We start from the raw sequence: 72,089 nt of genomic DNA, 5'->3' as shown, positions 1-72,089 counted from the left end.
TATGAGAATGATCAGGTTACTAGTTATCCCCCGTACTTTGCTTCTTTTTGAAGTGGCAAGGAAGGCCCCCAACAGATTTTTCAAGAAGATTGTGGCAGTAACAACTCACTGAGTGCTCAACATGTTTCATGAAAATCTTCTTCTAGATTTTAATATGTATTTTCCCTAGATAGAAACACAGTAATCCTTCAGGCTGTGCCAACCAATATTACACCCCCTAATTTTTAACTTATTTGTCTTAAATAAAGCTTGAGAGCAATTAAATTATTTTAGAATAATCTTGATGTTCCATTTTTCAAAATGTAAAATTCAAGTTTGATGTAGTTTTAGAGCTATAATCAGAGTGATTTCATTTGCAAATAACTAAGGAGACTGAGAGTTCCAGGTATTTAATTCATCCAAATCACCCTGAGAAGATAATCTTCACCTGTAGTGTACTTTTTATTTTATTCTAAAATCTGCTAGTGAATTTTCAGCAAACTCTGCTAGGATTTGGCTTCTGCAGTCAACTTTAATCCCTTTAGAGTGGCCAAACCAATGAAAATGGTCAATAGCTATTGCATACAGTAAAGTGATCTAAAATTTGTCTCCAATGTTGTGGATCTATAACTCAGAAAGAACATAACTGAAATCTACAGTCCCAGCAGTAAAAGGCAACTACACAGGTTCTGAATCTAACATGGATTCAGAACTTAATTTTTACTATTTATGACTTAATATTTTCTTGTTCAAGTAGGAAAACCTTATTGAACTGAGCAATTACACATTGTCTCATTGTAAATATTTCCAATAGAAAGTCCATCTTAACTACCATTATTAATCCCCTTCACAACCAGCAGGGAAACACAGATATTAGTGGGTGATTCAGATAAATGTCTAAAAAAGATGAACCTCACACTCTGTAACTGCCAGTTTTTTCCCAATGTTTATAAAAGGATCTTAGGGAACTCACTCAGATGTAGATATCCATATTATGGACATCTCACTTCAGGTGAGAGAAGTTACATTTCTTTTCAGAAGAAACCAGTTCTGATCTTTTCCTTGCCTACTGGAGAGAAGAATAAGATAGCTATTTCTCCTCTACATGATAGCATCTGGAGATAACAGAGAAGAACCTTTGGGTTGAGCATGTAGAGAAGATGGAAGAAAGAAACAAAGAGGCAGGAAAATTTAGGTATTCCGTGATATGCTGGGATCTTTTCTTCTGCCTGTCTGACTTTTTGCTAAGCAGCATGGAGTCCTGCTGCTCTAGCAAGCAAACAGAGGTGAAACTTGGCCAGAGGATAAAGCTGTGCTGTGTTATAATTGTGCAAACTGAGGTGGTTGGACCATCCAAAAGGGAGTATGATATTTCGGCATTAAATTTTAAATGCAATTTTTTTTTACAACATATATTGAAAATTTTAAAATCTTTATCTTTATTTTGTATAGCCACAAGTACAAGAACTTTGAGGTTTCACAAAAAAATGGAAGACCTTCTGCTCAGCTCCACTTGTCTTGTGCAAGGTGACTTCATTATTTTCTTGGGGTGACTGTATGATGCCTATATCCCCAAATCGTCTGTTCTGTTGGTGTTGAATATTAAATTCTGCAACTTAAAGATTGCTTCCAGGAGTGAAGGGGGGAAAGAAGAAGTGCAAAATTTGTTATCAGAGACTGCACGGGCTCCCCTGCATTCCTGCTCACAGACTGTGCTGTCTGTGGTGGACAGAGAGAGGGAGAGCTCTCCTTTGCTCTGGGTTAGTTTTTTGGCTAGCTGAGGCAGAGAAGCCCCCTGGATTGTTTTTTTCTCCCTTTTTCTGTTTTCCTGGAACTGTTTGAACCTGCTCTGGACTGAAAGCCCAGCAGAGCACCGGGAGCTCACACCTGTGGCCCACCGGGCCTGGCCTGGCCTGGGCATTGCCCAGCACAGGAGGGGCTGAGAACAGACTGAGTGAGCCGGGCCCACGGAAAGAACTCTTCTAAATCTGCCATCTCCTCGCAACAGAGAGAGGTTTTGCTGTTTGATATTGTTCATTGTTGTGCTGGGAGCTGTGTTGCCTGTTGAATAAACAGTTTTCTTTTTTTTTCCACTTCTCTCCAATTTTTTTTCTTTCTCTTTCTTCCCCCGAGCCGACTGGAGGAGGGACTGCTTGGAATCTTTTCTCTTTTTTTTTTTCCTAGAGGGACCTCATTCAGAAGTTTCCTCCCAAATTTGTCCTAAACTAGGGCAATTATGATTTCAGATATGTCACAGCTGAGGAATAACTTCTTACTCGTGTAGATGAACATGTGTAGGAAGAGAATGTTATTAGTGTACTCCTACTGCAAGCAAAACAATTTGAACATATTATCTTCAGCTGTAGTTGCTTTTTAAATTGCTTTTGTCATCTATAAGGTCAATGTAGAAGGAGACTTTACAGAAAAGAGTAAGAAAAGGGGGCAATAAAATGATACTGAAAGCTAAGAGGAAGAAGAAATATATCCAGGTGGTTTTGTATTGAAGGTGAAGCGTTGTGAACAATTGTAGTTGAGCAAAATAGACAATGAAAGGGATTAGGGAACATAAGAGAACAGACTTTTAGCTCCAACCATGAAATGATGGAATGAAAGGACAATTCAATATGATGATAAGAATGAAAGTCTGAAACTCTGTAATGAAATACTTTAATGAGGCATTACCTTAGATAGTGTTGGAGCTCTACAAAGATCAGCTGCCTCCTACCTCCCACTTTTAATAACCAAGTCTAAAATTCAGATCCTCAGGGCAGCTGCACTGTTACCAACCAAACCTGGAAGTGTCTACAGCCTCATCTGAGGTTTTGCTGTGAAAGGAGCTGTTTGAAAAGAGATTTGAAGAAAGGCAAGAACCTCATAAGCCAGGGATTTCTTTGTATGATCCCTAGAAAACTCTCAAAGTGTTTCCCACAGGTCTCTCTTGATAGTCACAATCTGGTGATCATTCTCAGCACATGGTTAAGCCTCACCTAACGTGATCTTAGAGTGGCTTTAATTGCTCGTGTTCTTCTTTGTACTAAATACCTGGATGTGAATAGGATCTGGAAAGTGAATTCTCATTTCACTGACCAAATTCACTGACCTAAACTAAACTGTGACCCAGAGAGCCATCCCTTTTCTCATCTGTTTTATCTCCTTTCTCTTCTCTCCTCCTTCCAATGAACAAATGACTTTAATTACTTTCCTTTCCAACTGGGTGTGTGGAATAACCATGCTAAGATCCCTGTCAACCTTTCCCTGAAGGCATCTTGTGTGATGTGGGAAAGGCAAAGGCAGGTCCTATCAGAGAGGTGCAATGGTGGGAAGGTGGGATGGGTAAGAAGCATCCCAGCTTCTAGGAAAAGGAATGCTTTTCCTGAGTAGTTTAATGGAGTACTGAGTAGCCTAACTTGACTGTTTTTGTTTTTAAAGGACTGTGTTTATTTGGGCAATGCATATGTTTGGCCTTCCAAGGACAAACAGACCACTGGAGATGGTGAACACACTGTGTGCACATGGCCTTTTCTAATGGACTGTGGTGATCTGGCAGTTTTGCCACTTTGAGGGTACTTTGCTCTCTAGGTCACTGGCACAAAGAGTATTTTTGATGTCAACATAGAACAAAGTTCCCTGTGATCAGCTGCCTGTTTACTGCAAACTCACCTATGGCTAAAGCCTGTTTGGAAGTAGAAGAAAATCCAGTACAGCAGGACAGTGAACTCTCTGGAGCAAAAGTCTACAACAAGCCTTCTCCCAGGCAGAAACAATGGGCTTGTCCACATAAAATTCTCTTTCTGCCAGGCTCCTAGGCACCCTGACTGTTGGATCCCCAAATTTTTTTATCAAGGGGAAGACTATTTAGACTTAGTTTTTATTGAGCAAACAAACACTGTCTTCCTCAGAAATATCTGCAAATCTGGCATGGCTTCTCACACAACTCTGCACTGTTAACTCATTTGTGTTTCACTAATGCACACATTAATATTAAAAATCGAATATAAAAAAATCAAGAAATAAACATCCTGCCTTTTCTCTTAAGAGCATCTCCTGTTGGTTAAACTTTCCACTGTCGAACCTTTCACTGCTTGTGTTCTGTTTGAGGAAGCAGCTAACCAACTGCAGCTCTTTCAGTGCCACACAGCAGTACATTTTATGTAATTTTCACATGATTTTGCTGTCTCTTTATTCTCATAAGCTTTTTTTAAATATGTTTATTTTTAAAGTGGACATCAGATAGATAGGGTATCCTGGCAAAATCATTTTCATACTCCACTGCTCATGCAATAAAATTTCTTCTTTCTTTTTTTGCTAATCTGTGAACTTCTTCTTATGATGATACAATTTCAAACTCTTACTGTCAAATGCTGAATTCAGAATTGGATTCTGTTTTCCATAGTTCAGAAATTTTCCTTCTCTTCATTGCAGCAGAAATTTTATCCATAAGAACCAGCCAAAGTATTTATAGCAAATAATTAATTACATTAGTCTTTATTTGTAGTGTATTTTTCTGTAACTTTGGAACTGTTTGTTGCATATATTTTGCATGGCTATTTCAATCCATTTGCTGTGCACAGGCTACTTGTCCCAACTGTGTCTCTGGCTGTTCAGTTCTCTTATTCAATCTACTTGGCATTTTAAAATGAAAAATAGACCTTGTCATGGGACTGTGTACTGAATCAGACAGACCTTTACTCTGATCTGCTCTAATAATTCTTTTATTTGTGCAAATTTATACCCCAGAAAAAGGAAAAAAATCAGAAGTAAAACTTGTGATATTATGTTGTTCTAAGGAATCTACAACAGTTAAAGAAAAAATTTTGATAATTTTCAGTGCCCAAATGGAACATTTCTTTCTGCCATTTGCAACACATTTTTTCACTTCAAAACTACAGTAAATGAAAATTAACTGATTTTTAAGGGAAATCAATAATTACAGAAATTTTGAAGATTTTTGGATTTTGTCATGTTTTTGGGCAGGTATATACCTCACAATTCCACTCCATTCCAGAGATGTAACTGGTTTTTGGAGTCTTGGTTTGTATGGCCAAAATTATTACATGCAGTAGATGAAAAACAAACTTCATCATTAGTTTTTATGTGATAATAAACCTGATATCCTATAGACATAAGAAAATATTCCCAAGAACTTTCATGGAAAAAGTGAAAAGTATTAAGATTTTCAATGTTTTTCTGAAAGTGGAAATAAATAAATTGAATGAATACTTTCTTTAAAAAGCATTTTCCAGTTTTAGTGTCTTTGTTTATATTAGGGGAAATCTTAAGGCCACTGCCAGAAGTATAAGCTTTTTTTATAGATAAAATGCTGCTTTCAAAGTATGATGATCAACACCTGGGCCTGTCTCCTGCTGTCTGGCCTTGGGCAGATCACATAAGCTGTATTGCTCACACTCTTTGTATAGATAGCAGGGTAAAAAATTTCTATCTTCTACTCTTTTCCTCTTTTGTTATTTTACTCTACTCCCTTCTGTGAGAAGGAAAGCTCAGATTTATCCTACCTATCTTTCAGCAATTCAGGTGTCTGCACTATTTATGTTTAGCCAAGGCAGAGAATCACCTCCAGAGGGCAAGTGGCTGACAAATGTCTGAAGAATCCTACATTGTGTCCCATTGTTTATAGGAGAAGTATCAAGTGATTTTGGTCCTAAATTAGATTTCTCAGGTAAATGTCTCAAGTTAGGTCAGCTGAATTCAGGCTAGATTGTCTTTTATTAATGGACACTACTTATCACAGAGAGTCCTGATACAGGGGCTGCAAGTAAAATACGAATACTGACAAAACAGTAGTAATGTTTTATCCAGCAAATGACTAAGTTGGTGACAAAAGTTCTTAGATGTTTTTCCCTTTTTTAATAGCATCTGAACAAAGACAACAGTACAGGCTCTTTTACTATCAGGACCTAATCTACAAAGTACATCAAAGTTACTTAAACAAAGCCTAAAATGTCAATTTGACTGGAATCAAAGTCAAACAGACTCAGCCAAAAGGTTATTGTCCACTTGTGTTTCTAAAACGCTCTGTTCTTGGCACCGGAAAGGAAAATTATCGGGAAGGCTTCCCCAGGTGACAACAGTCTGTCAACTCTTTCCTGCCCATTTTAGGACCGTAAGTCTTATCTTTTACAAATGAGGCTTTCAAAGTTCAAAGAACTGCTCTTCAAAATTCTGTGAAGTCAGGTCACCTTATCGGCACCCTCCTGTTTGAAGCACTCTTACATGGTTCACTGTAAAGGCTGAACATGCAAGTTCACAGCACTTGATTTATTTCTCTGTCCCTGCCTGCCCTGGGCTTGCAGGACTGTAAAATAAAAGAGGATGATGGCAGAGCTTTTTTCCAGAAAATGTACTTTTGAGAGTGTCCCTGTTAGGAAAATATTCTCTTGCAAATATTTACTCCAGTTTTGACCGAAAACTAAAAACAAGGTTCCAACTGTGCAGGCTGAACTGGCCAGAGGACACCCTGAGTTATCAGCATGTGTGTATTTCTGGGAGACAGGACATTGCAATGATTTACTTCTGATTTCTGTGCAAAGTGGGCACATTTTAGCTCCAGTTTTGGGCTTGAAAACCCAGTTTCTCTCCTTGTCTCAAGAAATAGGTGATTTTCCTTTCTGATTACATTAGATCAGGGCAGTTTCTTCTGGCACTGTGGAAAACAAGCACTGCTCCAGTCTCATCCCAGACTGTCTCTCAGTGGTGGATGACAAACCATGTTGGATCATCAGCTGTGGCAGAGACCTCCCCATCCCATCATCCCATCATCAGGCATTTACATATTTGAGGTTACAAGTCCCACAGCTATATGTGAACATACATAAGAACATAAGAAAAACATACATACATAAGAAATCTTAGCAAGGCAAAGGATGTTTGAGCTCTTTTTTAAGTTTGGCCCAGTATCAAAGAGTTTAAGAAAATGCAAATGAAGGAAATCCATAACCATACCTAAGCCCCAGGCTCCTGAAATCTTTGAGCTGAAGTTCTCAATCTTCACATAAGGGCTTGGATATTTCCTATCTAAAATCAAATTGCTTCCATAAAATCCCTCCCATCCCACCTGTCTAGACAAGGCCCGCAGAGCAGAAATTCATTCTGTCCTACACAAAATTACTGTTCTGCTCTTTTCCATATACACACCAACTTGCACCTAAGTTCTCTGCCATAATAGCCACGTCATCTCATCTTGCTATTTTCAATGTCTGTGTGTCAATACATAGAGGCACTCACAAAGCAGCTGAGTAGAAGAAAGAAAACAGTGTGACTGAAATGGAATTCCCCAGAGCAGGGTTCAGTCCCAACCTTTATAATAAATTGACCTACTGGTCATGGCTAAGTATCATTGTCTGGGTCTTGGAGTCCAATTCTTAGGGAATAGCAATAGTCTTCTTATGTTTTGTCCGACATTTTTGTTCATGTTTTAAATTTTGAGGGTTGAAGATTAACTTGGTGAAATGGCATTTTATAGGAGAAATCAAAATCCAAATATTTCAGTGACAGAAAGATGATCTGTCAAAGCTGTTTGGGTGTTTGCTCAATCCCTCTTAATTATTTTCTTCTGATGTAATACAAGAGTAAGAGGATGCAATTTTATGGCATCTGAATAAAGGTCTGCTGCCCTTAAAAAATGATTGCTTTATGTTCAAATGGACATAATTTCAGTGCCTACTTATGTATGGTTTTCTCTCAAACTAGACATTACAGTACTGTTTCTGTGTATTAAAAGAATTCTGTTTACTGGAAACCTAAGGTACTGTTTTCCAGAAAGAAACCACTTTTAAACAAAAATGATATATGAGAAAGAACTTGACCTCTGCACAAATATCCTTGTCTCCATCTAGCTTCGATAAAGCTGGTGGAAAGCTTCTAAGGAGAGCTGAGTTGGATGCTCTTGTGTGTAAAGCAAGATATATGGCCTCATAACTTTTTTCAGCATGTCTTATTTATTCAGTGAATTCCATTGTCTCTTTCCACAGGGACCCTTGCAATCTCCTCTGTCAATAATTCCAGTCATCAAATCCCAATGGCCAAATTGCCACAACCATAATTGTCACCTTCTTTTTGCTTTGCTGTGTTTCCTCACCTGCCAGCATCAATATATTTAAGACACAGCCTATAAAAATAACCAGGTAGCATGCAGAGAATAACCAAGCACTCCTTCTGCTTCTCTTGTTTTTACTTCTGTTCTCTCTTTTTTATCTGACTTTGCTACATAAAATCCGAGTGATGAATTATAGAATAGTTTGGATTGGAAGGAGCCTCTAAGCATCTCATTCCAAACCCCCAGCCATGGGCAGGAACAGTTTTCACTAGATCAGGTTGCTCAAAGCCCCTTCCAACCTGGCCTTGAACACTTCCAGAGATGGGGCATCCACAGCTTCTCTGGGGGATCTGTGCCAATGTCTCTCAACCCCAATAATGAAGAATTTCTTCATTGTATCTAACCCTACCCTCTCCAAGTTTAAAGCTATTTCCTCTTGTTCTATCACTACATGCCCTTCTATAACAAGTCCCTCTCCAGGTGTCTTATAACACCCCTTTAGGTGCTCAAAGGCTGCTCTCAGGTGCATTCTCTTCTCTAGGCTGAAATGCCCCAATACTCTCAGCACTCTCCTGTCTATATAGGAGAGGTGCTCCAGCCCTCTGACATCTTTGTGACCCTCCTCTTGAATCGCTCCAGCAGGTCCAACATCCTTCTTATGTTGGAGACTCCAGAAATGGATGCAGTACTTTAGGTGAGTTCTCATGAGACCTCTCTAGATCTGCTGGCTACACTTCTTTTCATTCAGCCCACGATATTGTTGCCTTTCTGGGCTGCAAGTGCACATTGCCAGATCATCTTGAACTTCTTGTCAAATAGCACCTCCAATTCCTTCCCCTCAGGGCTGCTCTTGACCCATTCTCCATCCAACCACTATTAGAAGCAAGGTGTTATTCAAAGCAGAATCCAGCAAAGACTGTCAGTGTTTCAGGCAAGGAGTTGCTTTTTTTGTTGAAGTGCCCAGCATATTTTGAAGGAAGAGTTTAGGATAATGACTATTGATGTTGTTACCACACAAGGGAAGACAAATTGTATCTGTATCTTGCAGTTATTTTTTTCCACATTGCAAACAAGAGCAAGGAATGTGTACATACATTGTGTGGTACAATAACTGCACAATCAATTACCTGCTCCTTGTGTTTCAAATGATAGGCAATTGTTGCACACCCACTTCTTTATGTCTGATTGCCCAATTCATTTGCTTAATTCATTTAGGCAGAAGAGTCCCTGATGGTTCCAGCTATGCAGCTTTCTAGGCTAGAGCTGCGAGCAATCAATTACCTCCACCAGTCTGAAAAGCAGAAATGCATGCATGCAGCCTTCCAACCCAATTTATAAGGGTAGTGCAAGCCATTTGCTATAGAATACAACTCTAACCAGATCATTCTGATCTCTTTCCAAAACCATACTTCCTTCCATGGGTCCGAGAGCTGTTTCTCTTACCTGTAATAAGAGCAGAGAGTGTACAGAAACCAAGGTGAAATGACTTAAATGTGTCATGCAAAGGTGTGTGTGGAGCAGCTCAGATGAGGTGGCTGTTGATGGGAGCATCTTGACTTTTAGACTGAGCCATAGAATATCCTGAATTGGAAGGGACCCACAAGAATCATCAAGTTCAACTCATGGTACTGCATAAGGCAATCCCAAGAAGCACATCGTGTGCCTGAGATTATTGTCCAAACGCTTCTTGAGCTCTGTCAGACTTGGTGTTGTGACCACTTCCCTGGGGAGCCTGTTCCAGCTCCCAATGACCCTGTTGCTGAAGAACATTTTCCTAATATCCAACCTAAACCTCTTCTGACACAACTTCAGGCCACTCCCTTGGGTCCTATCACTGTTCACCAGAGAGATCAGTGCCTGCCCCTCTGCTTCCCCTATGAGGAAGATGTGGACCACAATAAAATTTCCTCTCAGTCTTCTCTTGGAGGAGCAAGAGGAGCTAAATTGCATTGGAGTGATCCCTGAAGGACTTCCATCCCCTGAGTCACTTTACGTGGCCAAGTCTGACTGCACCAAGGCCTGGGATGAGGTAGAAATTTGCTACTCCTGAATAAAAAATGTGGAAAGTTTTTCTGAGACCTATGGCAAAACTTTCTGGAGATATTGAAGAATAGCTGGTCCCAAGCTGAAGAACCACTGTTAACAGATTCTCCATTTCTATGGCAACTCCAGAGCTCTGGATGAGGATGACCACAAAAGCTCACTTGTGCACCAGCAATGCAGTGAGTGTATTGGGTCCATGCTGAGGGTCTGCTGTGGGGCTGCAGGGCCCTCTGTGGGGAGAGGCTGGGGATGCCCTAAGCCAGACACAGCCAGGTTCAGCAGCTCCAGCAGCCCTCCACTGGGCACAGCTGAGCCCCTCATCCAGGATGGGAGCACTGGGGGAAAACAGGTTCCACATAGGGCCAAAGGTGGCAGTGGCACAGAGGGAGGGCTGGAGGAGAAGGAGGGCTGGAAGAGCTGCAGACTGGAGCAGAAACCCACTCCTACAGCCCAGGGGATATTCCCTGCAGGAGCTGAGGCTGTGGAGAGTCTGGAAGGAGCTGCTGTCCCTGGAGAGCTGCAGCCTGGGGAAGGGCCCATGCCAGGGCAGGGAGACCCTTAGCCAAGGCTAATCCAGTGCAGAAGGAAAGTGGTGCAAAGTCTGGAGAGAAGGCTTATCCCAAATGCCAGTTGTGTCATTACATCACAACAGGCTTGTGCCAGCTGCAAGGCAGTGTCATAACAGGTCCTGACATTGCTCTTGGTGACAAGGAAACCCTGGCAGAATCTCCTACAAGCTTTCTTTCCTGCAGTCTGGCTGTACACGAGAGGTTGGGGAGTGGGTGCTAAATTTATCCCACCCCATCATGATCACATAACTGAAACGCTTCCTTTAGCACCTAGACTGACTTGATTTGGGACTTGGCGATCCCAGCATACATGAGAAGACAGTTTAGGGAATTTAGGTACCTACAGAGGGCAAGTCATCATAGGTGTGAGCTAAACTGCCCTTTAGAAATGCCTGTCTGTCTCCACTGATTATAGAGGACCTACAATCTAGGTAGGATGGAATCTGGGCTACTTCTTGAAAACAGGAATGGAAGACCATTTTGGACTTACTTCCATAGCCTTGACTGATTCATAACAACTTAGCCCCAGCAGATAAAGGACTGTAGGAAGACTGAAATATTAAAGAAAAAAAAAAAAAAAGAATTGGAAAGTGCCAGCATTTCCAAAGAGTTTCTGTCTGGCTGATGGGAAGGAGTTCTACAATAGCAACTCTGTATTGCAGATATTAATTGCAGGAAACTTAACCATTTCTGCAAGAGATTTGGTATAACAGCATCAAAGCCCTCAGACATTGTGACAAGGTGATACCTCCCACTTTGAAGAGAAAAGCCTCAGATCCTCTGTGATGCTTTTTGGAGATTAATGCTTCAGAATTTCTGTAACGGTGGGAGACCAATATCCCATGGCAATTCTTTACTTGATCAGCCCAATCTCTTTAAGTGTGTGTATTTGATAATCTTTTTTGATTTGAGTTGGTTGCTAACAGCCCATGGCTGTGTGGAGAACACCTTACAATTATCCATCACCTTACAATTATCCATCACCTTACAATTATCCATCAAAGCCTTAGGGCTTTGCACATATGAATTTTATATTAATAATTAATTGTGTTAATAGTAATGCCTCTTCCTTATTCAATGTGGGAATTGAGATTCAGAAAGGCTACTGAGTTTTTAACCAAGGATATCTAAAGTTGGGTCCTGTTTAGATGAAGGGAATCAGTGTTGTGGTAATTACTGCATAATTGTGTTGCTGGAGACACCCAGTGAAGACAGACAGCTCCAGGACTAAACAAAGGAGTTGTTTTACTGGACTAATATAACTAATGTCAAAAAACCCACAGGTTTCTGCCTACTTTTCCCATCTGACTATGTGCTTAAATAGTCAGAGGTTGAGATCATTCACATGCTCCAGTGAAGCTGATAAGACAGAGCAAATTCCATAGTCATAAGCCTAACTGGGGCCTAAGGGAGGACTGTATTAAAGTGGCTGTTAATGATAGTAAAGCACCGATTACTGACACACAATTATCCTTGGATCAGTGAGGATCCCCTGCAGTCGTGACTTCTGTCTGCCTCCCTGCAAATCTGCTAGGAGCTCCAGCACAGGGACCTGAGGAAGAGGGGAACCGTGGACTTTCAGTTTATTGTTCCAAGGACAAAAGCCCTTAGGCATCTGTGAGGCAAGCTTAGCAACAAAGCATTAAGCATGCATCTAAGCACCCTTTGAATAGGCAGTCATGAATAGAAGTGTAATTTGAGGGTAAGGGGGAGAGGGTGAGGTTCCAAGTAGAAACCTCTGCCAAGGGCATTGCAGAAAAACCCTCAAATAAGCAAGCCAGGCTGGTCTCTTCAGCCGAGCCAAGAGGGTGTTGGTGATAGAGAAAGTCCTGGTCATACTGCTTGATGCAATAGCACTGAGAGAATGTGAAGTGTTCCTGAAGTGCTACGTATTTATTTTTATTCCTACCCACTCATTATTGTATCTGACACCAGTTCAAACAGACATTGTGGCATGTCTTTATGCTGTGTGTCCCTTTAAGAATTTCTCTGTGCATACCCCATAATCTTCCCCTTCCCAAGCAGTCCTGTGGTGTGTGTGGCTAAGCAGCACATGATTGTAATAGGTTAAAGAGAGTAATTAACAGAGACCACATCAGAGCTCTTGCAAAACATACAATGTGTTTATTCAGCATCGTGTCGGCTAATTCCTAATGAAAGGGCGCTGCACAGCAGAGTGCAGGACCCCGGTGGTCAGAAATAGTTCCACTTAAATGTTATTTACCTATAAAGAGCTCAGTTCTAATTAGGGGCGTGGGAGCCAGCAAGGGTGAAATCAAATCCTTGTCCCAACCATATCCTCCATGCTAGTGCCTAAAAAAAGTCTTTGAATAGATACACAAATGCTCAGTTGCTTTTGATTTGTATGCTTTTCGTCTCCTCTAAACTTCCTGCTTTTGCCTGGAAGTAGGACAGAATGAAAGATCACAACAAGATTTGGCTCTGTGGTATTTGTTCAAACCTCACGCACACACATGAAATTAAAAATTGCCTGATCTCACAAAATGCTGTAGAGCACTGAGAGCTAAACAAACTTTGTTTCCTTGTGCTAGGCTGGAGGCAGTAAAAGCTAAAATCTCCTTTGTTTTGCACAATATATTAGCAGTCTGTTTATGGTAATTACAAGGATGCTGCGTCCTATGGAATCTCACCATTGTGAGATGTTACATAGTGATTCGTGTTATTATAAATATACACCATGAGATCAATATAAACAAGAATACTAAACCCAAAATAAAGCATGGACATGAGACACAGGAAAATCTAATGGTTTGATTATATTTGTTTAAATAATTTTGCTGTAAATTGTTGGCTTTTTGTTTTCATGTATTTTTATTATTTTGTCACTATAATTATGAATTGTATCCACTTTTTATGTCTAAGGAAAAACGTGGGCTTGTGTGGACATGAGCAGACTTGTCACTGCTGTTACCTGCTTGCTAGGAGTGTAACCTGACAACAAGTTCGAGCCTTGTCCAGACCTGGTGGGCACTTGTAGCCACTGCTACTTCAATGGTAGCCAACATGTTCGGGCTTGCTCGGGCTTGTACCCCAGCACAGTGAGCAAGACACGACCCCACCAGAGCCTGCCGATAAAAGGGGCAGGGACCAGGGGTAGGACGGACGTGTTGGTGGAGCTCAGACTCCCCACATCCCCAGCGCTGCTTGCCCGTTCCTTATCAACAAATTAATAAATTGCCTTATTGATTGACCCAACCGATTGTGGTGAGTAAATTTATAACACCATTAAATTTTTTTTTCATAAATATTTATTCCCCCAGCATCACAGTAAATGAGACGAATGTTATTATCTCCTATCAGAAACAGGAACAGAGATTCATAAAAATGTTAAAATACTTATGAGATGCAGACAACCTTAAAGGCACCCTGATGGTTTTGAAAATTAGGTTTAGCTGGCTAAAGGCTTTGACTCCCAAGAGCAGCATATTTACATGAGGACAAGTAAATGGTTTTAGTATCTGACTACCCCCTTGCTCCTCTGCTGGACATGCACATGCAGACCACTGAAAGGACAGGTCTGGGGAACACATTCCAGCTCATGTTAATGTTCTTCTTCTCCAGAGACAGTCACCCTTCAAGGAAGAACCTGGGCAGGTTCTCTCAGGTTATTCTGCAAGAGATGGAGAGTTGGAGAAGGATCACGTTCCTACAGGGAACCAGGGTGGAGAGGAATAGGTAAGGATGCCTTCACCCCACTCCTGGCTTCAGTCAGTTTGTTATTACCTGTGTGTATCCTGTTGCTGGCTGCACTGAGCCTTCTGTTTCTAAGACAGACCTTCAGGGTCTAAGCATGGGATTTCTCTGCTGAATGACCTAATCAAAGTGGATCCCACCTGTTACTACAGGATATCCGTGGAGATGAATCCTGAGAGCAGGGCAGGGTGATGAGAGTCATCTGCCAACTGCTTGTAATCCTCAGGGTGAGATTCCTTGGGCCGGAGAAAAGTGGAGGGCTCTTCCAAGCCGTCAGGAAATTTGGCAGGATGATGACAGAAGTAATGAAAAATGTACCAATTTGTGCTTGCACTTCAGACATACCTTTGAGCATGTTCAGCAAAAAGATCATGAACTAGGGTTTGAAGAACACTTTTTTGTCCTGTAATCTGATAATTTCCCTTTTATAAGCCTTTCATTGTGTTTCTTTTTTTCATGCTAGAGATGAAGCCTGTAGGTTCTTCCCAGGATGCTGCGTGAACTTTCTCTTCAGTTAGTTATGAACCAGGCTGGTTCACCCCCAGGTTTCACTTTGAGTCTGAAGTTTGAACATTCCCAGGATCTCAGCACAAAGTCATATGCAAATGAAAGTGTAAGCAGGTGTGAGTTAGCCAGTATTTTGTTCATGCAATGATATTCATGAGTGTCTGTGAGTTTGTGCATGGATTGGTTGAGTCCCAAACACTCTTTGTGCACTGACCAGTACAATCTCTTCTAACTCCCCCAAGTTCTTCATGACCACTGAGTCAGTTTAAATCCAGCTCAAATTGGCTGCATGAAACTTGTCAAGTTGTAAACTGCATTTCCAGCACCAAGCCCCTTAAACTTATCTGTTACCCTTTTTTTAAAAATTGTTATTATTTTTGTTTCCCAAATAGTTTGCATCTGATTACCAACTTTTTAATTTTTAATTTTTTAAAATGTTATTATTTATTTGAAGGTCTCATTTATTGTAGGTAGACAAATGGAAATCTCTCAGCAATGTGTGAGTAAAACGGACTTCAAGAACTTGCAAATTGTAAGCAGAGAGACAGAGGTTTGAGTTACATATAGAACACCTCTGCCAAAATTCTCTTATGTGAAAAACACGTATTTACACAGGACAACAGAAATGTGTAGTTAGTTTGATAAAGCCATAAATGTGTCTGTATGGAGTCCAGGGGGATTTTGAGGGTATGTCTCCAGATTCTTGAGATCCTGCACTTAAGACATCTATTTTAATTAAACTATAAATTATAAGTATTTAAATTTGTCACTTCTAAGGGAACACACCAGTACTTCTTACACAGATTTTATGGTACTGAGAGTTGTCAAATATTGCAGCAATATTAAAATTGTTCCTATTTGTTAACCTTTATCTGAAAATTGCTGTCTGTCATGTCTTATTATGCCATAGGAAGAGATTATGTTGCAGGAGTATGCAACAATGAAGTTGAATATTTTTCCTTTCGGGTATTTGTGTTCCCATGGCTAGCACTGCTAATCTCATCTGCACATTTATTTTTTCCTCCAAAAATCAGTTACTCCAACCACTCTTTTTTCCCCAAAATCCTGCCATCAATAATAAAAGGAAAAAAATGAGCATCATAAAAATTCCTGTTTTGATTTTCTTCTGAGGTAAAGCTTTATTTCCTCTCCCTTTGCTCCCCTCTAGCTTTCAGGTGTGTCTCAGCACAGAATCATTTTGAAAGGCACACCGTTTCTCCTGATGTAAGAGCCATGAACCCAGCCAAAATTACATTCTCTAAAGCCAAATGGAAAGAAAACAGCTTTGAAGCACAGGAAGACATGAACATTCAGTGTTTCCTTCCGCCCCTGTGGCTTTCAGTGAGGCACTCCCAATGATTTCTAAGGTATTATCTTTTGCCTTTTTAGATTCTTCATTGATTTTTTTCCCCATCCCATTTGTAATGTGAAAACTAAGTCCTGTCATGGACTTCCTATAAAACGCATAAGAGAAGAGTGGATTATGATAGAGCCTTTTACTGTTTTAGTCCTGAGAGCTTCTGCTTCTCCAAACAAGGGGTGATGATTTAGCCAGCAGTGAGCAGCAAGTTGTTCAGAGACAATTCATCTCTTTGACTATTAGTAATCAGATTATTTCTGTCTACCCCTTCTTCTGCACGTGCTCTTTTTCCTCCTGTAGAGGTGGTGTGCTTGAGAGGTATGAGAGACTGAGTGCCCTGTGGCACTTTTGCACTGCCAGGACCTTTAGGTTGGTATTTCTGTAACGAGTCCCCACAGAGGTTGCATGGAACATTTGGAACATTAAACTCCCTAAACATGATTTTGAAAAAAACAGCTATAAGCTTATAGCTTTAGATCCTGGAGACCTCAGCTGAGGATCCCTGCAGGCCTTATTGCCCATCTAGTTAAGAGAAAAGGTGAAAGAACAGAAGAAAGGAAACCACATTATCTCCATTTTATAGATACATTGCTAATATGTGAGAAATGCACAAGGAATGAATGGCAAGGTCTGAATCACCCATTTGGAGGACCAGTCCAGCAGCTGAAATAAAAACCTCCATTTTCCATTTTTCCTTTTAGCTGGAATAAATCAAAGCAGCAATGGAAATCACAGGCGTGATCTCAAAACCCTGTGATGGCTCTGTTTGGAGAAGTAGGTGTAGAAGTGCTTGATTTTTCAAATGAAAATTCTGTTCTACAGCTCAGCTCAGAAAGAGATAAACATCACTGTTACGTGGAATTAAATTGTTCCAGAAAATAAAACACAAACAAGTGAAAGTGATACTCTGTTACACCAAGATAAAGTGAATTGAAGACGTAATGGGGCAGGATGATCCAGAGGCCCAGAATATGCAACTTCAGCTTAAATCAGCATGTTCTGTGGGTGCTCAGCACCTTCCAAGATCTGTCCCCTCAGCATCTTTTTCCTTAATCGGGAGCCCTGGATCGTTGCCAAACACTAAAATGTCAGGTTAGGCAAAAGAAAGTTAGTTAACTTATTGAGTCAAGAGATTTCCTGCACCTTGCATTAGAGGGAGGCTGTTTTGTTCTGAGTGTAAGCCAGTGGTTAGATGTACTTTCAGAACATTTAGGACTTTTAGAACTTTTAGGAATTAGAAGCTTGATAAGGCAAAAGGAGTGGGGAACACTGCAGCTTCCAGCACGTAAGAAATTATTTTAATTTTTTGAGAAAGGAGGGAGATAGTGTGGAAAAATATTTTCAAGACTAAAGATAAAAGATTCTATCTCACTGATGAGGAGGTATTGGTCTGTGGAACTGAAACTTCTCAGCTGCCTTTCTTCCACATGTGGAATATGCCAAAATTCTAGGTATACCTAAACCTGGATTTAAAATGTTTGGAAAAACAACTAGGGACTGTAGAAATATTTTGCTTTTTCTGGAAGAATTATTCTGTGAAGGAATCTAATAAAAGACTCACACAAAATATCTCCACTTTTTTTTTTCTTTAAAGCCCTCACTTAAGATATTTTGAAGTGGTTTAGATATTTTAACCCCAAATAAGGCAGAGATTTTAAACCTGATACCTCATTTTGTAGTGAACAGTGCTGGACCATAGGTGTTTTGGGCTAATGCTTTATCTTCCACCCCTGCTGAAGGGCTTTCTATTTTATTTCATTATTTACATACTCATTTACAGTTATATACAGTTACATTCAAGGCAGAAACACAGCCTGCCATAAGGACTCTTGCCTGGAAAAGAGCACTGGTGGTTCCAGCAGCTCTTCTTGTGACTTGTTAACCACAAAAAGAGCATAACTTCAGAAAAAGTGGTGAACTTCTCAGTCAGCACCTCTTCTGGAAAAGAAGAGGCCTTTGACTCAGGTAAACTGAGCAGAGTGAACATGTCCCTGCTGCACTGCAGTGGGTTACCCTGCTGTGGAGATGCCAAAACAGGACCCCTCACCACCAGGATGGTTTTGTGAGCACTGCCCGTGTCTCTTTGTTTCTTCATCCTAATCCGAGGCAAAACAGCTTGATTTAGCAATGACAAGACAAACCCTTTTGACACCTAATGAAACAGTTCCTTGACATTCCTATTTATTAGACTTGTGCATTTTATGAAGTGGTCACCTGGTGTACAAAAACTGCCTAAAAAACACCCTGTAAATTAGAATAAATTTTGCTCATATATATGGTAGCAGTCAGTTCCAGGGTGGTGTTTTCTTTAAACCTTCTTGCAATCTCACTAAGCCAGAGATGAAAAGGAGGCAGGTGAAGAGCTACCTTCAGCCACAAAGCCCAGTGTAACTTTCCATAGTGAGTTTTCTTTCCTTTCTCTGTCTTAGCATTGGCAATAATTTGGGAAAAAACAGAAAAAACAAAAATCTAAAAACCAGAAAAAAACCAGAAAAAAACAGAAAAAACTAAAAAAACTAAAAAAACCAGAAAGTGAGAAAACCTACATAAACTGATATTCGCATTACTCCTCAGACTCTTGACTGGGCTTATCTTTCCATTTAGTACTGCAGGATGTATTTCTGAAACGAAGAACATGTATCGAAAGAAAACATGATGGAGTCAGTTAATAATTAAACAACAGCAATTTAAAATACACCCATAGAGGGATCTACTAGATATCACAAGTCTTACATATTTGATAATTGCACAGGCAAGCTTTGTTTAATGAATGTGATACTTGGGGGGGAAAAATCATGTTAGGAATTGTTGTGAAAGGTTTTATTTTAATAAAAGAGTGTATGATCACACAAGCTCTTATAACATATTCTTTCCCATACAGACTCTTGCATACTTCTGGCAAAAGCATTGCTTGTTTACATTTGCTTTGTTTTCACTCCAGCAGCTTGTGACTAATCCTTGAATGCAAGTGCTAAGGTTGACTCTGTTGAAAATGGCTTTGGAGGGGTTTGCTGTTTTTTGACAATGACTGGAAGTAAGAGAAAATCACTTCCTTTGAAATGTAGCATAAATAAAACGGCATCAGAGGGGCTGTACAGGGTCAGCCCAAAGGGCTCTACAGCCCAGCATCCTGTCTCTGAGGTTGGATAGGAGAAAAAAGGAAGAATATAAGCTAGAAAAGAGAGTACAAACAGCGTATGTATGTAGAGATTCCTCCATCCTGTCTGCTTTCAGGGATTTTTGTCTTTTTGCTTTCTTTGAGTTAGTAGTCGATCTCGATAACAAGTATTGTTCAAAGATGAAAGCTGGTACTGTCACTGAAGCCAACTATCTTGGCCTGATCTTCTGAAAGTTTGTCTGTACTTCAACTACTTTGCCACTCCATTGTCATGCTGCAGTTTCCAAGCACTTCCAGTGACCTCATGTTTGCTTGATTTATCAGGGGAAAAAAAAAAGAAAGGTGTTACAGAGTCAATCCACTAAATTAATAGCTTCTTAGGGTAACATACCTGGACTTGTGCAAAGCTTTTGATACTGTCTCACGAAACATTCTTGTCTCTAAACTTCAAGGACATGGATCTGAGGATGGATCACTTGGTAGATAAGGATCTGGCTGGGTGGTTGCACTCAAATTCCAAGCCAATGGCTTGATATCCAAGAGGGGAAAGGTGACATTCCTTGGGGTCAGCACTGGGGCCAGTGCTGTTTAACATCTGCACTGGTGACATGGACTGGGATCAAGTGCACCCTCAGCAAGTCTGTTGATGTCACCCAGCTGTGTGATCAAGAGGCCAGAGGAAAGGGGCACCATCCAGAGGGACCTGGATAGGCTTGAGAGGTGGGACCTGTGAAGCTCATGAAGTTCAGCAAGGCCAAGTGCAAAGTCCTGCCCCTGGGTCAAGGCAATCCCAAGCACAAATGTGGGCTGGGTGGAAAATAGACTGATAGTAGCCCTGAGGAGAAGGGCTTGAGGGTCTTGGCTGGTGAGAAGTCCAACATGACCTGGCAATGTGCTCTGGCAACCTAGAAAGCCAACACTGTCCTGGGCTGCATCAAAACCAGTGTGGGGAGCAGGTCAGGGTAGATGATTCTCACTTCTGCTGTGCTCTGCTGAGACCCCACTGGGAGTGCTGGGCCAGCTCTGAGGTCCCCAGCAAAAGAACATTGGACCTGCTGGACCTGCCAGAGCAAGTGCAGAGGAGGGTCATGAAGATGATCAGAGGGCTGGAACACCTTTCCTGTGAAGACAGGCTGAAAGAGTTGGGGCTTCTCAGCCTGGGGAAGGGAAGGTTCTGGAGAGCTCTTAGACCAGTCTTCCAGTACCCAAAGGGAGCTACAAGAATGCTTGGAGAGGAAATTGTTTTACAAGGGCAGGTAGTAATAGAACAAAGGGAATGGCTTTAAACTGGAAGAGAGTAGATTTAGACCAGATATAAAGAAGAAATTCTTCACTGTGAGGATGATGAGACACTGGAATAGGTTGCCCACACCAGTTGTGGATGACCTGTTGCTGAACATGTGAAGGCCAGGCTGGATGGGGTTTTTAACAACTTGGTCTGTTGGAAGATGTCCCTGGACATGACAGGAGGTTTGGGACTTGATCTTTAAAGCCCCTTTCAACCCAAACTGTTCTATGATTCCCCGATTCTATGATTAACATATCCCTGGCATGAATTAGAGTTGAGGAGGAAGAAAACTTTTGCTATTTCCAAACAAAAATATAATTCATATATTTCTTATGGACTATGAAGTTAAAAAACACACCAATATTTTTCGTATTTTAAAGAATATAAATATTTTGATAGAAAAAGAAAAGCATATATAAGCTGAATTTCAATCATACTTTCGGGTTTCTATGCTCCCAGTTTCCTATTAGCCCTGGAGAGTGGTCTTCTCTGACAGGTTGCCATTAAAATCTCTGAGCAAAGTTGGCTATTAAGGATCTCTGCTTTGCATTAGTAGTGCTGACACCCAAACCCTCAGATGTCCCAAGAGATTGTGGTCTCCCAAAGCTGCCAGGCTGGTGGCAGTCTGAGAGCTTAAAGATCCCAAAGCTAAGGAGGACATCCACCAAAGCTGTCTCCCCACGTGTGCACCTTAAGAATTCAGCTCTGTAAGAGACCAGAGTCCTCACTTTCAGACCTGTGTTTCAACCAGCTGTTTTTTGACTAATATTTAGGTTCTGCTATCGTTATATCAACAATGCTTTTCTTTGGCCAAATCTCAGCCATGTCCCTTGAGAGGAATCAGTTTCTAAAGAGGACTCTAAATTTGAATCTCTGGTTGTGTGGATCACTTGCACACCCATATGTATGTCTGGTTATGGGTTTGTCTTGTACATGCTCTTGGCAGGATATACAGAAATCTTTATGTCCTTGAAATCATCCATTGAAGACCCAGTTGATGCTTCAGAGGATGAGACCAGGAGACTAAAAGACCAAAAGGCCATTCAGATTTGAGGAATGTACATGCTGTTATAGAATAATCTGAACAGAGGTGCAAAATATTTGTTCCTGTTGAATGTCAATTTGCTATCAGACAGATATCTTATTTCAAGTTTTAAGGTAATGGCTAGCAGTAGTCAGAGAAGCAAAAGCTGGATTTGGGTCATTTACTAATTAGTATGTTTGTGTTTTCCTTAATTTTATGATCTTAGAACTTAAATACATCTTTTTTGCTACTTTGCATTTTTTGCTACTATGAAATGGCACAGTCAGAAGCAATTAAGGACTTGCTGATTTAGGATTATATTTTACTCTGACACTCATCTTTGACATGACTTAGCTACTTTCTTCTCCATAACAGTGTTCTGTGGCTTTTGTTGAAATGGTGTTTTGAGAGCTAGGGTGTGGAAAATGTGGAAGAACTGAGGGTCTGACTAATCACTCTTGAACAGAGCAGGCAGGATTCCTGGAATTCTGCCCTTGTCCTGCCTTGCTGCCATGTGTGAACTTGGCTGGATCCAGCTGATCTTTAACTTAGCTAGAATACTAGAATTATAATTTAATGAACACCCCCCAAATAAGAAAATATGTTGTTTATAAAAGCACCTGTCTCATTCACTCTCTGAGCTCTTTTGTTAGCCTACTTCACCCTCCTCTGTTGGCCCAGGAATATCTACATGCAAACTTTTTAGCTATATGAGCTTCTCAGGTGGTGACAATGCTTTCTGTGTCTATTGTGAGTAAAGATAATTACTTCCAGACACATTGGATTTCCTGGCCTGGAAGGTGTTTGTGGTTGTAGTAACAAAAGAATTAAAGCATGACAGGAACAGCGGGGCTCAGAAAGCATCCCGGTAACAACAAAACACTCTGTACTTTGGAAATCTTGTTTTCCTTTTTTTATCAAAACTAATTTTAACTACAGCCTTTCCTTGACAGCTCACCCTGCCTAGAATCTCTTAACCATACTGTATAGAGATTTGATATTAAACTCATTTAAATCAATAGAGATGCCTGCAGACCCCTCTGATTCTGGGTTTAGAGAACTGCAAAGTATGTGGCTCTTTCTTCAACATTTTAGTCCATCTTGCTTTGCTGTAGATGCCTTTTAAGCAAAGCAGGTTAGGTCAATCCTAATGATGTCTTTTGTCTCTTCTGTCTCCCTTCTTTGATATATTACTAGGCAAAGTAAAAATGTGTGCAGCTTCTGGAGTGGCATTATTGCAGTGATTTACACTGCTGTCAATCCTAGCTGAGCAGAGTCCAGATAGGGAGATTAAATTAGCTATAAGTGAGGGAAGGATGCGTTAGTGGCAGAGGTTTTATCTGTGATTTGAGCTGCTTAGCGTTCATTCTGGCAGCTCTCCTGTGCAATCTCAGGCAAAACATTTTGGATGGGACCCGAAAAGTTACTGACTTGCTTAAGTTCCAATTGAGGCAGATCCCCAGAGTGATATACAGATTTTGGAAACTGCTATGGTACTTCATAATACAGAGATGCCTACTTTTTTCCATGTAGGCTTGCCAAAATGCCTCAGGTCACATGTGCTCATACTGTAGATGTCCACAGGTGCCTTGCAATGAAAGGAAGTGCTTATAATACATAACATCAGGTAACACAAAGGAACCTGCCTCTCCCTGAGAGAGGAGTAAGTCAACTCATCTGGACCTGGAGATAGTATAGAGTAGCAGGACAGAAGATGAGGCATGGTAACTTTTAAACTTATTATTATTTCATTAACTCATCAGGGAAAAAAAGGACAAGAAAACAAACAAACAAACAAAATCTCAAACAAGGAAAACCTTTCAGGACTGAGGCAACCTCATCTTCATCAATAACTGCCTTAATTTTCAGAGGTGCTGAGAACTTGCCACCCAGGTGGTACCTATATCCTGGAACCAGAGGATGCTTTGTCCTGCCAAGACATTTAGTTACAGGTGCCATTTTTACTCCTTGAAATGTCTGGCATGATTTGACAGTTTAACCTTTTTTATTTAACCTTATCACATTTTCAGCATTTTTCTTTCACTTGGATGTGGTTTTTTTGCTTTTTTTTTTTTTTTTTTTTTAATATGTAACCTTCTTAAAAGTTGAATTGGTTTTTTTTTTTTATCATCACAGCTTGCAATTTCATCTCCTGAGAAAACTCAGCTTTGAAAGGAAACTGGTACTCCAGTTCATTTCAAGTTGTGCCTGTTCCTGGGCAGTCTTTCAGAAAGCAGGGAAGGCTCTGGGAGCAGAGCACTGCCCTACGGGCCTGGGTACAAAACCTCCATCAGGAGCAGGGATTTCAGTCTACACAGGGGGAGGGAGCTGTGACAGGGACATGATCCCAAAAACAATTGAAAGGTAGGAGTAGGACCTCACACCTGGGGTGGAGATGTGAGTAAAAGAACTCTTGGCCAAACGGGCTCCAACATAGGTGTGGAAAGATAAATTAGTGGTGTTACAGTGCTGTCTCAGATGTTCTTTAAAGAAGTTCTGGGAATAATTTCTATGAAAGACATTCACCCACAGGGCACAGCAGAATTGCTGATTTGGGAAATAGGGATGATTCACTTATGTAAGAGACGCCCATACTGTAAGCATATAAGATGCACTGCTTATCGTAGCTTTTTTAGTGGCATTGTGCCTAATTAATTCATGACACCTTAATTAATAAGTATACAAAGAAAGATCCCCACATGACCTAAGCATTATGGAGAAGATTGTGCCCTACAGACTGTCTAATGTTGGTGTGGAGGAACATTCCCAGTTTCTGTAGGGTTCAAAATTTGTATGAAGTTTAATTCTAACTATTTTTTTCTGAGGGTGATTTGAAAGTACCAGATTGAGGACCTGAAACCAAATAGTGTTCAAGGACAAAAGTATCCTCAGATTCTGAAGGTTATTAATTCTACACCCTAGCTTAACAGATAGTTTCCATCACTGTAAAGGGCCACACTGAAACACAGAGCAGAAAATTTTCTCTGAACATCAGCCAAGTTGTATCAAGATATTTGTGTCTGAATACCTGGATGTACTGGTGGAAAAAGCCACGAAATGCTAAAGAATTTCTTACCTCTTAACAGCTTTATAGTCATGGGGGAAAAGAAAGTTCTATTTCATGAGGCTAGAAGCACTTAATTAAGTTAGTTTAGGAGATATTTCAAGTGCAGGTTAGACAGGAGAAGTCGTGGACTTGGAAGTCATAAGATGATAAAGATTTTTTAAAAAATTATGAGGACAGTGGGGATAAGTATTTACAAGATGAAAGTTAGCCATCACTGCAGATATTTTAGACTGGTTCTGCTCTCAAATGCATCTGATTTGCATCATGAGCCCCCTGCTTCCCAAAGTGAGAACTATGGAACGTTGCTTTTAAATCTTAGTATCAATCACTACAATATTTGCTAAACCACAAGTTTATGATTAAGATGTACATATTCAGCTTAAGGGGTCTTAAATACATAATTTATCATTGTGTTTTAAAATAGTGACATAAATATTTTACTGGTTTGTGCATTAGAAGCTTAACAGCCCCTCAGCAATATGAGGACTGAGATGTCACCTTGGAAGTCTGTAAGTTCTTCTAGCTCATGTTGCTGATTTGCCTAGAATGACAAATCTCAGTCTTGTTCTGGGTAAGCTAAGGAATTCTGGAGTAAATTTTCAGCAAATCTAGCCATAGTTATGATATAGTAGGAAAATCAGACTATTTGGTCTTGAACTAAGGGCAACAGTTCTGTGTAGGCTTTGATGTGCATCTCTGAGTGCATTGAATTCAGAGCAAAACTTCAGAGATGTGAACTCAGACAATCTGAAAACATCAGGTATAAAAGGCTCTTTGGGTGAGATTTGCTTGTTTTTCCTATTTACAAGACGTTTGGTATATTTTTGTGTATTTGGTCAGCGTATTCAAAGTAAGGGGAAAAAATTATTTTGTTCTCCAAGGATTCTCTTCAACTCTTTTGAATTCTCCATCTAGGCCCAGGATTTTAGTTTCTATCCCTCAGGCTAAGGAAGATTGGCTAGTTCATCCATGGAATGTATTAATACCACTTCTTAATCATCCAGAGCAATCACTACAAGTTGTGCAACACAGAGCACTCCTTTTTTCTTCAGGGGTTGTGCTTCCTGACAGCAAGGGAGAGAGCAAGACTGCAAATTAAATCCTGGTCCCCTTGTATGGAGGAGCTATCTCTTACCTGAAAATTAGAGCTCACTTTGGCATGATCACAAGTAGGAGGCAATAACTTAGAAAATAACTGAGGTACAAAAGTTTCTTTTGTGTCTGTCAGGAGAGGGTAGAAAAAGACCCTTTGGATGAGGGCTCCAGAAATGTGGGCTCCATCCTGGCACCAGTACAAAATTCCTGTATTGCCTTGGGCGAGTGACTTTGAAATTCAATTCTCAGTTTGCAAAATGGGGGTAATAAAGATGCATAGAAAAGTTGGAAGGATAACTCCATTAATATTTATGATGTGCTAAGGTGCTCCAGTGCCTAGAACCTTTAGAGCTATCTACCCTACTAAAGGACACCCAAGTTCACAGTTATTTTGTTGAGGACACACACCAGAATGCCAACAGGAACTTGGCACTGTCTTTTTTTAAATTAGTTGAAAAATGCAATAATTGCCTTTTGGAAAAATACAGGTATATCAGCACTTGTCTTCATCCTAAACAAAGGTAAAAAGTTGAACTAGATGCACATTCTGTAACTGGCAGATGTACTACAGTCTTCCAAGGACACTACTGCCTCCTAGGAGGTGTGGTTCCATGACAAATAAGTTTATGTGGAATAACATGATTATAAATGATCATGTTCCATGGTTGCCACAAAGCCCTTCAGTCATTCAACTGCATGTAGGCACTGAGACTGATTTAAAAGACACTATTTTATTTTGAGTTTCTGAGAGCGTTCTACCAAAATCTGTGTTTACTGGTTTGTTTGCAGTCAGTGCCGCCTCCCCAGTGCAGGTTTATTTGATGTTAGAGGTACTATATGATGGGAAAATGACATGTTGAGGAGTTTGGGAGTTTTTGAGTAGCTCCCAATCCTTTCACTAAGAGAGTTTTTTTAACCACTCATCTTTTGGCATTGGGAACTTGCATCATATCAAGGCCTGATTTGTAAAAATGAGATGAGATCAAAGGAAACTCTCTCTCCTTATGTCTGTACATTTGAACTAACACTCCACAGCAGGTGAGGGTACATCTTCCCCTGCCCTATGCTACCGAGAGATATTGTGAAATCATCCCGTATCTTTTAAATGTTTTATCACTTTTTGGAACAGTGCTGGGTCTTGTGTTTCAGCATGTTTATTTTCTGTGGGAACGGTGATCTGATTGCAGTGCACGTGTGTGGGTGGGTAGATTATAAATTACAGACTCTGAGCTCAGGTGCACATCTTGGGAGTGACTTTTAAATAGTTGCACGATTAACAAACCCTTCTCCTTTGTGGATTGGAAAGCAATTTCTGACTCGAAGATCATGGCTTTACTTCAGGAATTATACCCCATGGAGCCTGCATGACTTGATGCTGGAGGGGAAATATTTGTTGTGTTATGAATGTGAAGCCAGCTAACTAGTGAACTATGGGATGATTTATAGCCAACAGAGTTTGAGGGTAGGAAGAGGGGGAGCTTTACAGAAAACTTGTTCATAATTTTGGAGGGAGGTGGCATGTAGGAACGAATAAGACAGTCTTTTATGGATGGAGTGGTTCAAGGTCTTGTTGCCAGTTCCTTCTGGTCGTTCCTTGTCTGGAAGCTGTCCTTAGCTGAGCAGCAGATTTGTCTTTGACAAATTCTCCTTTTCCTTCAGTGCAAAGCCAGTGAGGTTGTTTTGACCAGCCAGAAGCAGTGGATGCAGAGTGTTCATGTAATTATTCAGGGTGGCAGAGCTACCTGCCCTGGAAGACCAGCAATGAAGAGCCAGTAATTAAGCTAGATTCAGGGGAATTATATGACCTCACTCTTGGCTGCCCTAAGATAGGTACTGTAGTTTTATGGAGATGGATGCCATATAAATATCTAGATAGATTAACGATCTAATGGAGGCTTTTTTGTCATTATGACATCTTGAAACTCACTACCACTGTTAGTCCATCTGTGTATGGATTGCAGACCCAGGCCAAGAAATACTTAGGCAGATGCTTAACTTTAATTTTAGAAGCAGGCCCATTGATTTCAAGGAGAATGCTTGCTTTTTTAATTTTTTTTTTTAATTTAGCCATGTGTTCAATGCTTTCCTAAACATAGACCTAATCCAATAGTTTCCATAAAAAACAATGCCCAGCATGCCTCAGAATAAAAGACTAGAGAAAAAAAAGAAATGGAATGATTTAGTACTACAAAAAACAGAGCAGCATTCTGATCAATTCTCCCCTTTAAATGGTGTCACAATTTTACTGCATAATCCAACTGGATTGTTCAGAAAAAAGAGATACAGTCAAATTTATGGAGTGGTTCTATTTAATGTTCCAAGTATCAATATGTACTTGATTCTGGAAATCTTCTGTTTGTAAAACTTTAGTTGATTTTCACAGGCAATGTGTATACCTCCTCCTCACAAAATGAGACCAAATATTTATTAGCAGTTAGAAATAGACCATTTATTTTTATATGTGACTTTCCACTGGCAATGTTCATGGAGAAGGCACATGTCATGCATACTTCTTAAAAATCTTCTTTTGATGCTGTTTGCTAGATCTCATTCATTTTAGAGTTGAAAAAGTAAATAAATGAAGTGACCAAAACAAACTGGACTGAATTTAAAGGGTCAGTACCTCTGGGTAAATATGACCTGAAACACAGAGATGGTAGAAACATATTTGTATACAGGAGTTTGCCAGTATTAGTGTTGCCAGAGGTGGTGTTCATGAAAAAATAGATATATCCAGGTAAATAGCTTCCTATGGGATATAAATTCAAACAGTGACCTGAGAAATTGCAAGCTTAAAGGAAAATGATTGGAAGTTAAATAGGATCAGGATAAAACTAACTCATGGCTAAAATCACAGGTAAATGTTGGGAAGAGCAAAAATATAGACAAGGGCAAATGAATTGACTATTAATAAATTATATACAAAAGATTTCAGTCTGATTGTAGCAAATTATAGCCAATAACAGAAAAGTCCTATAGGATTTTAAGGCCATACTTTATATTCACAGTACACAGCACTTGAAAAGAAAATGCATTATTTGTATATGAATAAAAATCTCTGAATGTGTCTATATATACATACCCCTAAACAAAAAAAACACATTGGTTTAAAAAAGTAATATATGCATTGCTTTCACTAGTTTAAATTTTCCTTGCCTAAACAATGTCTGTTTGAAGAAGCTGTCAAAGTCTTATGTGAACAGTAATTCTTCCTTACTTCATATAACTTTTGTGAGAGACACTAAGCCACAATAGTTAGGGAAGAAGTTATAGCTTAGTCCAAGGTATGGGGCTTGAGAACAGATCAGTCAGGAAGAAGTTAAAAGGAACAGAAGCTGTTGCTGACAACAACATTGTGGTACTGGCTTCTCTGCTAGAAATGTCATTGAACAGACTTCTAGGTTGTTAATAATTTTCTTATAAAATGTTTTCAGTACAGAAAAATATTTTAAAAAATATTTTTTTTCCAGTGTAGTACACACTGCATAATACTTTGAAGCTGGAAATATCTTCTCATAATTTTCAGCTGAAAAAAATTATTTCAATCATACTGGAATTAAAATTCACAGACCAACTATGAAAAAGAAAAGATTTCCAGGGCAGATCTAGTTGTTTGTATTAGGTGAAGATACATGCATTTAAGTGAACAGTTTTTAAAACTGCCCAATTTCTGTCAAATTATAATTTTGATTACAGAGTTTTCAAATATGAAAAAGACTGCTACATGATTGGAGGATATATTCTGTTTCCTGTACCCATAATGGATTGGGAATGGACTGATTGGAAAATTGCTTTCATTGGAAAATTGCAGTCTGTGGCATAAAGCTACCAAATCTCTGAGGTAAAAGGTACAAGGTGGTGGCATGAATTATATTGGGTGAATGTGAAGACATTAGCAGCAAATAAAGATTTTGGGAATGGTGTTGGCTTTGACATTGGAGAATACGCCCTACAGAGCCTTGGAGAACTGGTTGGTCATTGGAGATTAGGGTGTGGCCCATCTCATCACACACAGGTGTCCACATCTGACTGGACAAACTGCATCCTAAACTCTACCAGCCAAGGCTCCACCAGCTGCACTGGAACAAGATAAATAGTTTACATATACCCAAACAGATGGAATGGGGTTTGGTTTCCCTGGTTTTAAACTCTACAAGGTTGTACATGCACCTGATTTTTTGTTTGTTTGTTTTGTTTGTTTTCAAATTCCACTCTGTTCTGTCAAAATTCAGTAAGCACAGTCAGTGGATCCTCACAGTGCATCCACTGCATCCGAAGACAAATATGGGGTTGGGGTGTACCAGTTTTTCTCTAGATTTTATTTGCCACAGAGATTAGAGTTCCTGAACCAATGAAGGGTCATCTTAGATGTAGACATCTTTCTTATACCTACCTCAGCTTGGGTGAAAAATACACCCTTACAACTTCGTTAAAGGTGACTTTGCACTGAGACAGGGAAGACTGGTCTGACACTTGAGGTCCTTCCCTGGTTAATTTTATCGTTTCAAAGAGAAACTTTCAGGTAAAAACTCCCACCATAGGTAAAGTTAGAAGAATGTTATAGACTTTCAGCTCCAGGAACAAAGTGTTCTTGAAAAAAATCTCAGTTGAAAATGTGAAGCCAACACACCTGCAATTCCTGGAAGTGCTTAAATTTTTCGGTTATACTGCTGAACAAGCCCTCATTCTTGAGTTTTTTACCATTTGGCACAAGTAGTGTTCATATTCCTAATCTTAAGGATTTAAAATTTGGCATATGGCTGTGGCACGAAAGAAAGTGAAAAAAAATGGGTATGGGAGACCCATGGAGGCCCAGACTAAGCCCCCAAGGTATGAGTGCCAATGTACTTCTCTTTGGAAAGCAAAAAAGAATCACACAATCATAGAATGTCCTGAGTTGGAAGGGGCCTACAAGGATCATTGAAGCCATTGTGCAACTAGGGAGCAACACCTCCTCTTCTTCCTTTATTTCTGTATGAAGGTGATGGCAATTGCTGAACTCTGATGTTGAGGTTTCTGGTGCTAAAATGTTTTAGCAATGGTATTATCCCCAGGGTGGGAAAGTGTCTTCTGATCATGCAGTCAGAAAGCTGATGCTATTGCTGTCCAATGCACTTGAGGATAAAGGTGTCTTCCTTTGCCTTTTAGGAATTGAAGAGGGGACTCATATTTTCCATCTAAACAGCCACTGAGGTGCCAACTGCTCTTTTGCTTCTCACTTAGATGCCTGGGACACTGCATAAAAATAGATAATTCACTGGGCTTGTCTGGCTTTAGCATAGTAATTTTCCATTTGAAAATGTCAAGAGATTCTTTAGCATCAGTAGAAACAACCTTGTCAAAATGGATAGAAATCAGAACTCTGGAAAAGCCTGATAGAAAAATGAAGGTCCCAGCTTTCCTTATGTCATTAGTTGAATGAAGATTTTTTTTTTCTGTCTTTCTGAAGCCCAAATAAGACCTAACCTTGTTACAAACTTCCCAGGATCAGTGTATGGAAACTGGAGTCCTAGAAAATGACTTAAATTTTCCAAGGAGAGAGTAAGGAAGTTGTAGCAGTATAGGAGAGGGATGGCAGGTGGGATATGGAGATCGAGGGATAAAGGAGAACATTATCCAAGGTCACTTGGGGAGTGACATAGAAGGGAATGAGGAGCAGAGGGTTGCCACAACTGTGCTGCATGAGGTAAAGTCCATCTGGAAAAGTGACTGTAACTGGAATATAGGACAGAAACCATACAGAAACATGGGAGTGGAAATAGGAGACAACTGTGAGAGGAGACAGGAGCCCTACCATGTCTGGCTGGAGCAGGTGTAACATGAGGAAAAACCCTGTCACTGGAAGTGAAAACGGGCATTAGGGAGAGCAGGAGAATGGAACAGGTAAGAGCACAAATAGGAAACCTGTGTGACCATGAGGGAGTGAGTGAGGCCCCTGTGGGATAGAGGCAAGGGATGGGAGATTGGAAAAGGCATTTCTGATAAAGCTCTAGTCCCAGGAGGCAGTGTGGTGAGCCTGGACAGCAGCATTACAGAATCACAGTGTCCCACATGGAACACCAGTGATTGTGCTGAAAGGGCTGCAGCTGGACAAGCCCCTTCAGGTCCATGAAAGTTGCACAGCCAGTGTCCATGCTCCATCTCACCCTGCCTTGCATCCAGACTCAGTGGAAGCTGTGCACACCAACTGAACCCATATTCCTCGCACAGAGAAAATGTTGCAGCTGGGAAAAGGTGACTGAATGGAAGTGCAGGGTACTGAGGGTACGTGAGGACAAGCAGAGTTCACTGAAGGAGAGCAGCTCTCAGTGCATGGGCACCATTATGGAGCAGGAGGAACAGCCAGGGGAACGAGCGAGGTGGAGGAGGCTGAGTATTTCTTCAAAGGTGCTGGCTGCAAGGCATGGGAGGAGAGCCAGTGAAAGAAGTGGGAGAAAAAGGAGCAAGGCTAAGAACTTGGCATGAAGGGAGGGAAAGCTCGAGGGGAGATTTTTGTGCTGTTAGGAATCCTCTGATAATAAATCAGATTCCTTTTTAAAAAGGGCAAAGAATTATCGAGGAAAAGACTAGCAGTTCAAGTCGCAGAAGAAAGAGAAGTCTGAGGGTGAGCTCCACTGTGTGCTCAGAAAAATAAACTGTGTAACAGTGCTTGTGCCTGCCACCCAGCTGCTGCAGGCGAGTGTGGAACAGTCCCTGCTGTCATTTTTCCTTCTTTTTGTGGTCAGCAGTGGCTCAGATGAGAGCATATTCTTGTTTCAAAGCTCACAGAGAGCATTACTCACAACTTTCTATCATCTTCCTGCCTCTGTCTGACTTTGAGTATAAGAAAGTCAAAGGAAGTTTTATCCTTTTGGTTTTCCAATGGTGTTTCTCAGCAAAATATTTTTGCAGCATCAAGGTCTTTGTAAAGACGCTTGGTTTAAATTTTGAATTGCAGTAACTGCAGAAGCGAAAAAAGAGAAATACAGGAAAGCTGAGCAACTGCAATCAGCAGGGAATCTTCCTTTCCTATAATATTTTCTCTTCAAAAGAGAAAACAGCCACAAAAATGTAAGAAAATATTATGTCTTAATTCTTTTAATGACCAGAACATTCTTCAGTGATGAGTCATGTTTCTGAGAAAACCTGAACAAGGATATGATGAAACTTTGATGCAATTTATGGAATTGGTGGAAAACTGTGAAGTAGGACTAGTCAGTGTTGGGCAACAGATTTCTTGATTGAAAAGTATTTTATTTCAGTAATGGATTCATTGAAATTTCTGCATATCTTGTTGACAGAGAAAAAGAGGTTTTGGCCCTGATACAGAGAAGGGGGAAAAAAGTGATGAAAGCCTTATTTATAATAAGCTCTAAAAATGTTAACTTAAGCTAAACCAAAGTGACTAATCTAAGCTGGTTCTGAGGGTCTCTGTCCAGTAAACAGAGAGGCAGCTGGAGAGAGCAGTTTGTCCCTTTCTTTTCACTGCTTGTTTGAACAGAAGGAGAGTTTCTCTGGAGTGACCCAGGAGCCTGGGCAGTAGTCCCCGTGCATCCTGGTGGATAGGAATGTGCTTGAGCTCAGCTGGCTTCACTCTGTCCTTCCATTCAATTCAGTTGTACCATATTGAGTATTTAAATAGATGTTTTCTGAAGATTCTTTCAGATTTCTGGTAGTATCATTTGCACAAGATTTCTAACGGATTCTGGAAAACCAAACTGTCCTCCCCATGCCTTTAACTGACTAAACATGCTACTGCCTTCAGTAGCAGCTTAGATTATTTCCCAAAACAAAAAATAAACCCCCAAAAATTTCTAAGTCAGCATTGTCTAAACATTTATTCTTGGCCTCACTGAGTCAAAATCTCCTTACAGGAGGGCATTGTGCCCCTGAGTTCTCCCACACAGCTGCAGTAGTCAAAGCAGATTAACTGCACTCTTCAGCCCACCAGGTCTATTGTTAGTAAAGTGGAAGAAACAACCTCTCTTTGCTGATGAGCAAAAAGCTTCTAATCTGTTGCACAACGAAGAAAGATTGTTTTTCTCCCAGATGCATCTCGAACTCACAAGAACTCACATGTCTCAGTGGGAAGTAGGTGCACAGATAAAACAAGGGAAGTGCAGTGGCTGCGGAATGAGGTGGGTTGTTAAGTGCAGGGGATCCAACATCAGCTTTTTGGTAGCTTTATGTGGCTGTTGTGCAATTTGAAAATGATTTTTCCACCTTAATGTGAGAAAGTGCTTTTTAGATTGTGTCCATGGGCTAAATAAAGGATAACAGTGGCTGATCAGCAGGGTTCTCCCTGGTATCCAGAGCTGATGTGACTGAGATTATAAATTGAATGAGAACTCAGGACACTGGTGCTGTTACCATTGAGAGTATATCAGCTGCAAGACAAGAATACAGTGCCTGTTGACATGTAGGTGTAAATAAGAAGTAGGACGGAGTAAAAAAAGTTTAAATTTTGTATCCATGTGCTCTGAGTAGATGTGTTATCTCCAAGGGACAATTTCTGGTGTTGTTCTGATTTGTATTTGACATGCTAATTAGCACTGAGGATGTTTTCATTCATTAAGTCTTTTCACCATGAGAAGCTTAATTGATTTAAAGTACCTTGGTGAAAATCAACGTCTGTTCTGCTTAATTTCTAGGATTGATAGATACTAAATAATAAATACTTTGTATTCCTCCTTTCCTATATTAGTTACAACTCTGTTCTGCAGGTGAAGGATACAGTTAGCATATGATCTCACAGTTATGAGGAAAAACTGCAGAAAACTTAAATACTCTTAAAAGCAGGATTCTGCACTTACTTCTTATAGAGCAACCTAGTCAGGGCTAAACAATAAATGATGTCATTCAGTTGTTTGCAGAAGCATTTTCCATGTATTTCCATACTCAGGTAAGACTATTCCTTGGAGACAGGTATACCCTGTTTTATCAGTAGCAGACATGTGAGAATACGTTGTCTCTCAAGCCAAACTACCAGGAAAGAAAAATATCTGGCAATTCAGGGAGGAACATAGAAAAGGAAGAGGACTGTAGAAAAGATAAAGTGGGAGAAAATGCTTTATTTCTTCAAGGCATATTATCTTGACCTAGGAAAGTGATGCCTTTGTCTATATAAAGACAATTGCAACATGAAATTTCCTGCTTGTGAGCATCTATCTTTACCTTTGGGGACCACTTTAGGAAGAAAGAGATTTGTAGGGTTTCTATTTCTGTCCTTCTGGCTTGGGGACCCATACCTTTCCACACAGATTTTATAGTGCCTTTACAATGTTTGATCTTTGAAATAAGAAGCAAGGTTTCTTAAGCTACCTAAAAGTGTGCCTCTTTGTTTCCTGGGTGCAATGCTTTTCAACTCTGTTTCTCAGTCCTTCAGGAGAGATGGGAAACACCTGCTGCCCCTGTTTCACCTGCTACCTTTCCAGCCAGCTATTAGTCACTTCTCACTCTGCTGACCCAGAACAGGATTACAGAGGTACCTTTTGGAATGAGATATCTTCACTGATCAAGGAGAGGCTCTCTGTACATTGGCGCAGTCACCACCCAGAAATGCTGTGATGGATTATTCATGCCAAGAAACAGGAAAGCTATCATATCTTCTCCACAGTGTCACTTCACCCTTCCTGAAGTGACCAAGGCCCTCATTTTGGGCTGGCAGACACTGATCTGTGCTGCAATCACACCGAGAGCTGTCTTTTCCCTGAGTGCAATCTCTCACCAAATAACATATGTGAAGAATACAACCTGGCTGTTGGGTTCCAGCTGTCCCTCAGCTGCCTCTCTAATTTCTTTCCAGCCTTTGGACTACCATGGCACTTTGTAAAGCGGGTTTTATTATGCAGACCTTGCATTCACTGGAAACTAGGCTGAACTTACAGCCTTACAGCAAAGGGCAGCCTGTCCTCTTTACCAGGACCCTGAGCTGCATCCAAAGTAAGAAGTGAAAGTGGGGGAACAGCACCATCCACCCTGAGTTTTGCCGGTCAGCTCATAGGCTCCTGCTGCAGGAAAAGCAGCGTGCTGCCACTCGTTAATACAGTGGCAACAGTTTACTGCTGTGGGAGTGCCCGAAAAATGCTTCCTGTCTCCTATGGCAACCTTGAGCTTGCATGGAACAAATCGTGAGCAAATCCTGCTGTACTCATTCACGCTCTTTGTGATTTACCTCTCACGCCTGCTACAAAACCAACAGCAGGGAAACAGCAGGGCAGTGCGCAGGCTCTGACCGCTGCACGTTTTTATCTCTGCAGTTGTTATTCTGTTGTTGCCTGTTCCTAGCAGTTGACTTTGTGTGATGGTATCATGTATAAATCTCTAGTTCCATTCAAGGGTGGAATTTGTAGAACAAGCGCTAACTGGAAAAGAATTGGTGACTCATAAACCTAAACATCCTTCATATTTAGCAGGAATAAATATTGATGCTAGAGAGATTTAAATTTAATAACGGTTAAAAATTGCAGTGTGTTGATAGGGAAGTCAGTTCCTTGTGCACCCGTGACTCCTATTGACTTTGGAGGTAGTTGCAGGGATGCAGCAGAAGCTGGTTTTAGCATTTCTGAATTGTATTCTGCACTCTCAGAGATTTCCAGGCAAGGGAAAAACAAGGAAGAGAATTGCCTTTGGAATTTTCATTTCATTCTGTAGGAGTAACTAACAAAGGGAAGTATTTTGCTGTGGTGACACACTTTCCTTTTAATGAAATTAAGATAACTTCCATGAAGTTAAGAGTGACATAATTTTCTGTTGATTTTGATATACAATTTTTTTTTACCATATAAAAAGAGGAAAGGGTACATTGGTCAGTGGCATGCTGGATAAATCCCACACATGCATACGTGCATCCTGACCAAAAACTATGCACTTTATCAGTGGGAGGCATTAATATTTGCCTTTTCTTGTGAATTGCAAGCTAGGGTTGATGAAGGACAACCAAAGACTGGTGCAGCTCCCCAGCTCCTCTTGTTTCCTCACTCATGTCTGTCCCTGTTGTGATGAAATCTGGCAGCTCTCACATGCCCTTGCAACAAGGATGTACCACTTTAAGCTTTTTCAAGAAAGGAAGGAAAACTTCAAATGATGATCTCAGACTTGCAAAGGAAGATGGAAAATATAATTTTCAAATGCCTGATTTGTTTTATAAATTGCAAAGGCATTTGTGCTTTTCAAAAGGAAATGCTTTAAATCCCTGTTGTTCAAACCATGGGGTCCAGTTGTTAGGAGGAAAAGGTCCCAGAAGCTATATAAATTATGCTTAACAGTTGTGACATTTGCATCCAATTTGAAGTAGCCATTGGGAGAAAACTCATTGAGTAGAGTATTTCTAAAACCATCAAGTTGGGGATGCAGTTTGGCCCTAATTTAATTGTTGACTTTAAGAATATGCAGAAATTTTATAAGCTCCATGCATTAAAAGAGATATGTCAAATCCTAAGGACTACTTGCAGGAGGGCTCACCAGAGGAGCAGTAGGCAGTGGATCAGCTTATTTGCAGAGCTGGACAGCTTTTGCTCCCAGTCCTGTGTCCCATCACTACCAAATGTATTTTGTCTCATCCTTAAATCTTTCAGCAAAGAGTTGAGCTGCTTATAGCATTGATCTGAAGACCAAATGAGTTCTAATGTAATATAAATAATAATAAAAGCCATAATAATTGCCATTTAACCTTCCTCTTATTATTAGCCACCAACAATACCCTACCATTCTCTCCTAAATCCTACATAAACAATCCAGTGCAGCCTTGAAACATAAACATCCACTGACAACTGAAGCAGATTTCATTAGCCATTTCCTATATGATAAATATCCTGGCATTATTAATGTCCTGCTAAGTAAACATTGGCAGTGTTAAAATGAATTCTTAAAAAAAATAATTAGACACTCTTATATTAACATGAGTGGCAATACAGTTCATCTATCATAATCAAATACTTTCCTGTGGTCAAAATCATCCTGAGATGAATAGATATGTTGAATTTTTTCCTCACTTTAATATCAGTTTTCACATTATTCTGTCTACCTCAGTATTTTTTTCATATTCAAAACTGGAAGCAAAGACCTGAATCTTCTTTTTGCATGGTTTTTCAACTAAATATAATCCATGCAATAGACTGTAAGTGTTCCCTGCCCTGAGTAGCATAAAGTTTATATAAGACAGAGAAACAATATTGGCAAATCCCAAAAATAAATGAATGACTTTAAAAAAATGTTATTAATGATTTGTACCTTGGATACCATTATTTATAGAATTCTACCATATTAAGCCATTGTAAATCCCTGAAGTCAGACTAGCCTCACTTCAACATATGCTTATGTCTCCTGTCTGGAAGGGCTCTCCTAGAAAGCCTCTTATTATTTTTGCCATCCTTTACATGATAGAGGTGTCCAGAGAAGGATGAAGCTGGTGAAGGATCTAGAGCACAAGTCTGGAGTGGCTGAGGGAGCTGGAGGTGTTTAGCCTGGAGAAAAGGAGGCTTAGGGGGGGGACCTAATTTCTCTCTAAAACTGAAAAAAGGGTGTAGCCGGGGGGGGATCAGCCTCTTCTCCTAAGCTACAAGTGATAGGACAGGAGGAAACAGCCTCAAGGGAAGCTTGGACTGGATATTAGAAAAATTTTTTTTACTGAAAGGGTTATCAAGCATTGGAGCCAGCTGCCTAGGAAAGTGATTGAGTCACTATCCTTGGAAGTGTTCAAAAAACATGTATGTGGGGGCATGGTTTAATGGGGCAGTGCTGGATTAACTGTTGGACTCAAGGATCTCTGATATATTTTCCACCCTTAATGATTGTATACTTCTCGGATTCTACGCGATTTGCCCATCCCTAAATATTTCACAGAAAGAGAGCACTGTGTTTTGATGGGATGAGTTTCAGAACCTGTGAGCCCAGTGGTGAGGGGATGGAGCAGTGTGGGGAGCAGCGAGTGATGCCGAGTGTGCCACCTGTGAGCTGTGATTCCACAGCTCCTCTGGCCAGGTTGGCTGGCATCTCCTCTTCCCCAGCCCCCACAAGACTGGTAGATCTTTGCTACATCCCAGGGGGCTGTGAGGATAAAGCCACTGTGAGTGTCTCAAATGCCAGGAAGATACACAACAAAGAACTGTGCATACAGCCAAGTCCACAGAGCACCCCTTAAACCTTCTTCAGTTTGCTCTGGCAAATGTCTCATATTCATTAGGCTCTGTCTGATATATACGTTGGTTAGGTTTGTTATTTTAAAATATATAGTAATATTTCAGAGGTTTTAGATATCTAATGCTAATTTAGAGTAGCTCTTGATATCAGAACCTACAGAGTTACAGGCAGTCCTGAGTAGCAATATGACAGAAAAATGCAGGAAACTTTCAGAGTCTTCCCTGCAGAGACTTTCAGAGAAATTACACTGAAGAAATCAAAATTGCTTCTTGGCATTTCAGCCCTATTGAGTAATACCAAGATGAGTTGTCTGAAAGAGGAACCTCATCTGGAAACTGCAGTTTGCAGAAAACTCTGTTTCTACAGGATGCTTTTGCTGATCTATGAAACAGTCCCATATACAGCTCTCATTTCTAATAAAAGCTCAGTCTACCTCCATGAAAGGAACAGAAATTTTGCTCCTTACATTGACAGAGGATAACTGGGATCTCTAAGAACTTCATAGGTTTGTAACAGATTAATTATCATGGCATTAGGTACAGTGGTTACCGACTCTCCCCATTTTGTACTTTCACCTTCCTGTTAGAAACCAAACGTTTGTTCTGTGACTAAAGCATAATGAAATTGCCATTCACTGGATAGCCAGGGCTGACCGGATGTTTGCCTTCTGTTAAACAAGAATAAATATTGATAGGCCTAATCCTAAAAATCACAGCTGCAGCAAAAATAAACAGTATGACCCTGTTGTTAATGAGTTATTGAAGATCAAGTACATTCATATAATTCAGATGTAACCTACTTCCCTGTATGCCTTATTTCCTGCTGTTGCTAGAATATTTTTCAGTTTTCCTTTAAATATTTTTCTGATATATCACAGTGAGAAGCAATTAAATGTTTTGCCATAATACTAATTTGCAATTAAATCTAGCAATAGCTCTGCTTTTCCTTGTCCGGGTCTTGCTTTTTCATTCACACCTGTTAATTTAATAGCCAGAATCATCCATCATGGTGAAGTGCAAGGAGGATGTTGTATGCAAGGACCAGTGATACACCTCAAATTTCACTTGCTGCATCTGTAGGTGTTGTGGGGTGCATTCCTTGGCTTAACTGGGACAGGCTAGCTACAGTAGAAGTTGTACACTGTAACTACAGTGGAAGACTAGGAGGCTGCAGAAAGATGTGCTGTGATACGAGCTGTAGAACCTTCCCCTTAGGAGTGCAGAAGGGTGGCATGGAGAGTCAGGATATGTATGCAGGAAATGAAGACACAGTAGGAAGATGCTGCTTTTCTTGGAGAGGCCAGAAGTGCTGAATTGCACTGGTTTGTCTCTCTGCTTCTCCATGCAGCTTCCTGACCCACCCAAGAGCATGTGCCCACACTGTGCTCCTCAGGGAGATGACAGCAGAGCCAGATGACTGCAGTGAATGGTGTGCAGAAAACTTGCAAGACAGGCTGGGAGTTTGCAACAGGGACATCACAAAAACAGGCAGCAAATTCCAGCCTGCTGTGTTTTCCTGCATCCCTGACCAAGGCTGGGACACACTGCTTCATGTAGAGGCAATATGACATTGGTGGGACTGATTGAGCAATATCTTTCTGACAGACAATGCTTTCTTACCAACAAACTTTTGTTTGGAGAGGAAAACTGTATTTTGGCACAGTAACCTTGAAGGATTGCCAAGGCGTGAGGGGAAATCTGCTCTTTGGCATGCTGTGAACCCTCAGGTTGTGTGTCAGAAGTGACAGGGTGACGTGAGTAAGCAAGGAACCCTCCATAAGGACTGGCCATTACAAGAAGAGATCAGGGCTCTTTATCCCTTTTCATGTTTTCTCCATTAGTTCACAATGGCCCAACAATACCCACCTCCTTCTAGGACTGAATTAGTTATTTTATTATTAGTTATTATTATTAGTTATTAGTGACAAATTCAAACTCACAATTTATCCCTGGTTGTGAGAAGTGTTAGGATTTGCAACCTCATCCTAACCCTCTTGTATCAGCACTAAAACTAAGTAATAACTACATGTTATTACACACAAATACTTGTAGTATAAATTGCTTAAACAGAATGTGTTCTATGCCATTTCTGAATCTGGCCATAATGGATTCTCTTGTTTTGATATTATTCAAGCAAAGAATTAATCAATTAACCTTTGATGGGAAAGGATTATTTTTCTCTTCATTTTAAGTTTCTGTTTTCTATGAAAAGGTACGGAAAACACTTAGAAGTACTGTTTAACAATGCAAATGAGAACATTTACCTTACTAACAGAGTGTTTCTATTTTTAAATGGAAAAAAAAAGAATTAATGAGAATACCATTTTTGAAAAGCTATGAGGTTTGACACCTACAGACTTCTGTGGTTGATCTTAAAAAAAAAAAAAAAAAAAAGAGTAAAAATGTTCTTGCCTCACTCTTTTCCGGTCCTTATTTGTGAGCACAGACCCCAGCTGACTAAGGCTGAGATAAAATGTTATCAATTGTCACTTCCATTACATTCCTGGTACATGCAGAATATGAGAACTTACAGAAACTAATTGGGCTGAATTCCAGGTGATTATTCCATTTTCCTGACACTGGATCTGTTTCATAGTAACTACTTTTTACTTGTGGGAGTGCCTTTGCTGAACCTGGGCCAAAACCAATCTGCTCTTCCTTCAGTGTGTACATACATCTTGGCTTTTGCATCATTCACATAATCACCTGTTTGGGAATTCATCCCAATCACATTCTTTTTTGTAGATAAGGCATACATCAATTTATCTATTCTGCTGACTTTGGATAACTCATAAATTTTGGCAATAGAAAACCTATCTCCTCAACTTACATGGTCCAGCAATAATCCATGAACTAAAAATTTATTTAAGCCTAGCTTCTACTGATTAAAGATACTATTAAACTATACATCACACTGAGCACCATTTTTAATATTACTGAGGTGTTTTAGTCATATACATGAAGTAAGAAATTAAGTGCAGGAGCTGATTCTTTATTTCTCAGATAAATATTTCCTTGACCTCCACTTGTCCTTGGCTTTTAGTTGCTTCTCCAGGGTGCCTCAAATCCCTGTACTTGTAACTGTGACAGTTTAGCAAAAGGAGCAGGCTTTCCAAATTGTAACCAACCACATTATTGTTGGAAATTCAACTCTTTGGCAGTTATGCTTGGATTTATGCCACATCTAACAGCCCACACCAGATCAATTCCACTTTACTCAAGGTTAGCCTGCTGTGGGAAAACCCTGATTGGGTCAGGGTCAATTTAAAGCCCAGATATTGTCAGGAGCATGCTGACACCCACCTCAAATCCCATCCACAGGCTGACTGGTCAGGAGTCTGAGACACTCAAATCTGTCAACTTAGTCTATAAATTGCTCCCTCCTGAAAAATGCAGAGAAAAGACAAACTTTAGTTAAGTGCATCTTCACATCTTTCCACATAGCCACATTAATATCAAAGCAGTGAGGAATCAGATCAATGCAAGGAATAAAGAATACCCTTTATCAATGCATTAAATAGTATTGTCTCACAATGGAGAAGACTTCATGATCCAAAGTCACACAGGTACTTTGGAGCCTTTTTCACCTAAGTAAACACAGAGCATTAAGCACTCAAGAAGCTCAGTTTCTTCCAGGTGCATAACTGCTTTTGTGAGCAGTGGTCTGCTTCATCTGCTCCTAACTGGACATCCATGCACCACAAACACTGATGGAGCTTGGGTTTATGGGTCAGTTGTTAAATATCTTCATTAAAAATACCCAACCAACTCCCTCCCCCCGAGTTATTTTAGATGCGAGCATACAGTTATGTAATCCAGGAGAAGCTCCATTAGTTTCCAGTAGGGAAAAGAAGCCAAATGTCCAGCACTTCTCAAAACCATGCCTAAAACACACACACACACACACACACACACACACACACGTAACGATAAAGAGGTTTACATGATAGTTTTTACATTAGTCTTGCATTGTAAGAGAAGACATGAGACACTCTGAATTGCACTGCCAGAGAACAGGTAAAAGATGGTTTCTGACTTTAGAAGGAAAGTTTTTACCCCCAAATATTATTCCTGTTCAATACAAAACTTCTATCGCTGTTAGCAGGAGGAGGACTGGTGCAGTGAATCTAGCTAATTTTTAATTCTCCATGCTAATTAACTTATAAAATGCAAAAAATGAATCTCTCAAATACACAGTAATTGCTTAGACTGTGTAAGCAAATATTGATCCATATATTTATTTTTCTTTTCATTCCTATGTCTCAGTGTCAGACTAAATTTAGTCAAAGTAAATTAATGAAATGCATTTTTCAAAAGACCATCATCTGTGTAAAGGCCCTCATTTTTAATGCTCAGCAGTCAATTACAGGCCAATCAGATTTTCAAATATGAAGTGTGACACTAATGTTGGGTATGATTGGAAGTTTGGTGTTTTGAGAGGATTGGGACTTGCCTTTAGTGTATGCCCAGCTCAATAGCCATTCCCAGACACTGTTTGCTGGGGTCACAATAAAAGAACTGTGTGGTTAGAAGAACCAGAAGCAAATAGAAAAGACACCTTCAAACCACCTTTGTGCTGCATCAGGTGAAGAACCCTGCTCCAAGGCACTTTGATGTGACCTGACTGGAATCTCTACCTGTATTGAGCAAACACTGTAGAAGCCACTCATCTTTCCTCAGTTTCCAGGATTTCCATACATAGGAATATGGTTCATTAATTCTCTGGGATTAGCTCATCAAAGAATGACCTAACGTATGAGTCGGGTCCCAAGGGAATAAGGCAGTCCTGATGTGCATCTTGGAATGAGTCCTCTTGCAAGATGACATGCAGAGGGAGAGGGTTGTGTGATCAAGATCACAGGTCATACTTTGTCTTTGGGGAAAATGCTGCAGAATTCCGAAGCTTAAGGGCTGAAACTGCTGAGAAACGTTTCTCTGAGGACCTCTGGCAAGTAAGCCAGTATTGGCTCACACTTTATCATTGATAACACAAGCACTGCTTCCTCCTTCCCTGCCACAGCTAGACTCTGAGATGAGATGGCGAGCTGGTTTTTGCTGTAGTGTGCTTTTTACTTGGCTTGTATTTCTCTCCACAGCCCTCACAGGCACACTGCAAAGATCCCGCCTCAGTGCACACCTCTGCAAATATACAGCTTAAGCAGAAGAGGATTGTTTCATGTGAGACACTCAGAGCTCACCCTGCAGCATCACCTGCAGCCACAGTGAGGCTGATAAATGTGGCAGACACTGTTCGTCTTTCAAAATCCTGCAGGAGCATCCCACTCCCCTGCACCACCAGCAGCTGCCTGTGTGTCTGCAAAGCTGACCTTTGTTCAGTCCTTGGCCCTCCCAAAACTGATGTGCCCCACATCATTTAAGAAAGATGTGAAGGTCCTTGAAAGTATCCAGAGGAGGGCAACAAGGCTGGTTGTGAGACTGGAGGGCATGTCCTGTAAGGAGCAGCTGAGGACTCTGGGCTTGTCAGGTTTGAAGAAAAGAAGGCTGAGGGGTGGCCTCATTGCAGCTTCCTGAGGAGAGGAAGGGGAGAGAGAGGTACTGAGCTCCTCTTCCTGTTTACTGTGTTTGTGTGGTAAAGTTTTGGTAGTGGGGGAGCTACAGGGGTGGGTTTCTGAGAACCTGCCAGAGGCTTCCTGCATGCCCAACAGAGTCAATGCCAACCAGGCCCAAGATGGATTTGCTGCTGGCCAAGCACAAGCCCATTAGTGGAATGTCTACCACCCAGAGTGGTAGCACCTCTGGGATAATGTATTTGATAAGGTGGGAAATAAAGTGCTGCACAAGAGCAGTCAGAGAGAGGAGGGAGAAAACATGAGTGACACTGCCCTGCAAGAACCTGGGTCGGTGAGGAAGAAAAGGGAATGGGGTGATCCAGATGCTGCAGCAAAGATTCCCCTGCAGCCCATTGTGAGGTAGCTGTGCTCCTGAGCCCATGCAGATCCACGGGAGAGCAGACATCCATCTGCAGCCCATGGAGGAGCCCATGCCAGAGCAGTGGATGCTCAAAGGAGGCTCTGTGGGAAGCCCACACTGGAGCAGGCTCCTTGCAGGACCTGTGGCACCATGAAGAAAGGATCCCAAACGAGCAGGTGTGCTGGCAGGACCTGTGACCTCACGAGGGACTGGTGCCAGAGCAGCCCGTTCCTAAAAGAACCTGTGCCCTGTGGGGGTGTCCCATGCTGGAACATGCATGAAGAACTGCATCCCATGGGAAAGACTCATGTTGGAGAAGTTTCTGAAAGACTGTCTCGTGTGGGAGGAACCTCATGCTGGAACAAGAGAAGATTATGAGTTCTGAGGAGGAAGTAGAGGCAGAGACAATGTGTGATGAACAGATCAGACACCACATTCTCCATCCTTCTCTGCTGGAAGGAAAGAAAGAGAAGTTACTGAAGTTGAGGAAGACGGAAGGAGTAGGGATGAAGATGTTTTAAGATTTTGGTTTATTTCTCATTTTCCTACTTCGATTTGATTCGTTACTAATTAACTAATTTCCCTAAATCAAGTCTGTATTGCCCATGATGATAACTGAAGTGAGTGATCTCTCCCTGCCCTTTCTCTCAACCCATGAGACTTTTGTTATTCTTTCTCTCCCCTGTCCAGCTGTGGAGGAGAGAGTGGCTTTGGTGAGCAGCTGGAGTTCAGCCAGGGTCAACCCACCACATCCTGGAATCCAGTGACAGAACACATGGGAATGGTTCAAAACTGTGCCAGGGGAGCTTCTGACGGAACGTTAGGAAGTATTTCTATACCAAGAGAGTGGTCAAACACTGGAAGAGGCTTCCTAGAGAGGTGCCCAAGGCCTCAAGCCTGTCAGTGTTTCAGAGGTATTTGGACAATGCTTTAAGAACATGATTTAACTCTTGTTCAGCCCTGAAGTGATCAGGCTGGACTAGACAGTCATCGCAGTTCCCTTCCAAGTGAATGAGTCCATTCTGACAGATACAATCTCTGCTTCAAAAATCTTAGGAGTGATGGAGTCTAAAACTGTGAGAAAAGCAGTATCTACATCACAGAAACCCAGGAGTCTACTTTTAACCAAGTCTTTGTCAAGACCTACAAAGGAATAGGTACTATTTTAATTATTTCTCTGTTGCTGTCTAGCAGTTGCTGCTTGATAGCATACAACAATAATGACTTTGCTAATAATTACAGTTCAAATCAGTGAAGATGAAGAAAATAATTTTACTGTAAAAGACACTCAAAATCCAATCAGGGTTGTATTTTTAGTTTTTCAATGAAGACTAGTTTCTGTTGCATTCCTTTGGACTGTTTCCTGTCGTTAAACAGTCTCTCAAATCCCACTAATTTCTGTTGAAAATAAAAAAAACCAAAACACCTCCACCAAATCCCCCTAATCAAACCAAACCAACACAGCAACTGACCTGTTACCTCTAAAACTAATAAAGGTGACATAAAACACACAACATCTCTTGACAACCATTTTGTTGCTAAATAATATCTGCTAAGGAATCTTCAGCACTTTTTTTTTCTTTTTTTTTCTTTCTTTTTTTTTCTTCATATTTGCAACCTCTGCTCTGAAGAGACTTCGTGGAAATTTGCTCAGCTTGCGGGAAGAAAATGCATGAGTTGATAAAAGCTAAAAATAACTCAGCAGAAGGCTGTCCAATAAGTTAGATTTAGGTTGAGTCATGGAAAAGCCTAGGAGTATTGTCAGCACCTGAGTTATATGGCTTTCTACTTCATTTGGACATGCTTGTGAAGTGTGTGAAACAATCTCATGAAAAGCAGTCATTGACTGTATTGATATTGCTATACATCTTTCAAGAAATTTGGGGACATTTATACTACCTTTTGGGAATTAATTGTGCTGTATCTTGCAGGAACTGAAAAGGAAATAAAGCTGAAAAAAAATTATCAAACCCTTTTGAATTTTTTCCATCTCACAGTAAGGTAGTTGGGGAATAAGGGTGAAACAGTAAATATTCTAATTTTCTAGTAAGACCTTTTACTCTGACTCATATGCCCTTTCTACGGATGAGAGAGGACTAGAAAATAGAAGATATATACCATATAGATAGTGCAAGATAGAACTGTAGTAAGCAAAACTATCTGTAATACTGTTTTCAGAAAACAGTTATTTGTGATTTATTTCTAAACGGAAAGTTGTACTCAGTGTGCTTCTACGAGAGGCTGCTTTCTATCTTGTACTGTTGCCATTTATCTTCTGCACATACTCAAACCTCCAATCTCAGTGGCCAAAAGGGGCTACAGGTGTGATGGAGAACAAGAATAAAGATGCAAAGGATCTTGCCAAAGTAAATATGATGCTATTTAAAAACAGAGAAGTGCTGTGTTTTGCACTTTGGAGGCATCCCCCAGGAGCAGTCTACAGCACACATCTAGGAATATAAGCATACACTGAGGGGAATAACAAATCAGCAGCAAAAATCAGTATCTTTGAGCTAGACTGCATCCTCAACTGCACACCAGATGACAATGCCCTGATGCTGGGGGGAAGAAAGGAAAAATAAGCTTCCTATGTCTCATTAGGATCTATGATAAATCTATCTACTGAACCTTCAGATAAATGCAGAAATGCTCTTTCCATTACGACAGCACAGTCAGACGGTGGTAGACTAATTGTCAAGCTGCTAGAAGAAAGCTGTGGAAAAAAATCAATTTTTACAGTCAGAGACCCAGAAAACATGAACTTGTAAGAGAAGTTTGAGATAGTTGGGCCTTTAAAGAAGAGAAAACTCTGTGTAATGTAACAGTCTTCAGTTATGTAGAGACTGCTACAAGGAGGAAAAAATTATATTTTCTGTGTCTGTTGAAGAAGTGATGAGCATAAATTCAGGAACAGAAAATTAATCTGAACATTAGGTAGAGGGATGCTAGATGGTCTCATGGTGAAAAGAATGAAGACTTGGAATGGATGAGAAGGAGAGGCTATGGTAATTTCATGTCTGAAGATATTTAAACAACCAGCTGAGGAAAACCTATGCCTATGCTATGAAGAAAGGGTGTGGAGAGGACACTGTTATGTAACTTCCTTTGTGGAAATTGATTTTTCATGGTAAAATAGTAAATTATGGGATACCAAGCATTTCAGATGGATTTACTTACTTACACCATTCTTACTCCAAAGAGTTTGCAGTAATAAAAAAAGAAATGAAGAGCCAACCTGGGTTAAATAGGGCAAGACTGTGCAACTCTTGGGTCATTTAGGGCAAATTACAGTTGTGAGAGGTCAACACTGGCTTTTTCTTGAAAGCTCTGTGGTAGAATATGGTTTTAAGGGGAAGCTGAGAAGGAAGAAATTAGAGGTCTGAAGCAGCTATTTAAAATTATTATTCCACAAGTTCTACCAAAATAGAAATCCCAGGAAAGTCCCCATCTCTGAGCCTACGAAGTCAGCCTTTCACCAAATGTATGCAAACAGTGTAGGGATCTCAGCATGCTGTAATCTAGGACGAGCATCTATCACAGGCATATTGAAGCTGCGGTTTCCTGAAGAGCTGTGCTGAATTACTGGTTTCTCACAAGCAAAAGAGAGATTTTGTGGCCATCCATCTCTGGCCTCCACCCCAGCTCTGTGCTGGCTCTGCTCTGCAGTGCCATGTCTGAGGGCTGACACAGCAGAAAGCTGCTGGGGTTTGTGCCGTGATGGTTTTGAGCAGACTGTGGAGTTAACGAGGCCACGGGAGGAGTCTGGCGGGTGCCAGCCTCAATAGAAGCAGCTAAGAGCACGAAGCCAAGCTGGGAGAATGGGACAGCTGCTTCAGGACCTCCCTCCGAATCAGTCAGTGATTAGGTTGGCTCAGCAAGTCCTGGGGAAACCATGGCTTTGCTTCCATGTAGAGAAGCTCATTTTGCAGCTTGTACGAGAGACAGAGGAATCAAAAAAAAAAAAAAAAAAAAAGGAAAAGAAAAAAAGGAAAAATGAAAAAAAGAAAAAGAGAGGAAAGACACTAAGAAGACTCATGTTGTTATAAAATAGTTAATGCAAGGGGAAGAAGAAAAAATAGATTGGGAGCTAGCTGGAAAGGAAGATGGAAATGTGCCCTTGATTTGATGTTCTTTGTTGCACTCCCTTAACTGCATGGTCATGACTTGGCAGCTGTTCAGGCTCCAGGAGGCATTGTACAAGCCTCAGATAGGAGGGGTTTCCTCTGATGAGCTGGCCATTGTGACTTTACAAGAAATTGTACAGTACTTCCTCTCATCCATTAGAAACCACTATTTTCTGAATGAATTTTCTCCTCTTTTGTTTTTAGCAGTTTAACCCTTAACCTTTCTGACTCATGTTTTCTATTCTGGTGTAGCATGCAGCCCGAGGTGAAGATGGGGACAACCCACACAAATGAGACTCCTCTGCTCACGTCTGACAGGGAAACCAAGTGTTGCACAGAGCACTGCTTCTGCTGAAGCGCACTTTGAAGGCCTGGGAGTGTGGTATGAGAAAAAAAAAAAGCCTCTCTTGCAAGTCAAATGAGGAAAGTCAAGCAGCTATTGAACTTCTGGGTGATTCATCTGTACTCTCCAATTTGTATTAATTGCTAAACTGTGAAGATGTGGTGTGGGCAACAAGGGTAAAATGGTATAATTAGGGAAATGACCCTTTCACAATTAGTGGAATGAATTCATCTGAAGATGAGAAACAGAACCAAGTAATTATTGCACTGGTCGGATATACTGGACTAAATTCAGATATAGAAATATATCTCACATTAGAGTACCTGCTGGGGAAGAAGTGCTTTCTGCCCAAGCCAAGCACAGGGTATTGTGAAATACAGAAATACATGTGGCATATAAAAATCCAAGCAGGGACAGAAAGGGGATGTTCAAAGTTGGAGCTCCCTTTGGGGTCACTAGTGAGCACTCTGAAATTAGACTGGAAATGAAGGCTACGGTGCCTTAGAAAGGGTCCACCTTGGGTTATGAAAGCCCTTTGAGTATTTCCTTGTGCAATCAGCATAAAACTCACAGTATGTAAAAAGCACTGGCTTTTACCTTCTCTCATACCTATGTTCAAAAGGGAATAAAGAGATATTTCTCTCTCACCCATGATATGGATGGCACTCAGAATCCTGAGCAATGCCTGAAGAGATGGAATCTTCCCAAGACCCTCTCAGGAGAGACCTGGTTCTCAGTAAGCTCCCTGAGGTCCTGTTCTAACTAGTTTACTGCTAAAAGGATGAATCATTATGTGACAGAAAGGCCAAGAGGATGCTTGATTTCCAAATCAGATTATGGAATCAGTTCTTTTTCCCCAAATATGAAAAATACATTTTTTCCATAGATAAAGTAAAATGTTTGGTTTTCTTCTAAATAATAAATTAAATTTAAAAAGAAAAAAAAAAGCCCTTATACATTTTCCATATAAAGGTAGAAAAGTTCTGTAAAGTTTGTGACCTCCCTCACTGTTGTCTCACAATGTTGAAAAAGCTCTGTGTTGATCTGGGTCCTTGGACCAAAGAGATATTTGGTCAGAAGGAAGATCATTTACTAAAGATATTGTTGGAAACAGGACTAAGACCTTTAAGTGAACTGATGGCTGAATCCAGACCAGGAGGCTGGTGGATGGATCTGACAGGTAGCAGACAACTCTTTCTGCTAAAACATCCTTTTGCTCTCAGAAAGGGATCAGAGCTTTGAGTTCCTCTCTTTAAAATGTCAGACAACAGCCAGGATGAAAAGGCAGCACAAAGCCTCTGCTGTAACACCAACAAAACTTTCAAAAGCAATTTGATGTGTGATATACTGCTACTTCAGCTTGTCAGGCTGGTATCACCTTGGTCCCTCTCAGTCCATCCATCTGAGCTGACTTCTTGTCCCTCGTCTATAGGAAATGATTCATTCTGTGCCTGAGAAGTGCCCACATCAGGAGCTGCTCTCCTGGGGCTCATAAAGGTTACTTCTGTCTAAATCACAAAACCACTGGACTGGGTGGCTGCAGTGCCTTCAGAATGAAGAGAGAGCAGGAAGCAGAGTATTTTAATAGATTCTATGGAACATATCAATATATTTCAAGCAAATCAAATACCTTCACACTTTTTTTTTTTTTGTTTCCTGTCTTAGAATATTTTAGGTTATGTTTGTGATCTAATTTTGCCTTTTGTTTTGTTTCTCTTCCCTATTTGGCTGCTGTCATTTTTCAGCGAGGCACAGTGATGTTCCACCTGTCTAATCAAAACAAGGCCTAAAATTTCACCCTCTTCTAGATTATATTCTTTAAAGGAAGAGAAGACAGGTCACAAAAAGTACAGACAATTCTATTAGCACATTAAGTCCTTCAGCTGCTATTGTAGTTTTAATTTTGAGCAGTGCTATATGCACTTTAGTCAGTGAACTGGAGCTATCATTTATCAGAAGGAAAAATATATCCTGAGGAAAAAAGCATCTTTTCACTCAGTTCAGTCTTTGACATGTGTATTTGAGTCATAGCTTGTCAGAGTGATGAACAAGGTGCAGTCATGTCATTTTCTCCTCAGTGAGCGTCTTTCCTCTATGAGTTTCAGAGGTCTTCACCAACTGTCCTTCAGTCAGTAAGTAGATGGCCAAGTTGTGCTCCATTGTTGGTTCAATTCTTCTGCAAAATCAACTAGACCCAGGGTATCAGTGAATAAAAATGTCTGGGGAAGAGACAGCACAGGCCAGTCAGTCAGAAATGTTTGAATGCTCACATGGTGTGTAGCATGATCTGGAATGTGCCAAACTGCTCTGGCTCGAGTGATGCCTGGGGGGATAGCATATGCTCCAGATCTTCCAAAAGGCAGCACAGACAAGACTGTCCTGGACTTGGCCCCTTGTATGGCCCTGTACATGGTAAACTTTGCACCTGCAAAACCTGATGTTGCACTGAAGGAAGTTGACACACATTCTTTGTTTCACATTATGAAAATGTTACATTAGTTCATAGAACTGGAAAAAACCCCACATCCAAAATGACATTTACATTTGAGGGCTACACAGGGCAAAGTTCTGTATAGTTCAGCTGTAGCCACTGTGCTGCTTGGCCACAGAATGTTCCCTGCTCATCTTTTATTTAACAAATAAATAGCCAGAGAAGTGCAGTGCAATATTATTCCTCATTATTACCGCTTTCCACAACTCCATAGGTGCAAAAGGAAAGATTTTAAAATCCATCTATATATGACTATTGCTTCCTTGTAAGGTAGTCCCCTGTTGCCTTCAAGCACTTTCATTGCTGTACTGTGCTAGAAGGAAAAGCACCTGGCTGTGTAATGATACCCCACTGGCCTTACTGAAGTTGCTCCTGGTTAACAGGACTCCATGGGAGATAAGACTTCAATCCCCATGATTCAGGTCAAGATGAAAATGAATAGAACTTAATGGAATATACTGCCTAGGCTTCTCCCAGTGGGAGAAAGAGAAAGTACAGCTTCTTTTCATCCAAGCAAGTAGCTGTTACACAGCAGTAAAGTGGACTCTAGTAAGACTGGATTCGGGACTGGATCCAAAAGGTTTGAGAGCCAGACATTGGCTACACTGCTTCTGGGATAGTTTGCAGACAGCAAGGAGGCAAAGTTTTGTTTCAGTAAATTAGATGAATCCCTGGAAAGTCAAGAGATAGCCTAGTTTGCATACAGCTGGCAAATACTCATTTGTAGCTCCACAGTGTGCAGTCTTGCAGTGCCTGGATTTATGGAGCAGGACTCTGGCTGCCATGTCCAGCTCTGCTTAGCACAGATATAATCTGGGGAAGTACTTTGACCCGAGAAATGCAGAAAGGTCTTGAACTTTGTATCTTCTTGTCACTCCGTTTTCTTCTCCAGCTTTTGAGTTCTGCTATGCTACAACCAAGGACCAGTCCAATCCCACAGTGAGGAAAGTGCTTTGGGACAACTGTGTCCAGCACTGCAGAACAGGAAAGGGAAACCACAAAGGACGGGAGACCAGCAATTATGAAGGTTCAATGTATTTGATGTGATGCAGGAACTGAGAGGAAGCATAGCAGAAAGCAGAGAAGAAAGCAAGCAAGTTTCTGTTTTAAAGCCATTGTGGCTAAATTGACAGGGCTACTGGCTGCAATAACATGGTGCATGTGCTGCTGTTATGCTACAGGCATGACAAAAAACACTACAAAAAGAGGCTCCATGGCACAAACCTGGTCAAATGAGGAAAAGAAAAACAACCCCTTAACTAAGAAGTTTTGGGCAGAAAAATTGCATTCCATTATTTGGGTTTTTTAATAGGTGATTTGGATGAAAAAGTCTAGGTTGTGTCTTTGGAGTTTTTTTCTGCTTTGTAGCATTTTAAGGGAATTTCAATAATTTTATATTTCTTCCCAGGTTTTACTATGTTAAACAGTGGGATTGTGAACTTCAGTTTCCACTTTGCTTTTGTTGACTTTGTTTGGGGTATATTTGGTTTTCTGCATGATTTTCTTTGTGTGTCATTGCATATTATGTTGACTGTTTTTGGAAAAGTCAGATTATGAGCCTGGTTGCTGGTTGTTTGTCTGCCACCATGTCACTTGTGCCAGCAAAACTTGTTTTGAAGGTTACAAAATAGTATATCTTACTGGAATAATGCTCCATTAAAAAAAAAAAAAAAAGTTAAGCATCTCCTCTGTTGCAGTTAATTGCATTCTTAGAATAACAGCTAACACCTTAATGAAGGAGCTGAGCTTTTAAAAGAGATTTCTTTCTCCCCAGGGCATAAAATGACCATTTGAAGTAAGTAGCTGCTGAATAACATTTAGTATTTGACTGAATTTCCCTGTTTTCCTTGGAAATACATGCTTCCCTTTTGCCCAGGGCCGTGTAGGATATTCTCTCATACACATGTATCCCTACATACAACAAGGAATAGTGCCTATGAATCTTCCAGCTCTCAGCCTGTGAGCTCAGACCATCCTTCTCAGAGCACGAGGGGTTAAGCCCTGGCCATAATTAATATGAGAAATATGAGATCTGTGTTGAGGGCACAGACCAGGTTCAGTTCCCTCCTCTGATATGGTCTCTGAATGAAGTTATCAACTGCTGTCAAAAAAAAAAAGGCAAACCCATTCTTTCTTTCCTAACTCTCCTTTCTGCACCTGGGGCTTTCCTCCTCTTTACATGCTTTGGTGCTCAGCTGATGTTTGGTTGAGCCAGTTCAATTCACACAGAAAAATATTCACACTTTTCCACATTAGTTGTCTGCCAGGCTTGTGAGACGAATTGAATTCAGGAAACGGTCTGATGATCATCAGATCTGGCAAAGAAGAGGAAGATGGTTCTGACAGAGAGAAGAGAAAGATCTATGGCATACAACTTCCTCCTCTCTATTTGAATGGAAGTCACTTCTCCTTCTGTGAATGAATAAAATGTGGAATAACCTTTCTTTTCTTCCTCCTAGGGTGATTGTGTAACAACATTAAAGAATGCCAGACTGTGGCAGTGAAGGGGGAATGGATGCAAGGTTTTGCTTTATGTCTGTCCTTTATTAATTATTAATAAAAGCTTTATTATATCCATTGGTGTTTTTCAACAGTCTTTTAATAATGTTTATCTAGGGAGGTTTGTTTTATCTTAACATTTCTAGTAGATGAACTCACAATTTTCCTGTCTGGTAGGAAAGAAACAGGTAGAAAACAGGTAGAAAGCTGCAACCCTGTGTTGTTTGAATCCATGCATTTAACATCCTTTCCATTGCCTTAAACTTGTAGTGATGGATGTTTTTTTCCGTTATGATCTCTGTGTCTGTGGGTTTTGAATAAAAATATCTCTGCCTTGGTTCCAGATTGATGCCATTTAACTATGAGGCTTTCAGTCAATTCTTTCAGGGGTGCTGATTTTGGACTACAGATAATTGAAAAGTAACCAGACTAACAAAGTTACACAGGGACAAGCAGAGATCATCAGGAGTCCCTGCAGGAACTGACAGAGCTTCTCCATGTTAAATAAGGTTGCAAAACTTCCCTAAAAAACAGAGCCTGCACTGAGCAGATCAGGCAGAATACTGTCTTAGCATTTAAAATGCTAAGTAATGAACCTCAGACTATAATTCATCTCCATTCTCAGCTAGGATCTGATGCCTTAAGCTCTACTAATGGTGAGTATGTTTCAACGTGCATTTGAAAGGGTGAAATAGACTTAAAAGAGTAAATTCTGTAGTTGGTTCCACTAGGTATCTTTTTTGGAGGATTGAGCCTGCAGTTATATAAACACAGTCTGGCTCTTCAGTCCAGAAGGGAATCACAGAATTACAGAATATGCTGAGTTTGAAGGGATTTACAAGGATCACTTAGTCCGAATCCTGGCCCTGCACAGGACCATCCCCAGGAGTCACTCCATGTGCCTGAGTGCTTTGTCCAAACACTGCTTGAACTCTGTCAGGCTTGGTGCTGTGACCACTTCCCTGGGGAGCCTGTTCCAGTGTCCAACGACCCTCTGGAGGAAGAACCATTTTCTAATATCCAACCTAAACCTTCTCTGGCAGAATTTCAGGCAATTCCTTTGGCTCCTGTCACTGGCCACCAGAGAGAGAAGAGAAGTTGTATCTTTCAAAGAGGTTTCCCCTCAGTCTCCTCCAGGCTGAACAGACCAAGTGACCTCAGCCACTCCTCCTACAGTTTCCCCTCGAGGTCCTTCACCATCTTTGTTGCCCTCCTTTGGACACTCTCTGACAGCTTCATGTCTTTCTGACATTGTGTCACCCAAACCAGCACACAGGACTGCAGGTGAGGCCCCAGTGCAGAGCAGAGCAGGACAATCCCTCCCTTGCCTGGCTGGTGATGCTGTCCCTGATGTCCCCCAGCACAGGGCTGGCCCTCCTGGCTGCCAGGGCACTGCTGGCTCATGGTCAACTCACCACAGACCAGGGCCCCCAGGTCCCTTTCCACGGTGCTGCTTTCCAGCCTCTCATTCCCCAGTCTATCCACACATCCAGGATTGCCCCATCCCAGGTGCAGAATCCAGAGCTCTCCCGTGTTGAACCTCCCATGGTTGGTGATTGCCCAGTGCTCTGATTTGTGAGGTCTCTGCAGGGCCTCCCTGACCTCGAGGGAGTCAACAGCTCCTCCCAGTTTTGTATCATCTGTGAACTTGCTCAGCATCCCTTCCAGTCCCGTGTCCAGGTCATTAATGAAGATATTGAAGAGCACAGGACCAAGGATGGAGCCCTGTGGAACCCCAAGAGTGACAGGTCCCCAGTCTGATGTCACCCCATTCTCCACAACCTTTTGTGCCCGACCCATGAGCCAGCTGCTCACCCATCTCAGGATGTGTTTAACCAGTTGTGTGCTGGACATTTTGTCCAGAGGATCCTGTGAGAGACAGTGTGGAAAGCTCTACTGAAATCCATAAAGATAACATTAGCTGGCTTCCCTTGATCAGCTAGGTGGGTTACTTTGTCATAAAAGGAAATCAGGTTTGATAAGCAGGACTTTCATAAAGCATGTGAGGGGTGTGTGCAGTCACCCAGAGCTAGGTGAGCTGCTGTGCTTGAGTGCACTAGGTCCTGTACAGCACATGTGCTTCTGGTCACTCCACTGGGCAAGAGCTACAGCTTGCATAAAGCTTTTGGGTTGCACAGAGGATGCCATAGTCCAGAATCAGATAAGCTCTCTTTGGGAGTCTTGCAGCTGGTACTTGACTCCTCATTTGGAAACTACTGACAGCTTTTGACTTCAGGAGCCCTTCTTTTCACAAACCATGATAAAGAACAACCCTGAGTCCATTGAGAACTGCTTCCATGACACAAGAAGAAAAAGGAATGCCCTGAAACACCTTCCAGAGTGCAGTGCCTCTTATCCCTGACTCAGTGAAAAGGTAGTTGGTAAAATCCTATGGAACTGAGCTTTGTTTCACGGCTGGTTGGTTGACTCATGGCATGGGCCTCAGCAGAACTGCCTTAATAGGAAAGCAGTAAATCAGCTGAGAAACAAACCCTATGGCTCAGAGCTGTCCTGTGCTTTCCCCACCAGAGGCAGTAGGTCAATCTGTCGTCTAAGATGCCCTGTTACCACAATCTCTGAGCTACTCCCAGGGTTCCTGCAAAGTAAGGAAATCCTACTAGTCCCTGATATAGATGAGGAACTGACATCTTGGCTTCTAATCATGCAGAGAAACACTGTGAAATTTTCACAGCTGTCTGCTAGGCTGATTTGTTAGGCTGGTAAATACCCTTACATATATTCTTCTCCATGTAGGAAATGGGGTCACAAGCTTTTCCTTCCTCACAGCCTTTCAGTCTGTGACTGAAGACAGGGCTGAGCCCAAGGCAGCAGGGTCACAGAGGAGGTGAAGTGAATGTACAGGAGCAAAGCTGAAGATGTCTGGTCAGAAAACAACAGTATTACAACTTTGGGGTACTATCATTAATGCATGTGATTGGCAAACAGATTGAAGAGGTCTCAGGTTTTTCCTCAGCTTTATTATTTTGATTTTTTTTTAAACTTTGATCGTGTCCAGCAATAGAGTGCTTAGCTTTCAGTGCTCAGGTTACAGAAGCTATAGTGTGTATTTGTGGAGCAAGGTGAAGGTACAATTCAATCTTTGTTGTCCCTGAGTAATTTCTAATGTCCATGTGACACACTTTCCTGCATGGAGCTCCCTGTCTTAGCTCTGCAGCATGTGCTAGGGGCAGAGTGTGGTGCTGCCCTTGAGTACAGGACATGCACTCAAGCAAGTCCTGAATGCTCACTGCACTCAGCACGTGTGCACAAAGGATGAATGAAGCCATGGCTTGGTCCCAGCTATACTCTAGGTTAGGTTATTCAGGGCTCTGGTCTCCAGCATACAGATGCCAATTCCAAGGACTTAACTGTCATATAATGAAAACTCAACTCACAATGCATCACATTGAGCCAAAAAATCAGAGCACTCTAAGCCTTCCTGTTGGTGCATAGTTGGCTTTCTGCTTGCTCACATTTCCCAACACATCATTGAAACAAAGACAGTGCAAACACGAATAAATGTGTCAAAAAAACTGGCAGCAACACAAGTATAGGTCAAAGTTATCTACCTCCTGCCTAACCCAGAAATCAGGAATGGAGTGTGGGAAAGATCAAAACCATGGGTTTTTTTCTTCAAAAGGTTTTAGTTCTTTTGCTGGAACATATCCAGCAAAGGAGTTTCTGGCATTCAAAACCTATTTTACAGGTGTGGGCATTTGTGTGAACCTGTAGAGCAGAAGGAACTGGAATTCTGAAACTGGAATAGTGAGGGTGGCTATGGAGCAAGACTTCCATTTCACAAAATTAATCCAAAACACAGAGAATTTGGGGGAGTTATTTCCCTACATACACACCAAGTTATTGGTTTCTGGTTAGGGCCATTCAAGAGTTCACAACTGAGCAAGCACAGGTTCAGGCTGCTTTGCTTTCCTTATGTTGGCCACTTGCAAAGTCGCAAATTCAGTCTAAATTAACCCGGCTTTCCAAAATATATGCAAAGGGAACTGGCTCTGTTTGTGTGCAAGCCCTCCTGTCTGTGACTTCATAGGATGGGGTTGGTGTTCAGGTGTTTGTCAGAGTTTAAAATCCCCTGCTTCCTGCCTGAAGATAGAAGATATGAAGATGTTATTTATAAAGGCCATAATATTGTGGCTGTTATGGCATCACAAAAATTCTAAGACACCTCCCTTTCTTTCAAATTAGTTTTATGTTATGGTGAGGTTGTTCATAAAACCAAATTTTGGGCAATGGGAAGATTTTGTTTTACAGTGCCCTTGATCACCAGCAGAGGAGATGGGCAGCCCCCAAGGACAGCTCAGATTGCCCTGCAGCTGTGTCCCTCTGCCAGGGGGAAGCTCACTGCTTCTGTTGACTTGAGGACACCTAGGGAAAATCCAGTCCTCGGAGCACACACAGTGCACTCCTTGCCTCCATTCATGCTGGGGCTGCAGTCTGTTTCTTCTAATTGATCTGCTGACAATCCCATTGAGGCTATGTTTGGCTACATAAGAATTGCTTTTAGTTTTGCACAGACACTACACATTTTGGGAGATGGGGAGAAGAAGGCACAAGTTTATCACCCTTCCGTCTACTACACATATGTTCTTTTCCACCCTCCTTACCTCCTTACCTTTTCTGGAAGAGACACAGCCAACACCTGTCTCTCTCCACAGAAGTCAGTGCTCCATAAGGCTGAAGTTGTTTTCAGCCATTCTCAGTAGAATTCCTCCACATTTAAATGTAATAGCAACCTCTTCATTCAGACCCTTTCCTTATGAAGACTAATGGTAATAAACCTGTAGGAATAATAATCCCAAATTCATATACAAATTTTTTCTTATGTTTTCCTCCTAGGATATGACTGTGCCTCTGTAAGGAAACTCTGCTTTCTCTCAAGGTACAGAGTGTGAAGTTAAGGCGAATGGAAGAAATTAGTTCTCTATGCATTGGTCAAAAGGATTTTCTTGGTAGCACTATGCATCAGCCAAACTCCGGACATTCTACTGTTGACTTCATCAGGAAACATGACCCTTCCTCTAACATGTGGTTATCTTGCTTCATAGAGAGCATCTGAAAAAGAAGAACAACAAAAATATAATTCTGTCCACTAAACATTACCAGCCCTCAGGAATTAAGGGAAAGCATCTATAGAGAAGAATGATAGTCTTGTGGTTGAGACATGAGTCTCTGACTCAGGAAATGGGTAGAGTATCCTACCACAAGCTTTTAATGTGAACTGATGCTGCAAAAACTCTGCTGCTTCTGTTTCCCTGCATCAGTAACATGGGATTAGTGCACTCCTAGTTTTGTTTTCCCTTTAGTTCTCTCTAGAAACTCCTTGATGCTTATTCTTCTAAGATTTAGACTCCTGGGGCATCAGTAACAGACTGAAGCAGGAATTAGAATCCTTGATTAACTTTTTATACAGTTTCTTCCTTGTTATTAAACAAAATGTATTTTTCACTTTTTACGATCAATGTTTGTGGTATAAGCACAACCAAACACAAGGAAGCTTCCTTATATCATGCAGTGATTTAAATAAAAGTCAGTTCTGCAGTTCTTCAGCTGGCTGCACCCAGTTAATTTTTAATAATACAAGGTTTTGTATTCATTTGTGAAGGGATCGTGAGTACCTGACTTGTGAGTACTTTGAAAAATGTCACTCTTTCTTAGTTATCTGTAAAAGCTTGAATGGCTCTTGAGCCTTACAGTTCCTCCTCTGGGTGAAAACATTTTTAGTAAAGAATGGAACTTAGGGATCCCCTGCTTTGCAAAGCTGGAAAGCTTGAAGCCTGAGAACTGGCATGAAACTAGCATGAACTGATAGGGAAACAATGCAAATATTTCTGGAAATGCTTTCTCAAAGAATTTTACATTCAATGAATCAATGCTTTTGGCAATAACAAGGCTTGCCTTGCAAGCTAACTTTGAGGTGTTCCCAAGCTTTCAGCATGTCTCCATTCCCAGCCTTTCCTCAAGATCAATGCCTCAGATCTTTCATGGTTGACCCATTACTCATATTGACTTTTTTGTTTGATTGGATAAACAAGCTTTTTCTACCTGGTTTGGAAGCCCCAGTGACCAGGCTCTCTGCATTCTCATAGACTCAATAGCTGTAAAGATGATTCAGTAACTCCATCCTCTATCCACTACCACGGCAAAAGCTTATTTGACCACAAATATGAAGGATAAGGTTGGAGAGATTCCTCAGTAATGCCCTTGACCACTGTGAGCAAAAAGGAAATTCTTTTGTTAGAAGAGTCAGTCCTGAGTATTTATCTTGCTATGTACTTTAAGGAATGAAGTGCATTGAGCTTTCTGCTGTCATTCCCAATGTGTGTGAAAGGTCAGCCTTGTACCCCTTCCTGCTTTCTTTCTTGTTACACATTAAACCCTCATTTCTTTTATGCTGTGAGTCACTCATGCCTTCAGTATGGGATAGTTTTAAGGCAAAGAAACTTTTCATTTCACTCATCTACTCTTCACTGTTTTACAAGCTCTGGAATGTGATGACTCAAACCAATTTCAGAATGTCTGCCTCCAGTACCTCTGGAAATTTGAGAGTAATGTTCTTTAGAGCCCAGTGATCTCTACTTTCTCCACACCCAATGCATGTTTCCTGACTCAGATGGGGTCTGAGTGACTTATCACAATTCTTGTTCCCTCTCATTTTAAGAATCAAGAGTTTTCTTCCTCTATATCTCTTTCCTCTACATAATCCTTACTTCTCATACAAGAACCATATTTGATTTACCTGAGCCTTATGAAAAAATGTTTTGAGGTCAATGGAAATATGCCCACAGTATTCAGCCGACTGTGTGAACCAGGCACATACTAGAATTGACTGGAAACTTTCCAAGGAAGTGGTGGAGGATTTTTTTTTTTTTTTTTTTTGTTTTGGGTTGGGGTTTTGTTGTTGTTTTTGTTTGTTTGTTGTTTGTTTTTGTTTGTTTGTTTTTTGCTGGGTTTTGTTGCTGTTGTTGTTTTGTTTTGTTTTTTGTTTTGGTTGTTTTTTTTTTTTTTTTTTGGGGGGGGGTGTGTTTTATTTGGAGGGGAGAGTTTCCCTGAGGAATGTGATGATTCATGGCAGCTGAAACTTTTCTATGACTTTCATTGGGAAACAGTGAATGTGTCCCTAGCCCAAACAAACTTCCTGTTTGACCCACTTCAAAACAGAATGTAACCTTGATTTTTTTTCTGTCTTGGATGTATACTCAAACTATGAGACTCTTTTGAGATGCATCTTCCTCAGGCCTCTTTTCAGCTTTCCCAATTTCAAAAATTAATCTTTGTTGGTCTAGCTAAATTAATAGATCGTTAAAGCTCTAATCTGTAATGGATGAGAGTGAAAGTTCCTGCTCCGAACTAGGTAAAGACCATGAACCTAGAATTTTCACATCATATGAAGATATTCTCACACTGAAATGCTGTGTAGCAATTTACTATTTTACCTATGCATGAAAATACTGTAAGTTCCCTGTGTCTCACTGCAGAGCAGGAAAACTTATAAAAGTATGCCAATTTGCATGGGTTGAAATCTTTCTCTGTTGTTCTGGTCCTTGTCTGATGAAATCCATTCTGCTAATAAAGTTACCATCTACACAAGTAGATGGGGAGAAATAAGTAAATAATATGTTAAAATTAACTTCCCCTTCACTGTCAGCAGAACAAGTGTCCCAAACCTTTCTGGTGGAAGTGTGGCTGCAGTGACTGCCAATACATAACTTTTGAAATATTAGAGAATATGTTGAATCACATTAATATCAACTGTATCCATAGCTGTATCTATATAACATATCCAGTTATGCAGTTCCAAGAACATCCTGCATCCCAGGATTCAAACAAGCTTTAGGACACAAAGGCCACAGCAGAGTGACATGCATCCCTGTTCATGTCTGGTGCATGTGCAAATTGCAAAGATGGAACCTATTTATGCAACTTTCCAGATGTCTTGAACATTAAACATTAAAAGCCATTAAACATTTTCTTGAAAAATATCTGCTGGCCTGTCCTTCACCACCATTAAATAAAAAGTTAAAAATCTCTAATGATATCCTACCTGATCCTGTACACAGATCAGTTATGTAGATGGTAACCAGTGCTTAATTTTTCCTTTTGCTCAGGAAAGTGTGCTGAAGGACTTAATTTTAATATTTCACACTTTAATGACATTATAGTTCTTCTGAAAGAAGTATAATAGATATGAGTATACTGGAATATCACCTAGCATTTTCCAGCTGATTTTCTAGTATATAACCCCTCTATCTATAACCCCATATATGAACTGGGTCTGGCCTTCCCTGTCTCTGTAAGTACTGGTTTTTGGTCTGGCTTCAACCTCATCAAACTTTCAGCTTCCAATGTCTTTGTGCTTTGTTTATTAAGAGCGTCTACAGGAGGAAACATGCTGGAATTTTTGTGGGTTTTTCCTCCTAGATTTCAGTGTTTTATTGAGCTCTCTTTCTTTATTTTTTTTTTAATTTTCCAGTCTTCAGTTTCTTCTTGCTAAGAACTACCTTGGACACATGCTATCATAATTACAAATTGCTCTCTACAGGCAGACAATGGTCACCAGAGAGTCCTGCCTCTATCCTCACCCAAGCTGGGCTTTAGCCTGTGCAGCAGACCACCACAATTCCCGTGTCTCCCAGATAAGCTTCAGGTTAGAACTGGGAAAATGAATAGAGTTTAGTTTCAGGACAAGAGTTATTTCTCACTTAAAAAAGGATGTGTCTCAGTACTGACATCTACTGCACACTGACAAATTTGTTGAAACTCAGGTGAAAATACCACCCTCCCAGCAGTGTGCAGGGCACGGGGTGTAACTGGGTCACAGCAAGACTCAAGGGTAGGGTCCAGAGAGGCCCCATCCCACATTACCATGAGCAAACATGTCCTACAAACAAAAGATGGAGAGAGGAGAGTGGGAAAAGGAAGTCATGGTGTGACCTCCTACTTCTTGAGTGATGCTTATCACTGAGCATCGGGTGGGTGGTGGCCTTGTAATTAGAATAAGGGCTGCTTGTTGTTGTTGTAGTGCAATCTGCCAAAGAGCAACCTGGAATAATAAATCCCATGACGTGTGCTGCAGAAAGACACAGAGAGAAATATTTTCCATTTCCAACTCCAGTTTGTTTGGGGCAGTTGTGTAATTCACCTTTCTTTAGCACAGTACCAACCTAGAAGCAATTAATGTGTTGGAGCACCTTGGTAAATTCACAGCTGAAGGGGGAAAATTGGTCAGAGCAGTAAACTTTAAATAAAATCCTCCAACAAGGACGTCATGCTGCCTACTTATCTTCTCACCCCAAACCACATCACGTGCATTCACTTGAGTGTCGGAAGTGAAAGTAGCTATAAACAGCATAATTTCTCCAGGCTGGTTCACCTGAGGTGTTTAGGCCTCATGCTAGTGGACTCTGGTAAAATTAAGCAGTATCTGAAAAATAATAGTGTGATAAATCTGGTGTAAGAGAGAGGAGAATAAGGCCACTGGAGATCTGAACACCCAAATTATGTTAAAGCTTATACTCACATCTTAATGACAGGAAACAGTGTGTAGGTGCTTCTGTGGTTCAGGAAGCACAAAGTTCAGAAAAAGCAGTAGAAAATATATACAGGAAGGTGAACTGAGTGGGTTCAAAACCTGTTGGTAGAAAATAGAACTTCTTTTACATTTTACCAGTGTTTTTGCTAAATGAGCAGTGGGGAGGGGAGGTGAGAATGGGATATGGTGGGGGAGTGACACCAATCTCATTAACTCTCTTGTTTCTCATAATTTAAAACCAGGGGATCTCCTTGTAACGCTGGCTGATTTTCCAGTGCTGAAGACGCAGTCCCTGCCAAGACTCATCAGTGTGACTGATGCTGTGACTGATGCTGTGACTATTTGTGAACACTGGGAAATTCTGTCTATTTACCGGAAATACATATTTATGGAAGAAACAGAAAAAAACAACCTGTGGGCTTTCAATATTGCACCCATGAATTCCTAAAAGCATACCACTACTTAAGAAAATGAACTGGTTTTCCACAAGAAGTAAACACCTGCTTTATGAGAGAAGTGACATGGTATTATGGTCAAAGAGAGATTGATTTATTAACTCCTTATTTTCAGGTATTTTTATCATGCCACCAGCAACATTCTTTCGTGTGATAGTGCTTATGATAGGCATGCTGTCAGCCTTAAAGTGAATTTTGTTCCTGCAAATGATTTTGTGATATGTTGTTAGATATTTACATCTACCTAAGAGGACAAGAGATTACAAGGAGGCAGAGCTGCTTTCCAAAAAAAAAAAAAAACCAGGAACATATATTTTGAAATAAGTACATGTCTTTTATAAAAATATGATTTTTAATAATTTCTTTGGAGAAGACAAATATGAATGTTGTATAGCTGAGTAAAAATTTCAGTTATTCAAATGTTTTAAGTAGGGTGGGGTGGGATTTTTTTGCTTAAGTCTAACTTCAGATATTACTCTGTAGAATATATGCTAATACAGTACTTAGAACAATGTGTCCTAATCTTGCCATGAACATGAAACCACTGGTGTGATAAAATAATATAGATTTTCATTAGAGTCCTACCATAGAATTTAACTGAGAAGTTTATCTCTGCTATGGAACTTAATGAGAAAATTCATAAGATGTGTTATAATTCTTTATTACAGTCCCTTAGATTTTATGTAATTTTTACCAGGGACTGTTTTATTTCTTGTTTTAACTATACTATATACTATACTATTTATTTAACTATAGTTAAAATCTATTGCACTCCTCTGTAGAGGATCATTTGACATTTCAGCATTAACATCAAAAGACTTGCAGGGAAATTCACCAGTGTGAATTTACCAGTTTCAGCAAATTTCAACCAACCAAACAGTGAGTTTCAAAGATACCACTGGGTTAACTGGACCTGGTATTTTACCCTGGTTTTGATACGAGAATGTCTTATTTCTTTGAATATAAAACTGAAGAAACTATATAAATGTGACCCTATGCAAATCAAAAGAATGTTTTCATTACATTCTGTGAACTGAAACTGCTGAGTTTCACATCTCTTTAGATTTTAAGCTACTAAATCAGGGAATTTTCCTTTGCAGGTAATGAACAAAACTTGATATTTCAGCTTCTGAATTACATTTTTACACTTTCAATTCTGTAAGTCTGTCACTTATCAGGCCTCAAAACTCATGCTTGTTTGGCACTGATGTTAGGAAAAAAAACTGGGACAACTTTTATACAATGGAAAAGTCACAAAAAATCTTAGGGGAAAATGGTCCTTTTCTCTCTCAGATCAGATATGACCAGAAGTTGATGGGCCCAAGGCCTTGAGCTTTAATAGCACTGAAAGCTCTTCTTTAATGTTATGTCTTCTGTAGTGTTTTGTCTTCAGTATTTGGAATAAATTTCACTTGACTGAAAATGTTCCAGTGTCTTTTAATGGCACAGTGAGGAATGTTCATATCACTGACTTTTGGAATTTAATTATGTTATTTGGCTACTCTCTTTCTTTTATATTTGAGGAGCACAGTGCATAAGTAAAATATGAATAAATCTGTCAGCATTGCCCACACTGGGGCAAAGGCCATTCTCCCAAGGCATTGCTGCCTACCTTGAACTCATGACCTTCTTTCCCCTCAATTTGCTATTTTTCCTGGAATTCTTAGCCATTAGGCATGATCATTAAGTGGAAGTTAAAAGCAAGTCAAATTCCTGTTTAAAACCTGAGTAATTCTCATAAAAGTTAAGAAATTCTCTGTTAATTCTAATACATCAGTATTTTTTGTCCAAATCAGGATTCAAGAAGACAAGAAATGGAATTAACTATGCTGCAATGTCACTTCAGCACCACTTAGGCATTTATATAACCATAAAAGTTTTCTTGGAGGGGATTCTAGAAGCCACCTGTCCAATCTTCTGCTTGAAGCAGGAATGTCCCCAGCACCAGAGCAGGTCAGTGGTGGCGTTGTATCTAAGACCAGAAAAATTCTACTGAGAGAAGTATCATTTGATCTGAGATGATCAAAAAGAAATGTAGTTTGTGACATTGTACTTCAGTTTTGTTTCTTTGATAGGCTTCATTTTCCATGATTGAAGGGTCCTAGAAAGTGAAAAGATTCAATTCATAAAGAATGATTATCCTAAATGGGACAATAGGAACTCTGACTCAAAGAATTGATCTTAAACTGAGCAGCAAGAAGAAAAATTGTGCTCTGTCCAAATGTTTCAATTTTCTTGATGTCCCTTGCAGATTTTTAAAAAAATGATGTTTTTTAATGAAACTATTTTCCATGAAGAATTCTGCACTGCACTGACTAAAAGGCCACTGTTACTGCTGAACAACGCTGCTCAAAATTAAAATGGTGAGGAACATCAATCTTAACACAGATTAACTAAAAAAAGTATGAGCAAGGAAACATTAAAAAATAAATCAGGTGAACAACTAACACACTGAAAGGCAGAAAACAGTCAAGGACAAAGGACTAGTACTCAGGAACATTTAACTGATCACCATGACCATCTGCTATTTTCATACACAGTAAAATGTGGGAAACTTCCTTGGAAGTACATGAATGTTGGCAGGGCCTTGTTGGGCTGGGCAGCTCAAGTTTACCTCCCTTTACACTTCTACTTGCTGGCTGAGCTGTGGTGTCCCACAATTTCCCACGCAGAGCTGTTTCAGATCCTTGTCATATAATGTGAGAAGTGAAAACCCCGTCACCTGACCCAAATACCTCGTGTGAGTCCTTCAGGTTGAGTACATGATGACACTTGGTTGTGGAATGTGTGTACAGAACAGCCCTCCCCTCGTCCTTGGCTTCACTTCCCCACTCCTCCTTTCATATCAATCATCATCTCACTCATGATATATTAGTCATCAAATCATGAGCAAGAGATGTTTCCAATTCGTGATGGTTCAGTCATCTAGCACCAAGGGAAATGTGAAAATAATTCCAGTTTGCAGCACCTGTTGCTTCAAAACCGCATTGCAAGTAGTTGAATCGTATTCTCTCCCTCTCTCTCTCTGTCTTTTTTTTAGACAAGGTTACAAACTAATGAGTGCGAGACTGCCAGCAAAAGTGCTGACACAATCTTCACATTTCATGGGCTAATGAGGTAGAAAATAATTGTTTGATGACATAAATTAATTAGTAGTCACCAAATTTTGAAATCAGACACTGTATATTCCTGTGATTTAATCAGGCCAGGGTGACCTCTAGGCCTTAAATTTTTTTAGATTAAGGGGTGAAAAACACAGGAAAGCCGAATCACTGGCAGAACTTTGATGCAATTTTTCCATTTTAGTGTAATTGGCTGAGTTTATCAGGGCAGGCCGAGAAGGAGCTGACAGGCAGAGCTGCCTCTCTGCATGCAGCCAGCTCTTCATGCTGCAGAGCTCGCCTTGTGGCACCAGAAGCTGCAGCTTCTCAGGTGGCAGAGAGTGAGCTGCATGTCACCTTCTGTGTCACCCGGCAGTGTCACCGTGCAGCTGAGTCTGCAAACACGGCTGTGATGTCCGGGTAGGGACAGCTCTGACTGCTGGTGGAGGAAGCAAGCAGAGGGAAGGACAGCACAAGGACCGGCAGGAAGCCTAGACCCCCAGATATTTATGTTCCTGTTCTCAGGTCACTTATGATGTATCTACTCTAGTTATTTGCCATCTGGGAGAGGAAATGGAATACTGCTTCCCCTAGAGGGATGTAACGGAGATAAAATTCATAATAACAAGTCCATGTAATTGCTTAGGTATCTAGAAACAGCTTTGGAATTGAGAATGTCGTACAGAAATCTTTACCTTGATTGAAATTCACAGTCAGCTTCCACCCTTTCAGTTTTCCCTAATGACCTATTTTACTTTGTGTACAATGTATTCCTGACAGTGCAAGTCAGATACAACTCGCTGGTAACACAGGATGATTTCAGCCTTGTGCAATTTATAGTTTTCTGTAGCAGGCTGAGTTTGAATCCTGTACCTGCCACCTGGTTGCTTTCCCGTTTTTGGGGATGAATACACTAATCACATCTAAAGCTGGCTAAAATATCTGTCCACGACTGCCATAATTTTCCTCAGCTACAGACACTGATGGGATATTCTTGTGGGAAAAAGACACAGGAGGACCAGTGGACTGGAGTGCATGCTCAGTTCCAGAAGAAACTTCAGATGGAAGCTTCTTGTAGGGAAAATATTGGAAGAAAATTTCTTTGCGTGTGGGTGTAGCCCTCCTATTATGGCTCCAGGATGGACCCAGAGTTCCTGTGAGAATGAACAAGAAAAAGCTGTCTTTGAAGTGCCAGATTTAATGTCAGATGGGGACTGAGTTCACTTGGTAGTTTTTTTTTGGTGAAATACTCTTCTACTATTAAAAGATGTGTTGAAAACATACAGATGCTTACAACTTTGATGCATTTGTCTGCACCATCAAATTTCAGCATACTTTAAATGCTCCAGAACATGAGAGGGCTAAAAATACTGACAGATGTAAGATCCTGGAATATTTACTTGTCTGTGAGAGGAAAGCACAGAAGCTGGTATTCAATGGAGGAGAAGCTTCAAGCCTGGCCAAAACATACACAAAATATTTGAAGATGAGCTTATCTTAACCATTTTCCTGAACAAGCTTCTTGAAGCTTTTTAAAGCCATTGGTGTTGCTGTTGCATTCTTGATGAAAAAATTTCTTTTCATCACAGCATGTACAAGGAGAGTTTTCTGCAGGGATCCAGTCTGATCTTTGTGTGAGCATTCCCTTGGTGAGTGATGTCTGCTCCTTCAAGCCCTTCTCTCACTCACCATAGTGGGACTGTTCACTGCACTTGAGCCCTGTTGGATCTGGACACAGAGCTGTGTATTGTCCAACCCAGTGGAGGAATGGGGACTCTCACAGGTGTTTCAGTACACATATGGGCATGTTTAATATTTCAGATAATTTCTAATTAAAAATTGATGTCTGTGGGAATTGCTAGTATTGTGGAGGAAAAATCCTCCCTACTTTCACGCTGATTTGCATAACAATGCTTTCAACAGCCTCAAGGTGTAATTTTGCTTTTCAGGCTTTGCATTCCCCATTCCTTCCACAATTACATGAAAACCCATTTTCCTTTTTGTTCTTTCGTGGTCTTGCCACCTAGTGCAATGAGTGAAATTCCTTGCTGGCTGGAGAGCTCTGAAGAGTTGCCGAAATAATAGTTCTGAGCATCACCAGTGGCAGCTCTGATGTTGAGGGGGATACACTGTGTTCTGTCACTCAAGGAAAGGGAAGAAAGATAAAGGGGCTGCTGGTAGGAACTGATGGAACCCATGGGCACGTTGCAGTGAGGAAGGGTGTTGTTCTGCAGGTTCATTTATGCCCTGGAGCATGAAATGCTATTTCCAAGAGCAGTTCTGTGAAGCCATTTGTCTCTCTCCTTTCACTTGGGAGGCACCTGTGCCCTTCTGACCTTGACAAGGCACAGGAAATCACTGAAGCCAAGGGTCTGACTGACATGCCTTCCTCTTCTCTCTCCCTTGTTTTGGAGTGTAGTCTAATGCAAAGATTGTGCAGCTTGGTCTGTCCCCTTCTGGTTAGTCCTTGCAGGTTTATGCTCAGTCTCCCAGCACTTTGGACTTTGAATCCAGAGACCTGAGTTACAGGCTAAGGGAATTGGTACTGTTCAGTCTGCAGAAGAGAAGGCTTTGAGGAGACCTTACAGCACCTTCCAGCTCCTAAAGGGGGTTTACAGGAATGCTGAAGAGGGATATTTCACAAGAGCAGGCAGTGATAGGACAAGAGAGAATGGCTTTAAGCTGAAAGAGGATAGATTTAGATAGGATTTGAGGAAGAAATGCTTTACTGTATGGGTAGGGAGGCACTGGAACAGGCTGCCCAGACAAGTTGTTGATGTCCCATCCCTGAAACTGTTCATGACCAGACTCTGAGCAGGCTGGTCTAGAGGAAGGTTCCCTGCTCATGATAGGGGAGGTTTGGAGTGAGATGATCTTTATGTTCCCTTCCAATCCAAACCAATCTATGATTCTATTATATGACTCTTTTCAGCATTTAGCTTCATTAATTCCTTTATGGCCTTCGCTTCCCTAGGGAACAGAAAGGGACTAAGCAATCCTACTGGGATCATATTTACCTGTTCAGCCCTGGAGCTGCAAACACGACAGTGTACACATCAGACCAGATGTTCACTGTTTTCCTGGATAGGCAGACAGAGTTGAAATAGGGAGAATAATGTTTAGTGTCATACACCATAACTAGCTGATGTAGATGCAGGCATGTCTCCACTGTTATCCACACAGCTGAAAGGAACCAATGCACTGCATGGCACAAAAGCATGGGCTGCCTGGTGAGTGTTCTGTAAATGCACATTCAGTGCCAGTATGCTTTAGCATACACTGATATTGTGCTGGAGCATACACAGCTACTCAGTTATGCTGCTGATTGGGTTTCTGTCTTATGTTACTATCACCAAACGAGAATAGAAAATTTTCAAGAGTAATGCAAGTTTTCATGTACCTCCCTCTCTATTAGGCCTGACGTAAGTTCTCATGTGAGAATTATTCCTCCAATATAAAGACATATTATTTTATTTCTAGAGGAATTCTATGTAAGAATCAAAATGATGTTTTGGTCACTGCTTTCAGAAATGAAGATGTGTTGGGCAGCCACAACAGGTTTTTGGCAGGCCTTTATTCTTTCTAGCTTGATCCTAAACACTTGGGTGGCTTACTGTTCTTCTGTGGCAGAGAACAGACAAATCTTACAATTTACATTGGAGGTTCACTGGGCTGTTCCCCTCCATCACTGCAGCAGCCATGTCCTCAACAATGGGACCTGGTGACACCTCTTTTGTGTGACACCCACCTGCCAGACACTGCTGAGGACACACATCCAGCTTCATCCCAGAGGTTTATGGTGGTGTTCTCTGCACCAGCTGAGGGCTGTGATATCAGAAAGATCTGAGATGGCAGCTTCTCACCCCTTCTTCTCCACAGCACATGACCCTAGGTGCCACGAGTGCATTCCTTGTTGTGTGACTCAGTACTGGAAGCTTTGTACTTTAAGGTTGGTGGACAATTGGGTGATCTGCATCTGCAATCCTAAAAATTGATCTCAGTTAAATGATACCCCTGTTTTTAACCTCTGATGGAAGCTGATGGAGGAGTGTAGTCCCACTGCTATTGCTGGCAAAGTTCTAGAGTTCCTGTGTGACTTACCACAGCTCATGCAGTCTCCCTCTGTCTTGGTTTCTTCATCCACTGAACAGAAATACTTACACTTTGAGCAGCATCAAGAGTAAAAGCACGCAAAATACAGAAGTCATCATCCTATGGGAGGTTGTACAGGATGATATAGTGGATAAATTTTTCTTTGAAAATACTGTATCAATGCCTTCTCCTCTAATTTGTATTGCTGTACGAAAGGTGCCACTTTACCTTTTCCCCAGTTTTCATCAGCTAGTTTAATCAAGTATCTTTTCTATGGAAGCTCTGTTACTCTCACTCTTGCTTGTTCATGGTATTGATGTTTGAGGGTCTCATGTGTGCATCTCACATTTACTTTTCCTAGAGAAGGGGGGAAACCACTTTCAGTCTTTTAGAAGTGTATATGCAAACTCCACTGAGATGATCTAGAATTTACTCTCCCCCATCTGTGCAAGACTCACAGGTGAATTTAAAAGGATATAAACTTTATTAAAAATCTGACTGATGAAGATTTCATTCACCAAAATGTTTTGTTCTTCTCTGTTTCTGCCTGAGAACATGAAACTGATTCTCT

The 72,089-nt window shown here is 40.8% G+C and overlaps 1 long non-coding RNA gene across 1 annotated transcript; it reads left to right on the top strand.

Annotated features, from left to right (window-relative positions):
* Positions 1–13,746: 13,746 nt before the first annotated feature.
* LOC148225576 (uncharacterized) lies at positions 13,747–54,401 on the top strand. The gene is made up of 4 exons (XR_015808520.1): positions 13,747–13,869; positions 14,227–14,340; positions 16,034–16,232; positions 49,243–54,401. It is a non-coding gene; the product is annotated as an uncharacterized LOC148225576 (long non-coding RNA).
* The last annotated feature ends 17,688 nt before the right edge of the window (positions 54,402–72,089 follow it).

The sequence above is a fragment of the Sturnus vulgaris genome, chromosome 1, assembly GCF_052056855.1.
Source record: "Sturnus vulgaris isolate bStuVul1 chromosome 1, bStuVul1.hap1, whole genome shotgun sequence".
Taxonomy (NCBI): Eukaryota; Metazoa; Chordata; class Aves; order Passeriformes; family Sturnidae; genus Sturnus; species Sturnus vulgaris.
Note: the sequence above shows the minus strand (reverse complement) of the source record. Positions and strands in the feature narration are given on the sequence as shown.